The sequence below is a fragment of the Chiloscyllium punctatum genome, chromosome 26 (assembly GCF_047496795.1).
Source record: "Chiloscyllium punctatum isolate Juve2018m chromosome 26, sChiPun1.3, whole genome shotgun sequence".
Lineage (NCBI taxonomy): Eukaryota > Metazoa > Chordata > Chondrichthyes > Orectolobiformes > Hemiscylliidae > Chiloscyllium > Chiloscyllium punctatum.
Window position 1 is genome coordinate 30,261,957 of NC_092764.1, and position 72,089 is coordinate 30,334,045.

The following is a 72,089-nucleotide window of genomic DNA, read 5'->3' on the forward strand; positions in this document are numbered from 1 at the left end:
AAGAAACTTTCAACCTCAGCTAATTGACAATGTCATCTTCACTCTCTTGGAAGAGAATCTTCAATCCTTGCTTAATGCCTTCACGGAAGCATACTGAAGAATTGATTTCATCCTCACCCCAAAGATAACTCAAATCCTTTACCAGCTGTCCCAAGTCAAGTTCTTGTCCATCTGTCCATTAAGAACAACAGAGGAATCTTCCCAAACATGGAACATTTCTCCTAGCTGGGAAACTAGCTCTCATCTATAGTTGACATGGATGGGGGAATTCAACACAGATGACCGTGACATCTGTGCTGATAGCAAGATCCTTGTGTATAATTATGCCATCCTTCTGGCTCTCCTACATGGCTCCAAAACTTGGATTACAAATAGACATCATCTCAAGGTCCTTGAGAAGTACTATCAATTTTGTTTGAGATGGATTCTCTGCATCATTTGGGAGGACAAGTCTACTAACATCAACATCCTTGAAGCAATAGCACCAGCATCAAGACCATGATGATCCAAAACCAACTGCCATGTGCTTAAGATGCCTGAGTTTTAACTGCTAAAGCAAATCATCTTAGCCCAAGTCAATGAAGGCACTTGAGCAAGAGGAGGGCAAAGGAAGCATTTCAAACGCTCCCTGAAGACTTCCCCCGAGAAATGCAGTATATATGTCAATACATCGAAGAACCTTTGTTTAGAAGTAACTGACTAAGGTCCTGTATGAAGGTACACAACTCTTTGAGAATACTCGTCATCAGGAGAAAGTATGGAAAGGAACTAAAGAAAGAATGCCAGCGAACTCATAGCCAAGGACCAATTCTACCACCCAGAAACAACTTCCAATTGTGTGGTTGATCAGGAGATTCTAGAATGAGAAGGGCTTTTGCCTGAAACGTCGATTTTCCTGCTCCTTGGATGCTGCCTGACCTGCTGTGCTTTTCCAGCACCACTCTAATCTAGAATCGGATTCATCAGCCATGCAAGAATCCACAGGACCAATAAACAGTTACACGGAATTTTGCAGGTAGACAATTGTGAGAAACAAAGCTCACACACTTCAATAATTTCAGTCCGAGACAAGATCTGAATCAATAGTGTCATTTATTTTACACTTGCAAGTGGGTGTGATGTCCAGTGTCTAAAAAGGCAGAGGACATACACACCAGGTTCAATTCATACATAATATTTATATGATTTAATGTCCATTGTTTTACACTGCTCCCTCCCCTGCTTACATCATCCACTTCCCTAAGACCGGCCCCCATTACCCCTGTTTGCCTCTTGCCTTATCCGGCCTTGTCTGTGATAAAATGCTTATTTCTGGTCTCACAAGGCTGTTTGACCTTACCCTGCTATAGGTCATTGTTAGGCATATCCTTTCTTCATCATTATCTACTCCCTTCATCTGTGCCTTTCCCGAGGCCGTTCTGATCCCTATGACCCTTTTAATTGGGGTTTGTTCCTGTGTTTTCGTAAAAGTGGGAAGCAGATGTTTATATCTACTGTTTGTACAGGCGTATCTAGCTTAACTTCATCCTCTCACAACATCTTATCTATTTGCCCACCGTGCCTACTATTGTTCATTGGCACATTTCATTCTGACATACAATTTTAGCTAATACAAAAACAATTCTACATTTCCTCTACATCGTTTCCATTCTTGTTGACTCAGCTCTTGACTAAAACAATTACCCACTGGTGTGAGTTCACCTCCTTTGTAAAATGGAATTGCAGAAGTAACACTAATCCACCTATATCCCACACAATCATAATTATTAGTGATTGATGAGGTGAGGACCTTTGATGGCATGAAGAAACTCTTTTACATGTGATTTGGAATGGCAATGTGATGTGAACTGCCATTATGGCAAAGTACCGGTTCAATTGATGTGTTCAAGCAAGAATTAAAGCATTGTCTGAAAAACATGAAACAACTGGGCAATATCACTCAACTGAACTGTTCCTTCAGAAAACTAAGACACGTCCCCTTCCCCAGCATTGACCAACATGCGATTCTGAGAGACCAAGCTTAGCTCTGGACGAGGTGGGGGGGTGGAGCCTCCTCACTCTCCCGTTCCGATTGGATGGATCTGGGTGACGGCTGGACCCTGTCGTCCTGTGGTTGGGTGATGTTGCTGTCAGTCGCGATAGCCCCGCCTCACACCGCGGCCTGACGACGGTTGCCCTGGGAAGCGATGGGAACCTGACACCAAACTCGAACGGAAGCGGCGGTTTCTCCCGGAGCGCTGTCACCAATGGCCATGTACGAAATTTATTCGCATCCGTCATTAATTCGTTACAAAACAAGTATTTTCACCAAAGCCACGGTGTTCTTGTTGATAGTTGTGGCGCTTACATACATCCCGCCGCTTTTGGTTGCCTACAGGAGTCATGGTGAGAAATTTAATTCAATCTGGTGATAGACCATTGGCCTAGTTCAGTGCTTTCTTAGGAAAGCTCGAATTAGAAATCTGAGTGTTGTAATTTTTATTGTTGTTTACACGGTTCGGGTACCTGAAGCTAATTGTAAACTGATTATGTTTATGAGGGGAATAGTACAATTTATAAAACCTTGGGGAGACCATTACTGGAGAATTTTGTGGTAATTTTGATCTCCTTATTAAGGAAAGGATATATTTGCTTTGGAGGGTGATTTAGATTGATCCCCGGGTTGACGGATTTCCCTCGAGGAATAATTAATAGGTTGTATTACCTAGAATTTAAATGAGTGAGATCTCATTTGAATATACAAAAATCTTTCAGAGATGTGTTCAGTGCAGGGACGATGATTTCCCCTTGCTGGCAAGTTTGGAATTCAAAGTCACAATCTCAGAATAAGGGATTGAATATTTAGGACTGATTTGAAGTGAAATTGTATTGCAACCAATGGTTTTAATGTTTGCATCTTAGGATATGTATCAAAGGGCTGTTGATGCTGAGTTATTGACTACATTTAAAAGAAAACAAAACTAGTATTCATACTGCACTTTTCATTACCACCTGATCTCAACGTGTTTTACTGCCAATTATGTACTTTTCAAGACCAAAATAATGGCAAATGTTTCCAGCAATTTCTGTTTATGCACTTCTCAAGTGTAGTTAGTCACTGTTATGTGAAAGAAGACAGGGATTGATAGAAAAACGTCTGCAAATGCTGGAAATCAGAAATTGCTGGAAAAACTTAGCAGATCTGGTAATATTTGTGGCAAAGAAGCAGAGTTAACATTTCAGGTCCAGTGACCCTTCTTCAGAACTAATTGTAGTTTGGAAAAGATTGGTATATATGCTGAAAATTAGAGTAAGAAGTAAATGATAAGTGAAGATGGAGGGAGAAAGAGAGTCATAATCATAAAGATGTACAGCACAGAAATAGACCTTTGGTCCAACTCGTTCATGCCGACCAGATATCCCGAACAGAATATAATCCCATTTGCCAGCACTTACCCCATATTCCTCTAAACCCTTCCAATTCATATACCAGATGCCTTTTAAATGTAGTAATTGTACCGGCCTCCACCACTTCATCTGGCAGCTCATTCCATACATGCACTACCGTCTGTGTGAAAAAGTTGCTCCTTTGGTCCCTTTTAAATTTTTCCCCTCACACCCTAAATCTATGCTATCTTGTTCTGGACTCCCCACCCCGGGGAAAATACTTTGTGTATTTAAAAAAATGTGTAAACCTCTATAAGGTCACCCCTCAGCCTCTGACACTCCAAAGAAAATAGGCCCAGTCTATAGCTCAAATCGTCCGACCCTGGCAACATCCTTGTAAATCTTTTCTGAACCCTTTGAAGTTTTGCAACATATTGCTAATAGGAGGGAGACACAATATTCCAAAAGTGGCCTAACCAATGTCCTGTACAACCGCAGCATGACCTCCCAACTCCTATATTCGATGCTCTGACCAATAAAGGAAAGCATATCAAACATCATCTTCACTATCCTATCTGCTTGCGACTCCATTTTCAAGAAACTATGAACCTGCACTCCAAGTCTCTTTGGTCAGTAGTACTCCCCAGAGCCTTACCATTAAGTGTATAAGTCCTGTTCTGATTTGCCTTTTCAAAATACAGCGCCTCACATTTATCTAAATTAAATGCTATCTGTCTGTCCTTGGCCCATTGGCCCACCTGATTGGAAAAACAGTTGGGCAGACAAAAGAATGGTTAAAGGTCAGCCTGGGAGAATCAATAGCTGCTAATGGGGACCATTAGTGGCTGACAGTATGTTGTTTCTGGTAGCAGGGTTAAAATGAGGTCTACAGGTGCTGGAGATTAGAGTCAAGAGTGTGGTGCTGGAAAAGAACAGCAGGTCAGGCAGCATCCGAGGAGCGGGAAAATCGATGTTTCGGGCAAAAGCCCTTCATCAGAAAGGGTAGCAGCTCATGTGATAACAAGGTCTTGTGTGGGTTTGGGGTAAGGACATTGGAGAAGATTTGTAATTCAGGTTGTGGACCAGGTTGTAAATTTGTTCGCTGAGCCGGTAGATGTTTCTCAGACGTTTCGTCACCAGGCTAGGTAACATCATTAGTGAGCCTTCGGTAAAGTGTTGGTGTCCTGTCCCGCTTGCTATTTATCTGTCTCGGTTTGTTGTGGTAGGTGATATCATTTCCGGTTCTGTGTCTGAGAGGTTGGTGAATGGGAACCAAATCTATATGTTTGTTAATGGAGTTCTGGTTTGAATGCCAGGCCTCTAGGAATTCCCATGCGTGTCTTTGTTTAGCCTATCCCAGGATGAATGTATTGTCCCAGACGAATGGGTGTCCCTCTTCGTCTGTGTGTCTGGATACCAGTGATAGTTGGTCATGTCTTTTAGTAACTAGTTGGTGCTCATGTATCCTGGTGGCTAGTTTCCTGCCCATTTGCCCAATGTAATTAATGTTTGTTGTAGTCCTTGCAGGGTATTTTGTATATGATTTTGTTCTGATTGTTGGCATGGGGTTCTTTAAATTCATCGGGAGCTGTCTCAATGTGGTGGTAGGTTGTGGGCTACTATGCCTAGGGGCTGGAGTAGTCTGGTTGTCATTTCTGAGATGTCTTTGATATGTGGCAAGGCGGCTAAAGTGTCTGGGCATGTGAGGACTGCAGATGCTGGAGATTAAAGTAGAGAATGTGGTGCTGGAAAAGCACAGCAGGTCAGGCAGCATCTGAGGAGCAGGAAAATCGATGTTTTTGGGCAAAAACCATTCATCAGGAAATTTACAATCTGATTTGAGAAGGTGCTCAGGCTCTAAAATTGTTGACTTTGATATTGAGTCCTGAAGGTTGCAGGGTCCCCACGTAGAAAATAAGATGCTGTTCTTCGAGCTTGCACTGAGCTGCTGGAGCACTACAGCAAGCCTGAGACAGATGTTGGCCTGGGAACATAGTGATGTGTTGAACTGGTAAGAGGTTTTGGTTATTAAAACATATGTGGAAAGTGTTAGAAGGTGGAATAGAGAAGGGAAATTCTTCATAAATGATTGACCTACTCTAGCTCCCCTTTTTTATGTTCTGCTTGGTATTTTTTCATGAATGGGTAGGGGCTCATAAATAGTGTCTGAATTTGAATGTGTTTTGTTTCTGCATAGGAAACTGTTTTACAGCTTTGTAAAATTCTTTCATTGGATCTGTGCATTACAAGCAAAGGGAGCATTTATTGACCTTGAATTGGGTAATTTGCTAGCCTTCTTCAGTGGGTAGTTATGAGTGAAACACATTCCTGTGGGCATGAATTTACATGTAGATCATACCAGGTAAGGATGGCAGATTTCCTTTCCTAAAGAATGTTAGTGAGCTAGATTGATTGATTGTTGTAAAAGTCAGTGATGGTTTCATGGTCACCAAAATACATTCTACATTTAATTCTACTTTCATTAGTTCAGCTTTAAATGCACCAAAGGCCAATGGTAGGACTTAAATGCAATTCCACAGAACATTAGCTTGAGTCTCTGCTCCAGTGCGGTTACCACTATACCACTAGCTCCCCCTAAAATGTAAAATAATAATTAGTGTGTGGAATGCATTGCCTGTGGTGGTAGTAGAGTCAGAAACATTAGGGACACTTTAAGTGACGGCTGGGCAAGCACATGGACAGCAGTAAATTGAGGGATGTTTAGGTTAGGTTGACCTTACATTAAGATAAATGCTTGGCACAACATCCTGAGCCAAAAGGCCTGTACTGTGCTGGACTGTTCTATGTTCTAATAATTCTCTGAAATTGTAAAGTCATTATCAGCTTCAAAATTGGCATTCAGAATGTCTGAATGTGGGAGTATGACTCAGCTATGTTTAGTGAAATTGAGATGGATATAGAAAGGCAAAATATCTCTCCTTGTCCTTCTTTAACTGTCTGAATCCTCTGTCCTGGTTGACCACACCATTCTCCAGTAACATCATTCCATGGCCATCCACCTGTGGGATTGCACTTATCTGGTTACAATTGTAGCTGTCTAATTTTAGCCAGCAAATCACTTGCATGACTTTCTGTTCCCAGACTCCTATTTTTCACTTTTTCCATCTGCATGCTGCCACTTGGTGACATATTTGAAAACGGTGATAGTTTGCTTACTGAGCCCCACTACTTACCTCTACTCCACTACTTACCTCTCTTGATCTCTCCATTCTCTCTAATTTCCCAGACTGCTTGGCTGATATAAAATACTCGTTGAACGGAATTTTTCTCTAACTAATATTGGAAGAATAAACTGTTATCAACAATTGCTATCAGGTGGCATCTACTCAGCAATAATCTGCTAGCAACAATCTACTCGCTAATGCTCAGTTTGGATTTTGCCAAGGCCAAGAGCTCCTGACATCATTATGATCTTGGTTCAGTCATGAACAAAAATTGGACTTGAGTTGAATTGAGATTGACTGCCTTTCATATCAAGGCAGATAAGCAGAAGACCGGAAGAACACAGCAATCCTGGCAGTATTTAACTGAGTGAGGCATCAAGCAGCCTGAGTAAAACTGGGTTCAATGAGAACCGGCAAAAAACTTCTCACTGAATGGAGTCTCGGGAAGAAAGTTGTGGTTGCCAAATATCTTGTTCCCAGGATATCACTACTGGAGTTTCCTGGGCTAGCGTCCTCGTCTCAAACATCTCTAGCTGCTTCATGAGTGACCTTTTCCTCATCACAGGATTAAAAGTGCAATGTTCACTGATGATTGCACAATACTAACATAATTTGTATCCATATGCAGCAAGAGCTGGACAACCTGCAGACTAGGATTAATGGGTGGCATGTAATATTATCACAAAACAAGTGGCAGATTAGAGGTTAGAGTCTCAGTTGAGGACTAAAGAAGGAAAAATACAAGTGGCAGGTAATGACTAAGAGAGAGTATAACATTCATTGGCTATTCATTAATGTAATGTGGATGTCACAGGCTAGGGCAGTGTTTATTACCTAACTATAGTTGCCCTTGAGAAAGTGGTAATGAGCTGGTTTTGTTACTGCTGCAGTTCTTTTGGCTCACATTACTGTTTGGGAGATGGTTTCGGGATTTTAATGATATTGATGGAACAGTGATATGTTGCCAAATCGGGATGGTAATTGGCTTGTAGGGGAACATTTATCTGGTGCTGTTTCATTGTATCTGCTGCCCTTACATTTTTAGATGGTAGGAGTTGAATTTGGAAGGTGCTAAGGACCTGGTGAATTTGACCGTAGTGAATTACTGCTGGAGGTGGTACATATTTCTGTTACTGAGTGACACTGCTGGAAGGACAGAATATTTGTGGATATGATGCTGATCAAGTGGACTGTTTTTGTTTTGGATGGTATGATGTTTATGGAGCAAATGCTTCAGCCTGTCTTTTGCAGATGTGCTGGCTGTCCCTCAGTAAGGATGGGAGTATTTGTCAAGCCTTTTTCTCCGCTGAGTTGTTTAATTGTCCAGCGTTATTCAGGGCTGGATGTCTTGCTCCTCAGATGCTGCCTGACAGGCTGTGCTTTTCCAGCACCACACTCTTGACTTAGGTCTGATCTGTTGGTTGTTGAATTGCTTAGCCCTGTTTATCATTTTCTGTTTAAGTTACTTGTGATGAAAGTTGTCCTCTTTTTGTTGCCTCACTAGGTTGACACCTCATTTATACATATACCTGGTGCTGCTCCTGGCATGCTGTCCTGCACTGTTCATTGAACCAGGGTTTGTCCCCATGCTTAACTGGTAATGGTAGAGTGGGGAATGTGGCAAGACATGTAGCTGCAGATTGTGTTGGAGTGCAATTCTGCTGTTGTATCACAGTGCCTCATGGATGGCCAATCTTGAATTTTGTGATCTGTTTGAAGCTGATAGAGTATCTTTAATGTGAAGATGGGATTTCATCTCCACAAGGATTGAGCAGTGGCCACCTTTACTGATACTGTCATAGATCGTATATTGTACATCTGTGGTACATAGATTTTTGGGGATGAAATTGTGTATGTTTTTTTTCCCCCTCTTGGTTCCCTTACCAAACGCCATGACTCACCATCCTGACTTGGAAATACATTGACATTCCTTCACTATTGAGAAAGTGAGGATTGCAGATGCTGGAGACCAGAGTTGAAAAATGTGGTGCTGAAAAAACACAGCAGGCCAGGCAGCATCCGAGGAGCAGGAGATTCTCCTGCACCTCGGATGCTGCCTGGCCTGCTGTGTTTTTCCAGCACCACATTTTTCAATTCCTTCACTCTCGATGGAATTCACTTGGGTTAACCCATAGCAGGTGGACTGCAGCAGTTCAAGAAGGCAACCCACCTCTACCTTATCAAGGGCTTTTAGGGATGGGAAATAAATTCTGAATGGCCAATGATGCTCACATTCCACAAATGAATAAAAAGAAAAGACTCACCCAGTCTAGCAGCAACGCCCATTAAGACTCAATCAGCTTGATCAATAATTGTGCTACTGAGCCACTCTTGAAGTCCCCAAGACTGAATTCTGCACCCTTGCCACCATCAATACTTCCTTCAAGTGGTTATCAACATGGAGGAATACTGGTTCATCAGCCAAACAATGACAGTGTATAGTAATCACCAAGAAATTTCCTTACTTACATTTGACTTGATGCCATGAGACTTCTTGGGGTCCAGAGACAATATTGAAGACTCCTAGGGTTACTTCTTCCCAACCGTATATTACTGCACCTTCACTTCTTCTGGGTCTGTCCTGCCATTGGGATAGGATGTACCCGGGAAAAGCACAGCAGGTCAGGCAGCATCCCGAGGAGCAGGAGAATCAACGTTTCAGGTGGAAGCCTTTCATCAGGAATGAGGCTTGTGGGTTGGGGCTGAGAGATAAATGGGAGGGGGTGGGGTTGGGTGGAAGGTAGCTAGAAAAGTGATAGGTGGATGAAGGTGAGGGAGAGGGTGATAGGTCAGAGGGGTGAGTGTTGGACCAGTCCGGAGGGCAGTGCCGAATTGGAGGCTTGGGACTGGGATAATGTGGGGGTGAGGGGAAATGGGGGAACTGTTAAAATCCACATTTACCCCGTGTGGTTGCAGAGTCCCAAGGCGGAATATGAGGCGGTCTTCCACCAGGCATCGGGCGATAATGGTTTGGTGGTGGAGGAGGCCCAGGACCTGCATCTCCTTGACGGAGTGGGAGGGGGAGTTGAAGTGTTCAGCCACAGGGTGGTGGGGTTGGTGGGTGCGGGTGTCCCAGAGATGTTCTCTGAAATAATCTGCAAGAAGGTTTACTGTCTCCCCAATGTAGAGGAGACCACACCAGATGCAACTGATGCATTTGATATTGGTCTCCTCTACATCGGGGAGACAGGACACCTTCTTGCGGGTCATTTCCGAGATTCTCCTGCATCTCGGATGCCTACTGATCTACAGTGTTCTTCAATATCATTTCCAGTGACTTAGTTGAAACTAGGTAGTCATAGAGATATATAGCACACGGGATAAATGTGGATTTCAACAACTTCTTCATTTTCCCTCCACCCCACATTATCCAAGTCCCAAGCCTCCAGTTGATACTAGGTAGTCATAGAGATATATAGAAACAGACCCTTTGGTGCAACCTGTCGATGCCAACTAGGTATCCTAAATAAATCTAGTCCCATTTGCCAGCATTTTGCTCATATCCCTCTAAACCTTTCCTAATCATATACCCATCCAAATGCCTTTTAAATGTTGTAATTGTACCAGCCTCCACCACTCCCTCTGGCAGTTCATTCCATACATGCGCCACCCTCTACGTGAAAAAGTTGCTCCTTAGGTCCCTTTTAAACCTTTCCCTCTTATCTTATGCCCTCTGGTTTTGGACATCCCCAAGCCAGAAAAAAGATTCTGTCTATTGGCTCAGTGGTTAGCACTGCTGCCTCACAGCACCAGGGTCCCAGGTTCAATTCCTGCCTCAGGCGACTGTCTGTGTGGAGTTTGCACATTCTTCCTGTGTCTACATGGGTTTCCTCCGGGTGCTCCGGTTTCCTCACACAATCCAAAGATGTGCAGGTCAGGTGAATTGGCCATGGTAAATTGCCCATAGTGTTAGGTGCATTAGTCAGGGGTAAATACAGGGAATGGGTCTGGGTGGGTTACTCTTCGGAAGGTCGGTGTGGACTTGTTGGGCTGAAGGGCCCGTTTCCATACTGTAGGGAATCTAATCTAATCTATTTACCCTATTCATGCCCCTCATGATTCTGTAAGGTCACCCCTCAGCCTTTGATGCTCCTGAGAAAATAGCCCCAGCTTATTCAGCCTCTTCCTATAGCTCAACCCCCCCCCCCCCCGCCCCCCCAACCCTAACAACGTCCTTGTAAATCTTTTCTAAACCCTTTCAAGTTTCACAACATCATTTCGATAGCAGGGAGATAGAATTGCACGCAGTATTCCAAAACTTGCCTAACCAATGTCCTGTACATCTGCAACATGATGTCTCAACTCCTATACTCAATGCTCTGACCAATGCAAGCATACCAAACGCCTTCTTCATCATCTTATCTACCTGAGACTGCACTTTCAAGGAACAATGAAACTGCACTCCAAGGTCTCTTTGTTCAATAACACTCCCAGGACTTGACCATTAAGTGTATAAGCCCTGCCCTGATTTGCCTTTCCAAAATGCAGCATCTCACATTTATCTAAATTAAACTCCATCTGCCACTGCTTGGCCCATTGGCCCATCTGATCAAGATCCTATTGACTCTGAGGTAGCCTACTTCGCTGTCCACTACATCTCCAATTCTGGTGTCACCTGCAAACTTACTAACCATACCTCCTATGTTGACATCTAAATAATTTGTATAAATGATGAAAAGCAGTGGACCCAGCATCGAATCTAGTGGCATACTGCTGGTCACAGGTCTTCAGTGTGAAAAGCAACCCTCCATCACCATCCTCTGTCTTCTACCTTCGAGGCAGTTTTGTTCTTCCTTCTATTTCTTGTGATCTAACCTTTCCAACCAGTCTGCCATGAGGAGCCTTGCCATACGCCTTACTGAAGCCCATATAGGCCATCGCTCTGCCCTCATCAATCCTCTTTGTTATTTCTTCAAAAACTCAATTAGGTTATTGAATCACGATTTCCCACACACAAGGCCATGTCCAGTTTATTTCATTTTTGAGACATTTTATTGGTTAGATTCATAGAATCCCTACAGAGGGGAAGCAAGCTATTTGGCTAATTGAGTCCATACTGACCCTCCAAAGAAAATTCCACCCTGACCCACCCCTACTACCCTATCCCTGTACCCTGCATTTTCTGTGGTGAATCCACCTAACCAGCACATCCTTGGACTGTGAAAAGAAATCGGAGCACCCAGAGGAAGGCCACGCAGTCACAGCGCAAATGTGCAAACTCCACACAGATAGTTAATCGATGTTGGAATTGAACCCAGTCTCTGTGTTGTGAGGCAGCAGTGCTGACCACTGAGCCACCATGTTGCCCCAAGTTGATATTACTGAATGGCTTGCCAGGCCATTTTAGAGGGCAGTTAAGAGTTTTTACACACTTAAAAGGGTCGGGCTGGACCAAATAAGGATGGCAGTTTTTCTTCCCTAACTTCAGCTTAGCAGAAAGTGGAAAGCAGCAACAGGATTCTCAACAAAATTCTGATGAAAAGTCATCAAACTCAAAACATTAACTCTGCTTTCTCCCCACAGATGCTGCCACACCTTCTGAATTTCACCAGAAATTTCTGTTTTTGTTTCAGATCTCCATCAGCCTCAGTCCTTTGTTTTACTTTAGGAGTAAATGCAACGGCCGCCATTTGTGTGAGTCACCGATGGCACTTCAGTGTGTTAAGCGTTGCTGCGTTTAAAAAAGGATGGCATGGTGGCTCAGTGGTTAGCACTGCTGCCTCACAGCATAAGGGTCCCAGGTTTGATTCCAGCCTCGGGTGACTGTCTGTGGGTAGTTTGTACATTTTCCCCGTGGCTGTGTGGGTTTCCTCCGGGTGCTCTGGTTTCGTCCCACAGTCCAAAGATGTGCAGGCCAGGTGAATTGGCCATGCTAAATTGCCCGTAGTGTTAGGTGCATTAGTCAGAGGGTAATAGGTCTGGGTGGGTTACTCTTCGGGGGGTCGGTGTGGACTTGTTAGGCTGAAGGCTGAAAGTCAAAACCAATGTAGTAAAGTTAGTCCAAGGGGAGTAATTTTATAATATTATTAGGTAAGTGTAATTGTTTTTTTAAAAGAAGGTAGTAACTAAAGGGCTTAAGGAAAGTCATGGCAAGAGAGTTTGTACCTGTAGTATGCTCTTCCTATGCAATGTGCCAAGTGAAGCTTCAGTTGTCCCTGGCAGCTGCATGTGCAGGAAGTGGTGTCCAGGTGCAGCTACTGGATAACTATATAGAATCTGGAACTGCACATGAATTTACTGTGGAGCATATGCGATGCTGAGTATTTCATGGATCGCATGGTTAGTGAAATGATCACTTCACAGGTGAAGGTTGAACTGACAGGGCATGGGATACCTTCAGGCAGTGTCGAGGAAGGCAGGGAGTGCAGTAGTCCTCTGGCCATTACCTTTTCTAATGGCTTTACTATTTTGGTTAGTATTGCGGAGGTGGGGTGTGTTTGGTGGGGGGGGGGCTCGGTGGGGAATGACTGTGCAGGTGAAAGCAGTGGGACCCAACTCCATGACACTATTGATGGCTTTGCTGCACAAGAGGGGAGAAAGAAAAACTACTGGGTTATAGTGATAGGAGATTTCATTGTAAAGGGAACAAACAGGCATTTCTGTGGTTGCAAAAGAGACTTCAGGATGGTATGTTGCCCTCCTTGGTGCCAGGGTCAGAGATGCCACTAACTGGCTGCAGGGCATTGTGAAGGAGGGGGAAAAACATTGGGTAACAGTATGCACCACAATGACATATGTAGAAAAAGAGATGAGCACCTGCAAGCAGAATTTAGGGAGTTAATAAATAGGTTTTTAAAAAAAGCCCCAAAAAGAGTTAACCTCTGGATCACATGTTCGTGAGTACAGAGGTAGAAGGTTAGTCCTGATGAGTACATAGCTAGCGAGATGGTGTAGGAGGGACCTTTGGATTAGTGGGACCTATTCAAGATAGATGAGTTGCACCTCAACTGGAATGGAACTAGCATCCTTTAAGGGAGGCTTCCTAACGCTGGGCCCGACCAGGTGAGGACAGCAAGCTTTCTTCTTTATTTCTGTAAACCTTATGGTGTATTACAATGATCATAACCGAGCTAGCTTGCAGAGGTAGAAATAGGCTGTTTTAACTGATCATTACAAAGTCAAAAGCTCATCTTCAGGTCAAATATGATGAAGGTTGTGAGCAGATTAAGTTAATCTTAGCATGTTGCCAGGGAGAGGGTTAAAGTCATTAGCTCAAAAAAGGAATTTTGAGTGGGGACTGAATACAATGATTTAATTCTTCCCAATATCTAATGGGAAGAAATTTCTGCTCAACAAGTACTGAAAGCTGGAGTAGCAGATTGATAATTTGGAATCATTAAATCCCTACAGTGCAGAAAGAGGCCATTCAGCAACTCTCAAAGAGCATCCCACCCAGACCCTGCCTCCCACCCTACCCTCATAACCCCACATTTACTATGGCTAATCCACATTTACTATGGCTAATCCACTTAGCCTACACCTCCCTTGACACTATAGGACAATTTGATATGGACAGTCCACCTAACCTGTATATCTTTAGACTGTGGGAGGAAACTGCAGCCTCTAGCGGAAAGCCAAGCACACACGGAGAGAACATACAAACTCCACACAATCCAAGTTTAGAATCTAACCCAGGTCTCTAGCACTGTGATGCAGTAGTTCTAATCACTTAGCCACTGTGCTCTCCCTCTGTTTAGTAGCAGTGACTTCTGAAGGGTCAGGATCAGTTGGGAAACTGGAAACCAAGGATAGCAGAAGGAATGATGCAGGAACCTTAACAGAGAAAGCATATAATGTGGTGAAGGGCAGTAGGAAACCAAAGAATGGGAAAGCTTACAAAAAACAACAGAGGGCAACAAAAAAAGAAATAAGGAGGGAAAAGATTAAATATGAGGGAAAGCTAACCAGTAATATAAGAGAAGACTGTAAGAGTTTCTTTATATATATAAAGGGCAAAATAGAGGCAAAAGTGGACATTGGATCACTGTAAAATGATACTGAAGTGATAGTAGTGGCGAGCAAGGAAATGGCCAAGGAACTGAATAATTACTTTGTTTAGTCTTCACCAGTATATCCCAAAAATTCAAGAGAGTGAGGGGCAGAGCTAAATATGTGGCTGTCACTAAGGAGAAGGTGCTAGAAAAACTGAATGACCTGAAGGTGGATAAATGATCTGGACTAGACGGATGTCACCCCAGAGTTCTAAAGGAGATAGCTGAAGAGATAGTGGAGGCAATAGTGGTGATTTTCAAGATTCGCTCGAATTAGGGAGTGTCCCAGAGGATTGGAAAATCACTACCATGACGCCCCTGTTTAAAAAGGGAGTAAGGCAAAAGACGGAAAATTACAGATCAATTAGCCTAACCTCGGTCTTGAGCAAGATTCTAGAATCCGTTGTGAAGGATGAGATTTCTGAATACTTGGAAGTATATAGTAAAAGAGGTCAAAGCCAGCATGGTTTCATCAAGAGGAGATCATGTCTGACAAATCTGCTAGAAGTCTTTAAGGAAATAATGAGCTTGTTAGACCAAGGAGAGCCGATGAATGTTATCTATCTGGACTTCAAGAATGCCTTTGACAAGGTGTTGCACAGGAGGCTGCTGAGTAAGGTAAGGGTCCATAGTGTTAAATGCAAGGTCCTAGCATGGATAGAAGCTTTGCTGTTTGGCAGAGAACAGCGATAAAATGGTCTTTCTCAGGATGGCAGCCGGTGACAAGTTGTGTTCCACAAGGCTCACTGTTGGGACCACAACTTTTCACTTTATTTGTTAATGATCTAGACGAAAGAACTGAGGGCATTCTGGCTAAGTTTGCAGATGATACAAACATAGGTAGAGGGACAGGTAGCACTGAGGAGGTGGGGAAGGAGGTGCAGAGGATTTAGACAGGTTAGGAGAGTGGGCAAAGAAGTGGCAGATGGAGTTCAACGTGGGAAAGTGTGAGGTCATGCACTTTGGTAGGAAGAATAGAGGCATGGGCTATTTTCTAAATGGGGAGAAAATTTAGAAGACTGAAGTGCAAAGAGACTTGGGAGTTCTAGTCCAGGATTGTCTCAAGGTAAACTTGTAGGTTGCGTCAGTAGTTAGGAAGGCAAATGCAATGATGACATTTATTTTGAGATGACTTGAGTACAAAAGCAAGGATGTACTTCTGAGGCTCTGGTCAGGCTACATTTGGAGTATTGTGTGCAGTTCTGGGCCCCATATCTCAGGAAGGATGTACTGGCCCTAGACCGTGTTCAGAGAATGGTCCCATGAATGAAAAGCTTAACAAATGAGCAACGTTTGAGGGCTCTGAGTCTATAATTGATGGAGCCTAGAGAGATGAGGGGGTATCTAATTGAAACATACAGAATACTAAATGGCCTGGACAGAGTGGATGTTGTGAAGATGTTGCCATCGGTAGAAGAGACTAAGACCCAAGGGCACCATCTTAGAGTAAAGAGAAGACATTTTAGAATGGAGATAAGGAAAAACCTTCTTCAGCCAGACACTGGTGAATCTATGGAATTCATGTGCAGTGAAAGACACTGATTGGGGTGTTAATGTAAGGACTGCATTAGAATGCAGAAAGGCACTTACTCAGTTGATGGGACACGGATATCTTGGTGTTCCTGCAGTAGTAGCTTGGTCTTCAAGGGCCAAGATCCTTTTGTCATGGGGGTATGAAGAGTTTAATGTAAGGTACCCACACCTTGTCTGGGCCCTTTCTGCCCTATTTTGGACTGTTTCTCATGGAATGGAACAAAGTGAGTGAGTGAGTATAATGGAAGTAATGACACACCAGTTAGTGCCATGCAGGTGAAGGTAAGATGGTGTGGTCACCTGAGTGAGTGAGTAGATAGCCCTGCAAGATCTCTGCAATGGTAGTGTGGGAGGTCAGGGTATTGGGGGCAGGTACGTGAAGCAAGATGTTATATACAACAATGAGAATGGTAGATTGTGAACCTTTATGGGAGGTCCATGGAGTAGTAGAATTAAAATGAGTGTGAGGCACCAGAGAGATGATGGTGACAATTGCACTGGTGGAACAGAGAAGGTCAACACAACTGGTCATTTCGCTGGACTGTGGAGACTGCACTGACCCTGGTGGTGACTTTGAACATGTCTGGTGGAGTCTGAAGGCATGACTTGCTCTGGTCAAAGAGGAAGAGGTCATACCTCCTCTGTACGACTCTGTCAACCAGCCATCCAGCTCCTTATCCACAAAGGCAAACCTTTCCTTCTCTGCCATGTCCAGGGAAAAGATGGCTAGTCATGTAGGGAAACTCTGAACTGCTAGTGCTCCAAATTGTCAGTGATGCATCAACACAGTTGAATCAGACTTGCCAGCTGGCCTGCTGACTGAAATGGGTGTGGAATTAAAAGGTTAGTGAAATTTCTCAGAGGCACAATCTTGTTGTTCTGTGCAGTCCTTAATGTTACAAATGTATTACGTTGACTCATGCCTTTCACTTGAGACTTTAAGATTTGTTGTGGCATGCCAGATACAGTGGATTCCTCTCCTCAGTCTCCCATCAGGATACAGGAAGGCATGCTTCATGGGGAAGAGGTGAATGCTACAACTAAAAAAGCTGTCTCCTGGGGCTGGTAAAGATTCAGTTTAAAAATAAAGATATTTCGTGTACCAAGAAACACTGTCCAGAAAAAGCAATGTGAAGTGTGCAGGGGCACACCAACACACTAATAGGATCCCTTGTAATGTAATTCCGAAGGCACTTGCTCAGCGTACTCCATCTTGCTGGGAACAGTCTCTTGCCATGTACTGGCTTGCTGCTTTTCAAACCAAAATGCTTAGTTTGGCACTACTAGATGTTAGTATTGTCTGCTAACAAAGTATATATCTGAATTGGGAAGCCTATCACAAGTAATACCTAGAATAGATTTCATGTTTGAGTACATTCCAAAAAGTATGCAATATGATATCACATCAAAGGTTACTGCACAACATAAGATCTCATGGGGCTGATTTTTAAGCAATGAAAGAGGACTGGCACCAACAGGAAACAGAATCTGGATAAATAAATTGTTTTCAGATTGATAAACTGTAACAAGTGTGCTGCTGCAGGAATCTGTGCTGGGACCACAACTATTTACAATCAATAGTTATGATTTGGATGAAAGGACTGACTGTTTGAAACCAAATTTGCTGAAATCATGTTAAGTGGGAAAGCAAATTGTGAGGAGGATGCCAAGCGTTTGCAAAGCAAAATGGGTAGGTTAAGTGAGTGGGTACAGGTTGGAAGCTGGAATATAATGTGGGAAAATGTGAAGCCGTTCATTTTGGTGGGATGATTAGAAAAGCAGAATATGAGGGGATCTAAGATGGCGGCGATCTGAGAAGATCGCACTGCAGAGCTTCACATCGTAGCAGGAGCGGGACGGTCCTTTAACCCGCCCAACCCAGGTCATCGAGATTTCTTGGGACTTCGGAAGCCGGGTCTGCAGTTCAGCATGCAGCAGCCTCGGAGCTGTTACTCTTGTGAGATGCTGGGGAAGCAAATTGAAGAAAAGCTGGCTCGAATCTCTCTCATACTGCAGAAGCATGAACAGCAGCTAGGAGACCTGGAGAAGAGGACGGATGAGGTGCAGTGGTGGAAGCTGATGCCAGTTCATCCAAGGATGAGATCCAAGGATGAAGATGCAGGTCCATAATTTGCGTGACCAAGTGGATGATATTGAAAACAGGGGCAGGAGAAAAACCATTCGGAACATCGGTCTGCCTGAGGGTAAGGAAGATGAGCGGCCTCCAGAATCTTTTGAGGATTGGCTTCCAAAATTCCTTGATTTGGAAGCTGGCATGAGAGGATTGAAGATAGAGAGGGCTCATCGGGTCGCAGGGCGGAGATCAGGTCTGAGTCAACGTCTTCGTCCTCTCCTGGTGCAGTTCCATCATTACTGGGATAAGGAGAGAGTCATGGAGTCTTCCTGACTCTAGTGGAAGAATCTGAAGGCCCTAATTTACAAGGGCTCTAAGATCATGTTTTTTCAGGACTTTTCAGCGGTGGTGATCCAGAAACGAAAATCTTATGACGATGTCAAGAGGAGACTGAGGGAGCTTGGGATTCAGTATTCCCTGAGATATCCGGCAGTGCTTTGGCTCACCTTGGATGGATCCATGCATCTCTTTGACACATCGGAGAAGGCAAGAGACTTTGTGGACAAACTAATTTGAACAGTTGTTGTATGTATAAGTAGTGTTGTTTGGGTATGCGTTTATCACTTTGTAAAAGAAATGGAGGAAATCCGGTTGGAGCTTCTTTTTCCTTTTTTTTCCTCTATTGATAACAATTTGGTTTAAACTATGTCTGGTGTTAAGATATACATTTTCAATTTCTAAGTTAGGTATACCGAGGGATGGGTGGGGTATTTATTTCCCCCTTTTTTATATATAAAAGAATTTTTAAATTCATATCGATATTCTATGGGGTGTTTATTCTTTTCAGCTTGTGTTTGCGGTGTGGCTCTAGCTGGGAGAAGTGACAGTGGTTGGGATGGTTAGATGCCTACTTATGGGCAGTTCGGGATAGGTAGTTGCCCCCTCTGGACAGGGAGTGAGTTCCCCTACTGAGTGCTGTTGGCACTTTATATGTTGGTCTGTTTTTTGGTCTTTGTTTTTTATTTTTAATAATTTTGTGGATTTGTTAAATTTACTGGTTTTAGTTTATGTAGTTTTTATATTTGGTGGATCATGTGACACTAAGGCTCAGCAGTTTGTGGTTTGGGTTCCTCCTCTCTGGAATTTAAATGTAATTGCAGAAAATCATGGCCAATGATTTGATTAAATGGCGTACCTGGAATATCAAGGGAAGTCACTCACTAATTAAGAGGAAGAAGGTACTCTTGAGTCTTAGAAAGGAGAAGCTGGATATTGCTTTGTTACAGAAGACACATTTGGATGACAAGGAGCGTCTGAAACTACAGAATGGCTTTGACCGAGTTTACTTTTCATCATTTAATACCAGAAGTAGGGGAGTGGCCATATTGGTTAGGAAAAATCTCCCATTTAAATTGTTGGAATGTGTTAAAGACACATCTGGGAGGTTTGTAATTCTTAAAGCCTTGATAAATGGGGAAGAATATGGTGTTTTAAATGTTTATTGTCCCCCAGATCATCCCCTTAAATTTTTGGTAGATGCTTTTTCTAAACTGATAAGTCTCAAGTCCCAGCACATCATTATAGAGGGAGATTTTAACTGTCTCACGGATCCCACAGTAGACAGATTGCCCAAAGATCCCTCCATACCCTCTGTACAAACTAAACAGTTAGTGGGTCTGTGTGGGGAATTAGGGTTGGTAGACATCTGGAGGTGTCTCCACCATACAGGTCGGGATTTCACGTTTTTCTCCAATCCGCATAGATGTCACACGAGGATTGATTTTTTTTTTTTTCTGAGCCCTGCAGTAACCCTGGATCTGGTGGCATCTTGTATGATTGGTAATATTACCATCTCTGATCATGCTCCAGTGTACCTTATGGTTAAGATTAAGGGTGTTACAGTGGGTTCAAGGTACTGGCAAATGGATCCCTTTATCCTCATTGATAGTAAGTTTGTGGAGTATTTCCCTATGGAATTTTGGACATTCCTAGACATCAATATAGGCTTGGTTGATAGCTCATCCCTTCTCTGGGAAACTGCCAAAGCCTATGCTAAGGGGTTAGTTATTTCATATTCCACCAGTAGGAAGTGGCAGAAGGGAGAGCAAAAATGTCTCCTTGAAGCACGGTTGAAGGCAGCCGAGAAGGCCGACTTTGACAGACCCTTGTTGGTCAAACTACAGAGGTTTACGGCACTGCGGTCTGCACTAAATTCTGTGCTCATGCAGACGGCAAAGAAGGAGCTGGCTTTTGCAAAGCAAAGGTCATACGAGCATGGTGACAAGCCAGGCAAATACTTAGTATACCTTGCTAGAAAGAGGAGTGCCTCACAAACCATTACGGCGATTAGGGAGGTGTCTGGGAACCTAACGTGATTCGAAAATGATTAATGTGGCGTTCCAGAGATTTTACTCTAAGTTATACCAATCTGAGGATTGTGAGGAGGGGCAGGCAAAAATGGAATCCTTTTTTAGAGATCTGAAGCTCCTAGGTGTGACTCCCGAACAACAGTCCTTTCTCAACGCCCCATTATCAGAGCAAGAAGTGCAGGAAGCTGTGAGGCAGCTTCAGACTGGAAAGGCACCGGTCCTGATGGACTTCCCAGTGAATTCTATAAGGAATTTATAAGTATACTATCAGACCCGATGCTGAACATGTTTAATGAGTCATACAGTCATGATTGTCTCCCACCATCTCTGAGAGAGGCCAATATTTCACTTATCCTTAAAAAAGGGAAGGACCTGGAAGACTGCTTCATACAGGCCCATCTCGCTCTTAAATGTGGACTTTAAAATCCTCTCTAAGGCTCTTGCGTTAAGGCTGGAGACTGTGCTACCTTCTACTATTAAAGAGGATCAGACGGGCTTTATAAAGGGTCGTAGATCCTCCAATAATGTTAGGAGGCTGCTTAATGTAATTCAAGCATGCCAACAACAGTCAATACAGGGATTGGTGATTTCTTTAGATACAGAGAAGACATTTGACCGGGTTGAGTGGCTGTACCTTTTCTATACTGTAGAGCGGTTTGGTTTGGGCAAAGTCTTCATAAGATGAGTAAAGTTTCTCTACGGTGTGCCTCTCGTGGTGGTCATTACAACAGGGTACGATCAAGGAATTTTAATATTTTTAGGGGCAGCCAGCAGGGCTGTCCCCTTTCGCCATTGCTTTTTACCTTGGTGATTGAACCATTGGTGGAGGCCATTCGTGGGGATCCCAATATATCACCTCCAGAAGTGGGGTCAAAATTATATAAGATCTCATTGTATGTAGACGATGTCCTGATTTTTTTGACAAATCCAGCAGTTTCAGTGCCTCACCTGATGCAATGCATTCACAATGCATGCTTTTTCAGGGTATAAGATTAATTTTGCTAAATAGAGATATGCCTATGGGTGGTCTTATGAAGGAGCTAGCTCTTGAGAGTGACTATAGATTCCCATTTAAGTGGTCACAGGGGAGTTTTGTGTATTTGGGCATATTCATCTCTCCAGTTCTGGATTGGCTGTTTAAAGCCAATTTTATTCAATTATTTGGAAAAATTAAACATCTTCAAAGATTCCAGTCTCGTGGATGGGTCGGATAGTGCTTATTAAGATCAATATTCTCCCTCGATTGCAATACCCTATACGGATGCTCCCCTTGATTTTCATTAAACAAACACTCAGGAGACTGAACGGCTAGTTCAGCTTCTTTTCTTTGGCATCCTAAGCGGCCCCTCATTAAATTAACCAAACTGCAGTTGCCTCACAGATTGGGAGGAGTAGACCTTCCAGACATTAAAAATGACCAATTAAGCTTGCTTTTGTCCTACGTGAGTGATTGAGTTTGTGGAGATCCTCTTTTAATATGGCTAGATCTCGAAGCCTCCCAGGCAAGGTGCCCCTTTACCAGTTTGCTGTTTTTGGACAAGATGAGGACATTTAGGGAATATTTCCATAACCCAATAGTCATCAATACTGTTAAAGCATGGAGGGCAATTCAGCAGAAGGAAGGCAATATGGGCAAAACATCTTTGTTTACACCTTTAGTGGATGTACTGGGTTTTCAACCGGGTATGATAGATTCAGGGTTTAAATGTTGGGCAGCTAGGGGTGTGTCTTGCATGGGTGATTTATTTGAGAGAGACATAATGATGTCCTTCGATCAGTTAGTACGGAAGTACGAGTTTTCTAATAGAGACCTCTTTGTTTTTTTTTCAAGTTAGGGATTTTATTCAAAAAAGGACCACACTTTTGACTGATCCCTGCAAATCTGACATAGAGAGCGGGGTACTAAGGGCTAAGAGTACACTCTCTTCAGTACTCTATATCACCAATTGGGAGGTGCCACCTCAGATGAGTCTGATCGACTCTGCAAGATGTGGGAAAGAGCTGGGTGTTGAAGTCTCCTCAGAGGCATGGGAGGATATTTGGGAGAATGCAAGGAAGATATCAATTTACAATAGGACCCATGCTTTACAGTTAAAGATTCTGCACAGGGTCCACTTGGCTCTGGACCGTTTGTCAAAATTATTTTTTGTGTTCTATGGACAAGGGTTTTTTTTGGAGAGAAGAAAAGATGTGGAAGTGACAATTACTGCGAATATTCCCATTTCTTTCATGGCTAATTGTTTAGTGATGCCCTACTGGCTGAATTGTTAATTAGTTACCGCTTGTTCTTCACAGATGTTATAGTGTAGGCACTTGGATTTTGGTTAGATAACAACAATTATCTCCTTTAATCATACAGTATATGAAATAATCACAGAAATTGTAACATGCAGCATGATGTATGTTAATGTGTAGCACTATATAGTTTGAAGGGTGGTACTGAATGAAAGACATCCATTTTAAGCTTATGTAAATACATGTTCTCTTAATTAATCTGATTTTCTTACCATAGGTTTTTGGTTAAAAATAAACACATACGAAGAACAGCCAAATGTTAGATTCCAATACCAAGTTTTGATGATTGTTGGAACTAGCACAAGTGGTGACTTTGTGGCTTGGAGCACGTTTGAGAACTTTAATAATCTGCAAGGGGACAATCTTCGTTTCCCATTAGTGACAGTAAGTCATTCAAATTGATATAATTGTAATATTCTGTATACAACTTACATTTTAAAGTTAATTTTAAAGGTGTTCTTTACACGTGCATACCCAACTTAGTGTCATAGTCATAGAGCAATAGAGATGTACAGAATGGAAACAGACCCTTCAGTTCAACTCGTCCATGCCGACCAGATATCCTAACCTAATCTAGTCCTATTTGCCAGCACTTGGCTCATATCCCTCTAAACAAGCCCTTTCTATTCATATCCCATCCTGATGCCTTTTAAATGCTGTAATAGTACCAGCCTCCACCACTTCCTCTGGCAGCTCATTCCAGACAGGCACCATCCTCTGTGTGAAAAAGTTGCCCCTTAGGTCCTTTTTACATCTTGCCCCAAGTGTAATAACCCTAAACCTATACCCTCTAGTTCTGGACTCCCCCACCCTAGGGAAAAGATCTTGTCTATTTATCCTATCCATGCCCCTCATGATTTTATAAACCTCTATAAGGTCACCCCTCAGCCTCCGACACTCCAGGGAAAACAGCCCCAGCCTATGCAGCCTCACCCTATAGCTCAAATCTTCCAACCCTGGCAACATCCTTGTAAGTCTTTTCTGAACCCTATCAAGTTTCACAACATTCTTCTGATAGGGAGGAAACCAAAATTGCATGAAGTAGGAATGTCTGCATTTTTCCATGCCACTTTGGACAACTTGGTGGAGTTTCTTTGCTGTCGTGTATTCCAACTTCTGGCTGCATATTATCTACACCATTGTTTCTTTGTATTAATACAATTTTTATTAATTAACCCCTGAAAATGAGCTATTTGGAGGCCATTATTGACAGTGTTGTAAATGGTGATTTCTTTCATAGTTGACCAGGACATGCTGGAACATATGGTTTAGGGCTTTTGTGCCACAGGGCCCTTGTGATGCAGTGGTAGTGTCCCTATCCCTGGACCAAGAAACCCAGATTAAAATTTCATCTGCTCCAGAGAAGTGTAATAACATCTCTGAGTGGATTGCTTAGAAAAATAGGGCTTTTGTGCCCTCTTGAGGTGCAATGGTAGAATCCCTATCCTTAGACCAAGAGACCTGGGTTCAAGTCCCACCTGCTCCAGTGGTGTGCAATACCATTTCTGACCAGGTTGATTAGAAGAATAGATTAATAAAAAAGACTTTTGTAGAGTCTCTTGTGCACAGTGGAAGTGTCCCTACCCCTGGCCTGTGTTAAAGTCCTACCAGAACCAGAAATGTGGAAAAATTAGAAATAATTAGAGCTTTTGGAAGGGCTCTTGTGGCATAGTTATTGTGTCCCTATCTCTGGATCAGGAGATCCAGGTTCAAGTACCATCTTGTTCCAGAGATATGTTAACATCTCTGAACAGGTTGATTAGAAAATAAGAGCTGGTGATTTTTAAACAAAGCTAATAATTTGGTGATGGGTTTTATTTAAAAAGTAATAAAAATGAGGCTCCTGTGGTGGAGTGGTAATGACCTACTTCTGAGTCAAGAGCTTGGGTTCAAGTCCCACCTGCTCCAGAGGTGTGTTATAAATCGTTGAGCAACCTGATTAAAAAATACCTGTATCTGGGGCTCTTGTGTTGTGGTCGAGCCCCTACTTCTGAGCTAGAAATTGTCTTTTGTGTGTTGAACTGGGTTTCATGGGTTTCACCTATTATAGAAATGTCTTGTTGTTAAATTTACCTTTTGTCCTGTGCCAATTTAAACATTCTGCAAAGGAATTTGAGGCTTATTGTGCATAATATGGCTTTTGTTTAATAGAGTGTTGGTAATTATTGGGGATATTGATGAATTTTTCTAAATCTGCTTCTGTATGAACCTCTAACAGTCAACACATATACAGAAGATTTATTATTATGTGACCACATCACCTAATAAATGAGTTAATGAAAATAAGAAAATGTAGCCTCTCCATTAAAGCAGACAGAGAATGATTGACAAGTGCTGAGCCACAACGTTATGGATTGTAATGGTGTACTATTCTGCTGCTACTGATGGTCCGTGAGACCCCAACAATGTTAATTTTTGGGCTGTTAGGTTGGTGCCAAATTTGATCAATTTAGCACAATGGTTGTGTAAAATATTCAAACTCTGGAAAGGGCACACATGAAAGTCAAAACATTCATATGTTTAAAATGAAAATAGAGAAATAGTATTGTGGAATCAGGAACTGGTAGAGTAGTTGAATAAATACTTTGCTCCAGTCTTCATAATGGGAGATATTAATGGCATTGCAAAATTACTAAATAATCAAGTAGTGAAAGTGGAGAGGAAATAAATACAATGACTATTGTTGGATGAAACTACAAGGGAAACTACTAGGCATATTGACCGACCCAGACGTCTGGAACTAATGGGATGCATCCTATGATATTAACAGAAGAAGCTGCGGTGATAGCGGATACACTGGTAGTAGTCTTCCAGGAATCCTTAAAATTTAGAAAAGTGCCAGAGGATTGGAAAACTGAATGTATAACCTTTATTCAAAAAGCAAAGGGAACAAAAAACTGGTAACTTAAGGTCACTTAAGTTAACATCTGTTGTTGAGGAAATATTAGTCCATTCTAAAGGATGTAACAACAGAGCATTTAGAAGTACATAAGATAATCAAGCAGGATCAGCATGGCTTCATGAAGGGGACAGCATGACTGACCAATTCATTAGAATTCTTTGAAGAGTTAACAAGCAGGATAGATAATGGGAAGCCAGTGGATAATATATTTGGATTTCCAGAAGGGCTGTGATAAGATACCACATGCTAGGCTGTTCAGTATTGTCAGACTCCGTGGTGATGGATATGATATATTAGTATGGGTCGAGGACCGGCTAACTAATAAAGACAGAAAGTTGGGCTTAGAGTGGAAGGGCACATTTCTGGACAGAAGTGCTGGAGCAATCAGTGCTTGAGGCACAATTATTTCCACTATACACTAATGGCTGAGATGAGGAAAGAGAATGTTCTATAACCAAGTTTGTGGATGACAGAAAAATAGGTGGGAAGGCAAGGTGTGAGACTGGAAGAGTCTGCTGAGGAATTAATAATCAGGATAAAATCTTGGAAGATGGAAAGGAATCTGAGATTATGCACATTGTCAGGAAAATTATAGAAGCTGAATATTATTTAATGGAAAAAGACTGCAGGAGGTTATAACACTGGGAGCACTTATGTATAAATTGTGTCCAAGTTCAGCAGGTAAAAGAGACGGTAAATGGAATGTTGACCTTTTATTTCAAAGAGAATGAAGTATACAAAAAGGGGGGGAATGTGCTGAAACTATACAAGGCATTAGTCAGACCACAGCTTGAATACTGTGAACAGTTTTGGGCCTGTTACCTAATGAGAGACATACTGGCAGTGGAGATTGTCCAGAGAAAGTGCATTTGGTTGATCTTGAATATGGAGGGAGTATTTTATGAAGAGAAACTAAGTAGATTAGGCCTGTACTCATTGGTATTGAAAAGAATGAGACAACTTTATTAAAACATGGCAGGATTCTTCAAAGACTTCATGAGGCTAGATGTGGAAAGGTTGTCTTTCCCTTTTGGAGAGGCTAGGCTCAGAGGGTGTAATCTCAGAGTAAGGAGCCACTCAGTACAAAGATGAGGAGAAATTTCTTAGGTAGTAGTAACCAAATTCCTAAAGGACCACAATGCTATTCTCTCATAAGAGACAGAAATAACAGTTGCTGAATTTAACCTGAGGGTCATAATGCCTCAAGCAGGGGTCAGTGTTTGGGAATTGAACTTGAACTATTAGCATCAACTCCGCACTGCAAATCAGCGATCCAGCCAAATGAGCTAACTGACTTCACAATTTCAGTGGGTAGTGAATCCGTGGAATTCTTTACCAGAGAGGGTATGGAGGCTGAGGCATTCATGGGATGCAAATGTCATTGGTCGGGCCAGTGTTTATTGCCCATCCATAATTGCCCAGGCTCAGTTGAGAGTCAACGTGTGAATCATGTGTCGGCCAGACCAGATTAAATGTCAGATTTTCTTCCTTCTACGACATTAGTGAACCAGATAGGATTTTCCAACAATCAGCAATGGTTTAATGGTCATCTGTAGATTCTTATTCCATTAACTTATTTATTGATTTTAAATTGCCATGGTGGGTCTCTGGATTAATATCTTGTGATCATGCCATTAGGCCATCGCTTCCCTGTCTGAGATTGATAAATTTATATTCAGTAATAGAACCAAGACTAATGGGGATAAGGCAGGTAAGTAGAGCTGTGGACTATCAGAGCAGACATAATCTCATTGAATTGCAGAGAAGAATGGGCTGAATAGCCTATTTATGCTTCTACATTTTATAGACTTACAGTCTGTAACCTAATTTAGTACAGCTTAATTATCTAAACAGACTAAAAGCGTTGGATCTGCAGAGGGATAGTTTATAGATAACAAAGGGAATATTATTTATGTAATTTAATTTTATGCATGCATTGACAAGGCAGCAATTATTGTCTTTTAGTCCAAAAGCCCGATCGGCACTTGTTGGATGTGGTCAACTTTACAATCAATTCGTCAAATTAATGTTATGTTTGTTATCTGCTGTTTTATAACGTTAACTTGCTTTATCAATATTCTTGCAGTGGTACTTTGAAGTATGAATAAATTTTTTATATCTACCATTTTGTGTATATGTCAATTGTAAAGATATCTCAATAATGCATCTTGTCTTGGCTGTAGTTTGGACATTTAGTTTATACTCTCCATGAATTTTACATAAAAGTTTTCAGATTTTTGCTTGTAGATTAAGTACTAGAATTCATGCAGTTTCAAAAGTATATATGTTAGTATTAAACCTGGAGGACCAAATTGTTGAGTTTAATTATTTTCTGTACAAAGTAGAGATGAAGCAGAAAATGTGATCAATGCTATAAAAATCTCGGTAAATTCAAGCACAAATATCAGAACAACTAAAGTAGCTTATTGTTCAAGCAAAACTTTCAATACATTCTGTCTCTAATTTCCTGTTAATTGTACATTTAGTTTTCAGCATTATTCTTTTCTGTGATGATACTATGGCTTTAAGAGATGTATTTTGTCCTGCTTTTGGTTTGAAGAGAGGTTTTAAGTCAGAAGCGCTGAACTGTCAGTTGAAAACTCATAAAATAAACAGGTTGTGAGGTCTTGTGTTTTTGTTTAGGGTTGTAACAATTGAAGCAGCCCAACAGAACCAGGATTTTTAGTTTTAGCTTTCAGCGGTTGCTGCTGGGATCTTGAAGAGTTGGAAGCTATTTTTTTCCCCTCTCTGTTACAGCTAAAAGCTGGGGGTTCTCTTCCTGCTGCTGTTGTTGCATGTAAGATAATCTATTTTCTGAATTTGTCTTTTGCCAAGAGTGTATTTAATGGGATGTTACTATATTGGAACAGTTAATTAGTAGTAGCTAATAATCTATCCTGGAGTCATAGAGATATACAGCACAGAAGTAGACTCTTCAGTCCAGCTTACCCCTCTCAACCAGATATCCTAAATAGATTTAGTCCCATTTGCCAGCATTTGGTCCATATCTCTCTAAACCCTTTCTATTCATATACCCATCCAGATGCCTTTTATATGCTGTAATTGTACCAGCCTCCACTACCACCTCTGCAGCTTATTCCATACATGCACTACCTTCTGCGTGAAAATGTTGCCTCTCAGGTCCCTTTTATATTTTCTCCTCTCACCCTAAACCTCTGCCCTCTAGTTTTGGACTTCTCCAACACAGAGAAAAGACCTTGTCTATTCACCCAATCTGTGCCCTTCATGATTTTATAAGCCTCAAAAAGGTCACCCCTCAGCCTCTGATGCTCCAGGGAAAATAGACCCAGTCTATTCAGCCTCTCCCAATATATCAAACCTTCCAACCCTGGTCACATCCATGTAAAACTTTTCTGAACCCTTTCAAGTTTCACAACATCTTTCCTACAGCAGGGACACCAGAATTGCACATATATTCCAAATGTGGCCTAAACAATGTCATGTAGAGCCACAACATGATCTCCAAGCTCCTATATTCTGTTAAGTTTTCCAATAGACTTAAGTTATACCAATTTCTTCTTTCTTTTTTTGTATTTTAACAATAGTTTTAAATCCAGTTGTTTGATCAATTGAATGGCATCTGGAGCAAAATGCTGAGCACTTGCTTTAAAAATAACAAAAATTTAGGGTCTAGGCTATTTCTTCATGTATTTTGAGGGGATCTGGTCAGGTCCATAATATTGCCTAATTGCCAAAAGGTGCTGATAGCATTTTTGATCATGACTAATTGATTCAAATAATGTACCTTGGCAAGTAATCCTAAATTGTCACAGGGATTTTTAAAAAATATATTTTCATTAAAAAATAGATTTTTAATATTTCAAATACAAAACAATACAAATAAAGAACACCAAGAAAAAGTAAAAAAAAACCAAACCACCATCATGTACAAATGTATGAAAAAAGCCCCAACTACTTAACTAAATAAATAATAACTAACAGCAAACTAATAAATAATAATAAACAATAATATAGCTAAGCCAAACAAAACCCTAACTCTTGAATATCACGAACATTAATCTTCACCTATTCATACGTTTGCAGCTCCCCCCTCTGGATATTGGATTTATAAAGCACAATTGTTACGGCTATATATTAGTGTGGAAGACAAATCTGTGTCCAGGTATTCCAGAAAGAGCCGCCATGTCTTAAAGAAATTCTCAGTTTTGTGGTGTACTGTACTCGTGAGAAAACCCAAGGGGATATGCTCCATAACAAACTTCCGCCAATCCGACAAGCCGGGGGATTTTCAGTCACCCAACCTCACAAGGTATTCTTTCTTGCGCAGAAAGTGAGGATGTTGAAAAGTTTTTTCTTATGCGCATTTACAGGGAACATACTGGGCAAGCCAAGAAGAAGAGAGATTGGGTCCTTCTCCACCCTTACACCCAAAATCCCCTCCACTGCACCTGCCACAGCGTTCCAGTATGTTTGAAGCCTACCACAGGACCAGAGACAATGGGTAAGAGTGCCCGTACCAACCTTACACTTGGGACATGTTGGAGATACCCCGGTTTAAATTTTGACAAACGATCCAGAGCCAAGTGGACCCTGTGGAGAATCTTCAACTGTAAAGCATGGGTCCTATTGCAAATTGATATCTTTCTTGTATTTTCCCAAATATCTTCCCATGCCTCTGAGGAGACCTCAATGCCTAGCTCTCTCTCCCACACCCTGCAAAGTTGATCAACCTCATCTGAGGGTCTGCCCCCTCAATTGATGATATAAAGTGCTGACAGAAAGTGTACTCTTAGCACTGACCACTCTCCTCTCAATGTCTGATTTGTGGGGATCAGTCAAAGGAGTAAAATACAAAGAAAAATAAAATAAAATAAAATCCCTAACTTGAAAAAAACAAAAGAGGTCCCTGTTAGATAGCTTCTATTTCTGTGCTAACAGCTCAAAGGACATTATTGTATCTCCCTCAAATAAAGCACCCATGCAAGACACACCCCGAGCTGCCCAATGTTTGAATCCTGAATCCATCGCCCTCAAGACCTAGCACCTTCATAATACCATAGGCATAGCCTCTGATTTTGCAAAATTAATCTTGTACCCCGAAAAGGTGCCAAACAAGCTGATGCATTGTATCAGGCGAGGCACCAAACTGCTGCATTTGACAAAAAATGAGAACATTGTCCGCATACAACGAAATCTTATGTAATTTTGACCCCACTTCTGGAGCCAATATATTAGGATCGCTACAAATGACCTCCACCCAACTGTTCAATCACCAACGTAAAAAGCAGTGGTGAAAGGGGACAGTAAAAATGTTGAAATTGCTTGATCTTACTCCATTGGTACCACAGTGAGAGGGTCACTGTAGAGAACCTTTATCCATTTTATAAAGTTTTTGCCCAAGCTAAACCGCTCCAGGGTATAAAAAAAGCTACGGCCACTCGACTCTGTCAAATGCCTTCGCTGCATCTAGAGAAATCACCAATCCCTATATTGACTGTTGTTGACACGCTTGAATTACATTAAGCAGTCTCCTTACATTATTGGAGGATCTGCTGCACTGTATGATGCCTGTCTGGTCCTCTTTAACATTAGAAGGTAACACAGTCTCCAGCCTTAACTCAGAAGTCTTAGAGAGAATTTTAAAGTCCACATTTAAGAGTGAAATCTGCCTGTAAGAAGCACAGCTCTCTAGGATCTTCTCTTTTTTTTAAGAATAAGTGAAATATTGGCCTCTCTTAGAGATGGCAGGAGACGATCATGACTGTACGAGTCATTGAACATGTTGAGCATTGGGCCTGACGGTGTGTTTATAAATTCCTTATAGAATTTACTGGGAAGTCTATCAGGACTGGGCGCCTTTCTACTCTGAAGCTGCTTCACAGTTTCCTGCACCTCTTGCTCTGATAAAGGGGCATTGAGAAAAGACTCCATCTTGGCCTGCCCCTCCTCACAACCCTCAGATTGGTATAATTTAGAGTAAAATCTCTGGAATGCCACATTAATCTTTTTGGAAACGCATATTAGGTTCCCAGACCCTTCCCTAATCAATGTAATGGCTTGAGGAGCACTCCTTTTCCTGGCGAGATATGTTAGGTACTTGTCTGGCTTGTCACCATGCTCATATAACCTTTGTTTTGCAGAAGTAATCTCCTTCTTTGCTGTCTGCGTGAGCATGGAATTCAATGCAGACCACAGCGCCGTAATCCTCTGTAGCTTGGCCAATGAGGGCCTGTCAAAGTAAGCTTTCTTGACTGCCTTAAACTGTGCTTTGAGGACCCGTTGCTACTTGTCCTTTTGCCACTTCCTACTGGCAGAGTAGGAAATAACTAACCCCTGCCCTAAGCTTTGGCAGTTTCCCAAAGGATGGACAGGCTACTAACTGAGCCTGAGTTAATGTCTGGAAACGCCCTAAATTCCTGAGAAAAGTACTCCACAAACTTTTATTATCCTTAAGAATTAAGGGATTCATTTGCCAGTGCCTCGGGCCAACTATAGCGTCCTTAATCTTAACCAACAGGTACACTGGAGCATGATCAGAGATGGTACAAGATGCCACCAAGTCCAGGGTTGCCATGGGGGTCAGAAAAAATCAGTCCTAGTGTGACAACTGTATGGATTGGAAAAAACGTAAAATCCTTGCCTAAAGGGTGGACACTCCTCTAGATGTCCACCAACCCTAAGTCCACACCGATGTACTAATTGTTTAATTTGTGCAGACGGTATTGGGCAACCTGTCTAACGTGGAATCCATAAGACAATTAAAACTCCCCCTATAATGATATGCTGGGACTCGAGAATGATCAATTTAGAGAATGCATCTACCAGAAATTTTAAGGGATGGGCCAGAGGACAATAGACATTTAAAACTCTATTTTTCCCCTGTTTATCAGGGCTTTGAGGATTATAAACCTCCCGTGTGTGTCTTTAACACACTCCAGTAACTTAGATGGGAGATTCCTCCTAACCAATATAGCCACTCCCATACTTCTGGTATTAAAAGATGTAAACCTGATCCATGCCATTCTGCTGTAGTTTCAAATGCTCCTATTATCCAAGTATGTCTCCTATAATAAAGCAATTTCCACATTTTCCTTTCTAAGACTCGAAAGTGCCTTCTTCCTCTTAATTGGTGAGTGACTGCCCTTGATGTTCCAGGTAAAGAATCATTAGCCATAACCTTCTGCAGTAACATTTAGATTCCAGAGAGGAGGAAGTTGAATTACAAACCACCGAGCCTTAGTGTCATAAGATCCATCGAACATAAAAACTACATAAACTAAGCCCACTACAGTTAACAAACTTACAAAACTATCAAAGGTTATGTACAAAAAAACAAACCAACATATATGATGCCAGTGGTACTGAATAAGGGAGCACACCCCCTGCCCAAAGGGGGTATCTACACATCCCAAAACCCAACTTACTGCCACTGCCTATGATGCAGCCAGGGCATTTAAATGCCTGAACCGGGCAAAAACTGTCAGTAAGTAAGCATCTAACCATCACAACCATTTTCCCTCCTCCTAGCTAGAGCTGCTCCACAAACACAAGCAGCAAAGAAAAAAAAAGTACACCATGAAATAACAATGTGAACAAAGAAATTTTGGAAAGAAAAATGGTAAGTACCCCACCCATCCTTTGGTATAACATAACTTAGAAAGTGAAAGTACACATCCCAACCACCCCTGAACATAGTTTAGACCAGATTATCAATAATAAAAAAAGGAAAAGAAAGCCCTGACCGGACCGGACTCTTTTTTTAAAATGAAAAACAGAAATATACCCAAACAACACTACTACTTGTAAATACTGAATTGTTCAGATGAAGTTAATTTGTCCACAAAGTCTCTTGCCTTCTCCGATGTGTCAAAGAGATGTACAGATGCATCTAAGGTGAATCGTAGCACCGCCGGATACCTCAGATGAATCCTGAGCTCCCTCAGTCTTCTCTTGACGCTGTCATAGAATTTTCTTTTGTGGATCACCACTGTGGGGAAGTCCTGGAAGAACACGATCTTAGAGCCCTCGTAAACTAGGGCCTTCAAATCCTTCCCCTGGATTCTGGAAGCTTCCACAATTCTCTCCTTATCTCTACACTGATGAAACCACACCAAGATAGGACAAGGATGGTCCAGTCCTGCCCTCTGCGCCGTGATTGGGTGAGCCCTCTCGATCTTCAAGCTTCGCATTCCAGCCTCAAAAGTTAAGGAATTTCAGCAACCAGTCCTCAATAAATTCCATCGGCGCTCATCCTCCTTACCCTCCAGCAGACCAGTGATCTGAATATTTTTTCTTCTGCCCCTGTTCTTGAGGTCATCAACCTGGTTAAACAAATTACAGATCTGCATCTCCAGGGCCTGGATCCTATCCTTGGAGGAATCGGTGTCAGCTTGCACAACTGTGACTCTGTGTTCTACCTCATCCGTCCTTTTCTCCAGGTCTCCCAGCTGCTGTTCATGCTCTGCAGCATGATAGAGATTGGGACCAGCTTCTCCTCTACCTGCTTGCCCAACATCTCGCGAGATTTTGCAAGCTCCTTCACCAGGGCCTTGTAAGAAATTGAGTCTGAGGATTCTGCAGCTTGGGCCACAGGCCTGGCCTTGGATGTACCTCCTCTTTTCTTCGGCATTCCTGGATGGCTAAAATCAAGTTAAGTTGCACTCTGACCATTTGCTGGGACTCCACAATCGTTCCAGAGCCTCAAGTGGTCACAGTGGTCCGGGTAGGGCGGCTAGGACTTTGTCCCACTTGCAGTGCAGTGTGGAGCTCTGCAACGCGATCTTCCTAGATCGCCGCCATCTTGGATCCCCCATCACGGGATTTATTAAAAAGATTTTTAAAAATTATTTTCAATTACTCTCCTTAAAAGTCAACTATGATATAATATTCAAAGATTTCTGGAATCCTGCTTACAAGCATATATGTTCTCAGCATGTGTGGATGGTAAATTTGGAAGGATGGAGTTTGGTGGACTTGTGCAGAATTAAAATAGGGACATTGAGTCAGAGAGATGTACAGCATGGAAACAGAGCCTTTAATCCAACTCGTCCATGCCGACCAGATATCCTAAATTAATCTAGTCCCATTTGCCAGAACTTTGCCCATAAACCTGCTAAACCCTTTCTTGTCATATATCCTTCCAGATGCCTTTTAACTGTTGTAATTGTACTAGCCTCCACCACTTCTTCTGGCAGCTCATTTCATACCTGTACCTTTTTTTGCATGAAAAAGTTGCCCCTTAGGTCCTTTTAAATCTTTCCCCTCTTACTCTATACCAATGCCCTCTAGTTCTGGACTCCTCCACTCCAGGAAAAGACCTTGTCTATTTACCCTACCCATGCCCCTTATGATTTTACAAACCTCTATAAAGTTATCCTTCAGCCTCCGATGCTCCAGGGAAAACAGCCCCAGCCTATTCAGCCTGACTCTATAGCTCAAGCCCTCCAACCCTGGCAACATCCTACCTATAGGAGGGAGACCAGAATTGCATGCTATATTCCAAAAGTGGCCTAACAATGTCTTGTACAACCACAACATGACCTCTCAACCCCTATATTTGATGTTCTGACCAATAAAAGAAAGCATACCAAATGTCTTCTTCACTATCCTATCTATCTGCGACTCCACTTTCAAGGAACTATGAACCTACACTCCAAGGTCTCTTTGTTCATCAATACTCCCTAGGACCTTATTATTAAGTGTGTAAGTCCTGCCCTGATTAGCCTTTCCAAAATGCAGCATCTCACATTTATTTAAATTAAACTCCATCTGCCACTCCTTTGCCATTGACCCATCTGGTTAAGATCCCATTGTAATCTGAGGTAACCTTCGCTGTACACTACTCCTCCAATTTTGGTGTCATCTGTAAACTTAGTAACTATACCTCCTATGTTCGCATCCAAATCGTTCATATAAATCACAAGAAATAGTGGACCCAGCATTGATCTTTTTGGCACACCACTGGTCACAGGCCTCCAGTCTGAAAAGCAACCCTCCACCACCACCTTCTGTCTTCTACCTTCAAGCCAGTTTTGTATCCAGATAGCTAGTTGTCCCCGTATTCCATATGATCTAACCTTGTTAACCAGTCTACCATGAGGAACCTTGTCAAATGCTTTATTGAAGTCCATATAGGTCTGCCCTCATCAATCCTCTTTGTTATTTCTTCCAAGTTCGATCAAGTTAGTGAGACATGATTTCCCACACACAAAGCCATGTTGACTGTCGCTAATCAGTCTTTGCCTTTGCAAACACATATAAATCCTGTTCCTCAGGATTTCCTCCTACAGCTTGCCCACCTCTATAGCCAAGGTCTGTAGTTCCCTGGCTTTTCCTTACTAGCTTTCTTAAATAGTGGCATCACGTTGGCCAATCTCCAGTCTTGGGGCACTTCATCTGTGACTATCAATAATCCAAATATTTCAGCAAGGGTCCCAACAATCATTTCCCTAGCTTCCCACAAAGTTCTAGGGTACACCTGATCAGGTCCTGGGGATTTATTGACCTTTATGCGTTTTAAGATATCCAGCACCACCTCCTCTGTAATATGGATAGTTTTCAAGATGTTGCCATTTATTTCCCCACATTCTGTATCTTCCATGTCCTTCTCCACAGTAAATACTCTTGCAAAATACTGGTTGAGTATCTTCCCCCATCTCCTGCGTTTCCACACACAGGCTGCCTTGCTGATCTTTGAGGGGTCCTATTCCCTCCCTTGTTACTCTTTTGTCCTTAATGTATTTATGGAATCTCTTTGGATTCTCCTTAACCCTATTTGCCAAAACTATCACATATCCCCTTTTGCTATCCTGATTTCCCCCTTAAGTATACTCCTACTGCCTTTATACTTTTCTAAGGATTCGTACGATCTCTGCTGTCTATATCTGACATATGCTTCCTTCTTTTTCTTATACTGATTTTCTCTAGGCATCCACGATTTCATACACCTACCATCCTTGCCTTTCACCCTGACAGGAACATACTGTCTCTGAGTTCTTGTTACGTCATTTTTGAAGGCTTCCCATTTTCCAGTCATCCTTTACCTGCAAATATCTGCCCCCAAACAACGTTTGCAAGTTCTTGCCTCATCTTGTATAATTTGAAATTTATTACTTGCATTCATTCTCTGCTTCCAATGTTGACATTGAATAGTCATCACAGATTTTGATTATTGTTCTCTCTGACCTCTTAACGTTTTTTAAACAAATAATGTTCTATAAATGCAAGATTTACCTTGGATGTAGTTTTTTTAAATGAATCAAAGCATGCTGTGATAGAAACTATAGCTGTTTTATGTTACATACTCTCTTCACAGGCTATGGAAGAAGACCAAAATCAGGATGGGAAAATGGATCGTCTGAATTTCCGCCTTGAGCTACCACTCCAAACATCTGAGCAAGTGTACAGCGTACAATTTATTCTGACATTTTCATATCAGCTTTTTGTAAGTATTTCATGTAGTCTTTCATTCTTCCCATTGGAGTGCATTTAAAGAGGATGCTTCTAATTTTCAAGAAACCTAATCATTGATAATATACTTTTATATTTGTATATATGAACATGCTTTCTTTTTTAAGAATCCTGTTACATTTCTGAATGCATAACTCTTTCAATGAGATAATGTTGCATTTACAATTGTTGACTACATCTGCTTTCAATTTAGAAACAATTATTTTTTGATTCTATATTGTTGGATTAATTTAGATCATAAGGCAACTTGGGATGAAAAGGATCTTTCACCCATCGGACTTAATTTTTGCAGTATACCAACTCACTTGACAACTTAGTGTCAGAGAGTCATACAGCATGGAGACAGACCCTTCGGTCCAAAGAGTCCATGTTGAACATAATCTCAAACTAAACTAGTCCCACCTGCCTGTTCCTGGCCCTTCAAATTTTTCCTATTCATGTATCTATTCAAATGTCTTTTAAATGTTGTAATTGTACCCACATCCGCTACTTCCTCAGGAAGTTCATTCCACACATAAATCACTGTCTGTGTAAAAAATTTGCCTCTCATGTCTTTTTCAAATCTTAAAAATGTGCCCCCAGTCTTGAAATCCCCCATCCTAGGGGAAAAAATGTTATTAACCCAATCTATACCACTTACTATTTTATAAACTTCCATCATGTCGCCTCTCAACTTCCTACGCTTCAGTTAAAAAAGTCCCAACCTATCCAGCCTTTCTTATAACTCAAACCTTCCAGACCTGGCAACATCTTCTGGACCCTTTCCAGCGTGATAATATGTTTCTTGTAACTGGGCAACCAGAGCTGGACACAGTATTCCAGAAGTATTCCACAATATTCCACCAATGTCCTGTACAACCTCAACATGACTTCGCAACTCCTGTACTCAAAAGGATTGAGCAGTGAAGGAAAGCATGCCCAAACACCTTTTTAATCACCCTGTCTACATGTGATGCAAGCTTCAAAGAATTATGTATCTGCACCCCTAGGATCTGCACCTCTAGGTCCCTCTGTTCTACAACACTAGCCAAAGCCCTACCATTAATTGTATAAGCCCTACTTTTGTCTGTTATACCAAAGTACACAACCTTGCATTTATCCAGATTGAACTTCATATGCCATTTATCAGCCCATTAACTCATTTGATCAAGATCCCCTTGTAATCTTAGAATACCTTGTTCCCTGTCTACTATATCACCAAGTTTGGTGTCATCCGCAAACCTACTAATCATGCCTTCTATATTCTCATCCAAATCATTTATATAAATGACAAACAAAAGAGGACCCAGAACTGATCCTTGTGGAACTCTACTGGTCACAGGCATCCAGTCCAAAAAGCAACCTCCACTGTCACTCTCTGTCTCTTGCCACTAAGCCAATTATGTATCCAATTGGCAAGCTCACTCTGAATCTGATGTGACCTAACTTTACTAATTAGTGGACCATGTGGAACTAAAATTCAAATAAACACTGTCTACTGTACTGCCATCATCAATCTTTTTGGTAACTTCCTCAATCAAGTTTGTGAGACACAGTTTTCCTTGCACAAAACCATGCCGACTATCCCTAATCAACGTTTGCCTCTCTAAATGACCATAAGTCCTATTTTTAAAAATCTCCTACAACAATTTACCCACCACCAAATTCAGACTCACAGGTCTATAGTTCCCTGGTTTCTCCTTATGACCTTTCTTAAACAAAAGTTCAACATCAGACATCCTCCAGTCATCAGGCATCTCCTCTCTAGTTATAGATGATACAAATATTTCTGCAAGGGGTCTCACAATTTCCTCCCTTACTTTCCACAATGTTCTGGGATACGATAGATCAGATCCCAGATATTTATCCACCTTTTATCTTCATTAAGAATTCTTGAACTTAGTCTTCTGTAACATGAATGATTTTTAAAACCTCAAAGTTTATTTCTTTACATTCTGTAGACTCCATTTCTTTCTCCACTGTAAAAACTGATGTGAAATATTCATTTAGTATGTCTCCCATTTCCTGGGGTTCAACACAAGGACGACCCCCTTGATGTTTAAGAGCCCCTATCCTCTCTCTAGTTACCTTCTTGCTTTCAAAGTATTTGCAGAATCTTTTTGAATTACCCTTAACCTTATCTGCCAATAATACGTCTTTACTGAAAATTTGTTCTAACTACTGGTCATTCGGTACAAAGAAATGCTTTGTGACAGTTGCATTAATTTCTTCCTTCTTTTGATGCTGGTTTAATCTCTTAGACAAGTACCTTACAGGCTTCTCTTTCCCAATTCATCATTTTGCAAGAAGACCAGATCCACTAGCAGCAACTCCCATTTTAAAAGGTTTAATAAAGCTAGGAGAGTCTAACATCAATTTATTCATTCGTATTACCTTCAGCTTCTCCAAAGCTGTTTGGCAGTCTTTTTTGGCCATTTTACCTTTGTCTATTTTAGCAATAAATCCGTAAAAGGTGCCACTACAAAGTTATACCTGAATGATTTTTTTTTAAAAACACACAATCCCATAAATGTTTTTCCATTTAGTTTTAGGAACAGACAATTCTGTGAAATCCTTCACTTTTGCTGGTCTTGTTGACATGTTCCCTTGCTCTACAATGTGTCCTAGTTAGATTACCCTTGCTTTGTGAACTCAGGTTTGGCAATATTTATTAGTAAGCTAGCCATTTGTAGCTACTTAAATACATCTTCTACTTGCTTTACAAGTTGTTCTCAAATGTTACTGTATATTACGATGTAATTTACATAAGTTGCCCAGTCAGGCACTTTAGCTACAGCTTCACCCATAAGTCTTTGGAATGTAACTGGGGAATTTTTAAACCTGAATAACATGACTTGACTTTGGTGTAACAAAAGCTGAATTCTCTTTCTGATTCTAAAATCATTCTTAGAAAGGGATGAGAGACAAACAACCTACCGATACAATCTTCTTCCCAAGCAATTAGGACCTCAGTTTGTTTTTGTTGTTGCACTTATTTTCTGTAGTCAATGCAGGATATAGTTGACTGATTCAATTTTTAGAAACTAACATCAGTGAATTCCAGAGGTTTAACCTGTTTTGAATTTTATTTTATACCTGTGATTTGTTTATTGAGATTTAAATGATAATGCATTCTTGGTATTGATTCCACTGCATTGAATAATTCTTTGCTAATATTATGGTTGTACTGAAGTTCCGAAAAGTATACAAGGAGGTTACAAAATATATTGATAGATTAAGTGAGATAGGTAAAGTTAGGAAAGGTGTGGCAAATAAAGTATAATATGGGAAATTGACTATTTTGACAGGAAATGTTTTAAATAGCTTATTATCTAAAAGGTGATAGATTGCAGAGCTCTAAGATGAAGGACGTGAGTGTCTTTCTGCGTGAATTACATAAAGTTGGTATGCTGACACAGCAAGTAACAAGAGTTGGTAAAGTGTGTCACTGAAAAAAGCGCCAGGATAATAAAGTGTCCTGCCTGAAATATTGACTGTCCTGCTCCTCGGATGCTGCCTTACCTGCTATGCTTTTTCCAGGGTCATACTTCATTGACTCTGACTCTCTAGCATCTGCAGTCCTCACTATCTCCTAATAACAAAGTTAAAAATCACACAACACCAGGTTATAGTCCAACAGGTTTAATTGGAAGCACACTATCTTTCGGAGCGACGCTCCTTCATCAGGTGATTGTCCTGATGAAGGAGCATCGCTCCAAAAGCTAGTGTGCTTCCAATTAAACCTGTTGGACTATAACCTGATGTTGTGTGATTTTTAACTTTGTACACCCCAGTCCAACACCGGCATCTCCAAATCCTAACAACAAGTAATTATGAAAGTTAATAGAATGCTTTCATTTATTGCAAGGAGAATTGAATATAAAAGTAGGGAAGTTATCCTTCAACAATGGTGAGATTGCATGTGGGGTACTGTGCACATATTTAAGAAAGGACATAAATCTGTTGGAAGCAGTGCAGAGGTTTCCTAAATGAATACATAGAATATTAGGTTGCTTGAGAGGAAAGCTTGGACATGCTAGGCTTGTATCTGCTGGTGATTTGATCGAAATATAAAGTTTTGGAGGTCCTGTGGAGAGGACATTTCTCATAATGGGATTATCCAGAACTAGGGGCCATTGATTCAAAATCTGGGCTGCCCATTTAAAACAAATAAGGCAAAGTTTTTTTTTGTTGGTCTCAAATCTTTGGAATGCCCTTCCTTGAAGAGTTGATGGAAGCATAGAACTTGAATAGTTTTATAGCAGAGGTAGATAGATCCTTATTAAGCAAGGGATTGAAACGTTATCGAGTTAGGCAGGATTGTGGATTTGAGGTTACAATCAGATCAGCCATGATCTTGAGTGCTGAATCAGTCATGTTCTTATTGAATGGCAGATCAGATCAGTCCTGATCTTATTGAATGGCAGAGGTTGCTTGAGGGACTGAATAACCTTCCCTTGCTCCTGATTTATATTTTTCAATGTGTATCTCTACAGACTTATTCTTATTTCCTAAGTAACCTTATTAGATCTTCCTGTTGGCCTTGCTTTATGTACATGAATAGTGTCAGACTGTCCCAGTCTTTCAATATTGGCTAGCCAGATTGTAGAGAGTTGCTTTGTGAACTATCTATCTCTTCTTCTCCCTCACTCTTACTGTCTCTGCCATTTTGCATTACTCTTAACACCTGACATAAGTCCTTTCCTTGCCTTCCTCTCTACAATACTGCTTTAACACATTCATGTGACATAGCATAGAAACATTGACAACAGGAGAAGTTAGTCATTCTGCCCAATGAGCCCTCATTCTGCATGATCAAGTCTAAATCTCTGTCTCAGTATCATATTGCTGTTCTCTTTTCATATCCCTTGATACCTTAGAAATCTATCTATTTCTTTAGATATATTCGCTGACTTCACCTCCAGGGCCTTCTGTGGTAGAAAATTCCACAGATTCACCACTCTCAAATGAAGAAATCTCTCTCATCTCAGCTTATGACTTATTATATAGCTTGAGAACATGATCCCTTGTTCTGGACCTCCTGTATCTCATCTGTCTAACCATGTCAGAAGTTTATACTTTACAATAATATCATTTTCTCCTGGTTGCTCTCAGTTCTGATGAAGAATCACAGGACTCAAAACATTAACTCTGCTTTCTTCCCACAGATACTGCCAGAACAGTTGAATTTCACAAGCAATTTTTATTTTTGTTTAAGATACAAGACCTTTTATGTTTGTTCTGTTATTGAGTATTATCTACACTTACTTGGCTCCTTGGTACAATGTGACATTCGCACATTTATTCTGTCTCTTCCTTTTGTTTTCTGGTAACAATCAACCCTATCACTAACTGGCAATCCTATTTTCTCATTTACCTTTTGAGTTCATGACTTTTCATGCTACTGAAACCTCCCTCCCAACTATTTACCATAGGTAGAAAACAGAGGCAAAAAGATCACAATGTCTGTGGATCAGTGTCCAAACCAAAAAGCGTGGAGGAGTGAGGTCACTTTCTCATAGTCCTTTTTTATAGCTCTTGGTGGTGATATCACATTGCTGTTAACTGCTGCAATCCTCAAGTTGGTAGCCAGTCAGTTGGGTCAAGGCCTTGGCTTCAGTTAGCAGTTGTTTCTTTTTGAGAAGTCTTTAATGTTAATATTACTCCCCCTTATGCAGAGAGAGAGAGAGAGAGAGAGAGAGGAGAGAAGAGAGAGCTTTTGCTTGCTCACCGGCTTGAGGGTCTGAGTCCCAACTTCCTTCTCTTTCTCTCTCTCTCTTCGCCCCCCCCCCCCCGCCCCCAACACAGACACACTGCCCTCTCAGTTCAGTGACAAACTGCCATTTACAAATAATCCACAAATGTGCTGAGCAGTTTTTTTAAATGATACCTGGTGCTAGCATATTGCATAAAAATATCAAAATCTTGCTTCCAGCAGACATACATACATACACACACACACACACACACACACACACACACACACACACACACACACACACTTTTATCCCTGTAACCCTGTATTTCCATTGGCTAATTCATCTAGTCTGGAATGTGGGAGTAAAAATAGAGCAACCAGCAGAACCTCACATGGACATGAGGAGAATGTGCAAATTCTACACAGACAGTTGCCTGAGGGTGGAATTGAACCCAGATTCCTGGTGTTGCGAGGCAGTAGTCCTAACCACTAAGCCACTGTGCACCCAAATTTCACCATGTAGTAAAAACAAAGCCTAATACTCCAGACTTCCACTTCCTGGTTTATATTTCCAAATGAACTATATGTAGTCCTTAAATAGTCCAATCTTGGATGACCACGGGTGTAAAGGTTAACCTGAAGCAGAAAAAGAAGGCTTATGATTAATGTCTGGTAGAGAAATAAGCTAAATATAAACAAAAAGGGAACTGTAATGGGAGTATGTGGGGTGATGTAAATATGAATGGGAAAGTAAAAGTAAACCTGTTTATTTTTGAAAAAGTGAAAAATTACTCAAAGATAGGCTAACTAAAATTTAAAAGGATTTTGTTTTGAAGGCTAAGTGCATTGCTGAGGTACTTAAATAAAAGTATTGCATCTGTCATCACTGTACTCTCACAGTAAAGGAGGTGTTTTTTTTTAAAAGTGTCAACGGGATGCATCCATGGCTTCAGAGAAAAGGATGGAAATTGCAAAGGCTCTGGTTACAATTCTACCTCGTCTTTGTATTTAGTAATGTTGCCACATAATTTGAGGCTTGTAAATATTTCAGCCCTGTTCAGAAAAGGCAAGATGGACTGCTGACAAATACTGACAAGATTGTTGACATGCAGAGATGTAGAGGCATTAATCCAGAACCAAATCCATGACACTTGGAGAAAATATGGGTTAATAAATGACAGACAGTAAATTTGTTCTCACTGAATTTTATTTGATTACCTAGGTTGGGTTCTCTGAATATTGGCGAGAGTGCCTAAGTGTAGTGTGGTTGTTTTATAAAAAGTAGATTTGGAACATGTGTTGAAGAAGTACCATATTAGATTAGATTAGATTAGATTACTTACAGTGTGGAAACAGGCCCTTCGACCCAACAAGTCCATACCGCCCCGCCGAAGCGCAACCCACCCATACCCCTACATTTACCCCATACCTAACACTACGGGCAATTTAGCAAGGCCAATTCACCTGACCTGCACATCTTTGGACTGTGGGAGGAAACCGGAGCACCCGGAGGAAACCCACGCAGACACGGGGAGAACGTGCAAACTCCACACAGTCAGTCGCCTGAGTCGGGAATTGAACCCAGGTCTCTGGCGCTGTGAGGCAGCAGTGCTAACCACTGTGCCACCGTGCCGTCCATACTTGTTAGCAAGATTGATGACCATGGTATGTCCCAACCCTCGAACTCAGCACCACCTTCCTAACCTGCAATCTTCTTCCTGACCTCTCCGCCCCCACCCCTACTCCGGCCTATCACCCTCACCTTAACCTCCTTCCACCTATCGCATTTCCAACGCCCCTCCCCCAAGTCCCTCCTCCCTTTCTTTTATCTTAGCCTGCTGAGCACACTTCCCTCATTCCTGAAGAAGGGCTCATGCCTGAAACATCGATTCTCCTGCTCCTTGGATGCTGCCTGACCTGCTGCGCTTTTCCAGCAACACATTTTCAGCTCTGATCTCCAGCATCTGCAGTCCTCACTTTCTCCTCCATGGGATTTAAGGAATACATGGACACAAAATGTATCAGTTTTAACAACTGTCTCCATTTCTACCAACCAAGTAATTGTAAAGCTAAACATTTTTCAGGTAGAAATTCTGCTCAACACAAGATGTTGGTAAAGAAGGTCTAACACTGGTGAAATTACCTTAACTTAAAAAAAGGCACACCCTTAACAGATGCAAAGCACAACTGGTCCACATCACAATCAGAAATGTGTTTACTTAATGGGATATGAAAGTGCTAAAGTTGCTCTATTATTTGGGTGGTGGACAGTTGTTATGCATTGCCTGCCTTTTGAAGGACCTGCCTAATTTTCAGTTAATCAATATTCTGTTGAGTATAATGTTAGAAGTGTTTAACAATAGCTGGTAAACTGCTCTGTCAAGCAGTGAGGCTTAAAATTATACGTTATTTTATTATCTGTAGAAGAAGAGATATATCAAGCCGATTATACATGTTTAAATGCTTATCCACCATGAGTAAAATAACAAACCATTGGCAGGATTTTTAGTGCTGGAGAAGGTGGAACCAGACAAAAGTGAGGTACAAATGCAGGTCCTTGAACGGCATGTTAGTTCTCCAGTGCAACCCTGTCTTCCCATCAATATGAAAGGGGCTTCAGAATATTTATGCTGGCAAGCACTTGATCACTTGAAGGACGATAGCATTCAAGGCTATGGGCAAAGGTGCTGGAAAATGGGGCTAGAGTAGATAGGTGCTGATGGCTGGCCTGGACATGATGTACCAAAGGCCTCTTTCTGTACTGTAAAACTCTATGGTTGTATGAACTTGTCTAATATAAGTTGAGGCCAAAATAGCCTCTTTAAGAAACTACCTCAAGTATTCTATGAACTCATCCAGGCCAAACTGCCAAACTGATTTTTCTAGTTTACATTGAGATTAAAGTCATCCATGATTATTGCCAGCCCTTTGTCACAAGCACCTAATGTTTCCTTCTTGTAAACTTTGTCCCACTTTGTAGTAGCAGTCCCTGAGTGACTTATTTTCCCTGCTATTCTTAATTTCTATTCAAACCGATTGCATATCCTGATCGCCTGAGCCAGGATCATCTCTATTGCATAAATACCATCCTGAATTAAGTGCTAACCCTCCACATTTATCTAACTTACTATTTTACTTCAATGTTTTATGTCCCTCAGTATTTAGGACCCAATCCTGAAACCAGATTTCTGCAATGGCTATAACATTATACTTATTTATTTCAACATGCACCATCAATTTGTTTACTTTGTTATACATGTTATACACAGAGCCATTAGATTAGATTACTTACATTAGGTTACTTACAGTGTGGAAACAGGCCCTTCGGCCCAACAAGTCCACACCAACCTTCCGAAGAGCAACCCACCCAGACCCATTCCACTACATTTACCCCTTCACCTAACACTATGGGCAATTTAGCATGGTCAGTTCACCTGACCTGCACATCTTTGGACTGTGGGAGGAAACCGGAGCACCTGGAGGAAATCCAAGCAGACACGGGGAGAATGTGCAAACTCCACACAGACAGTTGCCCGAGGTGGGAATTGAACCCGGGTCTCTGGCGCTGTGAGGCAGCAATACTGACCACTGTGCCACCATGCCGCCCCATTAGTTTAGCATTTTGTTATCTCTAATGTCTAATCTTTTTTATTGATGCATAGCTGAGATTCTGTTTACTGTCTGCTGCTTCTTGAAATTCTCTATCATTTTCCATATGACTATTTTGGTGGCAAAGATGGCAGTGTGCACATGTCATAGGTGATGCTCGTCTCCATGACATAGCCCTTTTCACTACGCTGTGATGATGCTGCTCCTACCAAGGTTAGGTGTCCTTGGTTTGTTTTTTTTTTCAGGAGGTCATAAAGACACAGGCTCCGAAATGTCTAGGGTTGATCAACTTGTAGAAGCTTTTAAGTTTTAAAAAAACTTTTTCAATGGAAGGGGAGTGGCCAGTTCTCCCAGTTCAGCTTTTCTCTGACCTGGTTTGGTTTGGGATTTTAGCAGTCTGGCTGCCAGAGCAAGCAATCGGTCAGTTTTGAGGCTGCTGGTCCAATACACCGCTACATGGAAGAAGGTGTTCCATGCTGAATGTCTCTGACATCTCTCCTGTAAGACCCTGTGTTTCATTTTACATTTTATTCCAAGGAGTGTGTTTATGGTGATTGTTGCAAGTATTTGGAATAGTATCATTAAGTTAGGATAATCTGTTGGGTGTTCGGATAGGTTAAGTTATTCTGTATTCTGTTTTTTGTTTGTCTTTCATTCGGTAATAGAGTCATAGAGATGTACAGCCCAGAAACAGACCCTTCGGTCCAATCCGTCCATGCCGACCAGATACCCCAACCTAATCTAGTCCCACTTGCCAGTACCCGTCCCATATCCTCCAAACCCTTTCTATTCATATATCCATCCAGATGCCTTTTACATGTTGCAATTGTACCAGCCTCCACCACTTCCTCTGGCAGCTCATTTCATGCGTGTACCACCATTTGTGTGAAAAGGTTGCCCCTTAGATCTCTTTTATACCTTTCCCCTCTCACCCTAAACCTATGCCCCCACTAGTTCTGGACTCCCCCATCCCAGGGAAAAGACCTTCTCTATTTACCCTATCCATGTCCTTCATAATCTTATAAACCTCTGTAAGGTCAGCCTTCGACACTCTTACAAATAAATTCTGTTTTGTTTAAAAGTAAGTGGTTGGGCCAGCTACATCCCTCCTGGAATATCCACATTACACCTGCTTAAAGCAACTAGCAAAGTTAGGATCTAGGCTACTTTCTTGAAATGTTTTGAGGGTGTCTGGCCAGGTCCATAACAAGGTGCATTTGCAGATGACCTGCCATTTGCCTTTTGGAAAGCTGTGCATAGGTGCAGTGCATAACAATGATCAGACCATGCCATGTGAGTTCTGGGGATTGCCAATTGTTATTTTGGCTGGGCCAAGGCAGCAGCTGAATGGGGCTGCTTTGGAAATGTGTTGGTAGCAAATCCTGGAAAGCAATGGACCAACTCCTCCATTTGCACACAGCCCGGTGTGTCTTATCTTGTACATCAGATAGACTGGACTAGATGAAGGGCTTTTGCCCGAAATATCGATTTTTCTGCTCCTCAGATGCTACCTGACCTGCTATGCTTTTCCAGCATCACTCTGATCTGACCTGGAATAGATGTTAGACTGGTGACAAAACAGAAGATCAGATTTCAACTCCCATCCCATCCTTCGCAGGATGTAAAGAAGGGCTGATCAGACCCGTGAAAGTTGGGAAGTAGTGTTTCAATGTCCAAAGATGTGCAGGTCAGGTGAATTGGCCATGCTAAATTGCCCGTAGTGTTAGGTAAGGGGTAGATGTAGGGGTATGGGTGGGTTGCGCTTCGGTGGGTCGGTGTGGACTTGTTGGGCCGAAGGGCCTGTTTCCACACTGTAAGTAATCTAGTCTAATCTAATGTCGTTCACCATTCTGCCGTTCTGTCATTTTGTTGTCACTTGGCACTGCAAATCTATGCAGCCATTGTGTCAACAAGAAGTGCTGTTGCCAACAAATGAGTCATAATTAAAATCTTACATTGGAAATGTGCTGCATTTTCCTTGCATTTGACAATCCTCTCAAAACAGTATTACTTCCAACTCCATGAAATGCACAGTGATGATGCTATTTGCTTAAGTATTTCATGATGTTGTTTGCAGAGAATGTCGACATTTATAATGCAGTGTATGGCATATACCTACTTCTCATCCTCCATAGCTGGGTCTCAGCTTAGTGTGAATGGTGACTTAAAGCTACATCAACGAGAGCCACTTCGACACAAAGGTCTTGACACACGTTATAATGTAAGTATATCTCTTTTTTTTTAAGAGGAGGAACATGGGGTTCCTGCTTTGAAGCTGGTTATGAACACTAATTGTTGCTATGATAATTACAACTAAATTTCAAAATTGTCCCAATTGTAAGTCGCAACATCTGAAAATGTTCACTTGTTGCAGTTTCATGTCTTCCTAAAGAGTGTGGAAAATCAACAGCTTAAAAATAATATTTTACTAAGTTGTATTTAATTCATTGTGAAATTCCCAATGAAGAAGGTCATATTATGATCTGTACATAAGATATGTTGAACATGTAGCAGTTGATGATTTTAATTTGAGGTACACAACCGGATGTCAGTGGGTGAAGTTTGTTAGACAATGGTTCAAACTTACAACAGTAACGTTCTGACTTTAACCTTGTCATCACAAAACTGCAGGTACCAAATGTTGAGGTAGCTTTCTATTTGGGGAGTGCTGAAAATTGACACAGTTCAATGCAGAACTGGCTAACTGTTAGAACTGAGGATTAGAGTGGCATTCCTATATGCTGAAAAGGAGAATATTGATCTTCAAAGGACTGGACTATGAATAGAAATTTGAGCACAGTGGTCCAAATAGTCTTGCCTAGATTGCTGGTCAAGCCATGTAATGCTGCAAAAGCAGGCAAAGATTGCATGGCATACACTAAACCTGATATATGTCAGAATTACACTTTGGATTCTTGTATCTCTTGTAGCATCCAAATTTGTATACTTCAAGTAACCTTCCACCACCAGTTAGGTGCTTATCTCAGGATTTTACTTAGGTTGATGCTGGGTAGAAGCATTCTAAAATGAAATGGTGCATGATTTAACCAAAGTTTTTGTGTTGCAAATGTCCTTTGTATACCAGGCACAGGTGCTTACATTCTGCTTTAATAGTAATCTGAGGGAAAAAAAAATTCTGTAGACAGTTAAATGTGATTGGAGAGAATTGTCGGAATTCTTTGGCAGGGTGAATTCAGATGGACCAAACAACTTCCTTTTCTGGACTTAGTCATATGGTGCGACACAAAGTAACTACATAATTCTTAACCCAATCTCCAAGGATTCCTTTATGAAGATAAATGTGAGAAACAAGAATTTTATACTTTGTGAAGAGTTACTGAGAGGCACATTTTAGATAGTAAATAATTACAAAAAAATTTGGAATGTTATTTCAACAAAATGAGAATATCAGGTGAAAAGAAGATCAAATTAGTATAGACCACTATAAGGAAGTTCTTCTTTACTAAAAGAAAGTTAATATTTTAGAATACTTCCTTGTGGATCATGGAGTTAAAATTCCTTAGAATCTTTGAAGAAAAAGCAAGTTGGTATATTGTATGTTCTTTGTTGTTTGATGGATCACAATATTAGCCTTGTGATCTTGTTTGCATGTAGACATTTCACTGTGGAGTTATGGTGGGGGCATGGATTTAGGGGCATGTTGATGAGCTACAGTCCATTGACTGAAAGAGATTTATAGATGTGTACACAGGCTGAAAAAGTGGAGAGCATTAATAGAGCATGTGCAAAACAGAAGTTGGAATAATTAAATACACTAAATGCCAGAATCTCAAAGTGTAAATACATGTTAGATAGATGTATCAATAGTGGATTGTTTAATAGCTCAACCTTAAAATCAATCAGAGGAACTGGATAAATAAATGTCAACTCTAAGGCCTGTCATATTCTGAAGTATGCTAATTATTAATTGGGTATTACTGCAGTGTACTGGGTACTGTCGATTACTGCCATGTGCCTGATGATTGATCAATGAGATATCAGTCAGATAGATGAACAAAGCAGCACAATGATCCTCGGGGACTACGGTGATTTTACCTTTTACTAGGTAGACAAATAACTCAAAGACATTTATAGATATCGTTTTCATTCCACAGGTTTCAATATTTAATGATAACAGTCCATTTGCTAGTGCCTTTGACCTGGCACAAATCATTTCATCATATCAAGATAGAAATGGTGAGATTTTCATTACTATGTCATTTATATCAATATAAAATATTTCTCATGGAACAATATTTTTTTCTCTAAACCTAATTTGGTCACTAACTGTCTTGTTTTAGTAACAACGATATTCACCAATCAGTATCCTGTGTGGACAGTAGGGAGAGCTGCTGATGCCCCATTTGTCTTTAATGCTGTCATCAGATATCCCGTGGAAGTAATCACATATCCTTTTTAAAATTCAAAATAATGAGTAAACTAGGATTCTGTCACAGACTGTGCTGTACCTTTTGGGGATAGGGTGCAATCATGAAAACAGTGAGCATTTTAACTATCATTCCTTGGCTCACCATTTGAAATCCCATTTTTTTTTAAAATGAAGTTTTGTCTTGTTTAGTAAGTTGTGATTTGATTTTCAACAGCAATGTAATGATCAAATTTGATGAACAATTGAATTTGACCTGGAAGAGATAATCTAATATTTTTGGAGGGTGGTAAAATGATTAGTTTAATTTTAATTTTCAATGATTCTTTATTAAAAATTTAATTCTACCTTCTATCTTCACCCCATTTGTATATCCCAACCTTCAATTAATTATGTTAGAAAGATTTTTCAAAGTTATTTTATTTTATTGTTTTGCTTCCTTGTTGGTTAGCTGTGCAGATATTTTAATGATAATAGTCCATTGACCTAGCCAGATAATCTTTACTATTCTGTAAATGCTCTCAGCAAAACAAATCCTGGATTCGAGAATTAAATTATATTTAGTAAGTTGTGATTTGATTTTCAACAGCAATGTAATGATCAAATTTGATGAACAATTGAATTTGACCTGGAAGAGATAATCTAATATTTTTGGAGGGTGGTAAAATGATTAGTTTAATTTTAATTTTCAATGATTCTTTATTAAAAATTTAATTCTACCTTCTATCTTCACCCCATTTGTATATCCCAACCTTCAATTAATTATGTTAGAAAGATTTTTCAAAGTTATTTTATTTTATTGTTTTGCTTCCTTGTTGGTTAGCTGTGCAGATATTTTAATGATAATAGTCCATTGACCTAGCCAGATAATCTTTACTATTCTGTAAATGCTCTCAGCAAAACAAATCCTGGATTCAAGAATTAAATTATGAGAATGGGTTTGCATGAAGTTAGTGCATGTTCACTTCTGCAGGCAAGATTTAGTACTGATATGTTTAAGTGATTTGAAATGATAAGTGCATTTGATAAAGTCAATTTACGTAAAAATATTTCTTGTTGGGGATTAACTTCCTTTTATCTTTTCCTTAATTATGTGATAATTACTTATCGACCTGGTTTCTGGGAAATGATTAAGATTGCTTGGATTCAATATGTCAGCATTCTCTTTATTTTTCTCTGGGTTTTCAAGAAAATCAAGCTTTTTGTTTTCCAAAATCATGTGTTAACTGCTGTAATGGTGCCACCATATAAACAGCATCAATCGTAGCCAACTACTAAAGGACTGTTTATAAAACATTATTGAATTTAAAATTACAGCAGCAATTAATATGCAACAACATAAGGTTTGTCAGTACTATACATGATAAGCTCAGTGTTTGTAGTATTTAAGGGCTTGAAATATATGATTGGATCCATACTTTGAACAGAGTTATACATAATTGGCCTTAATTATGATTATAAAATATTAACTGCAATAAATATTATGGCAATGTATTCATTTTTATCAATCATTCAATTGTTGTGATCTTGGTAGAGACCAATGAATTGTTAATATGAATTTTTAATCCAAAAAACTCAGGTATTTACTAAAACAATAAAACCACAAGGTTCATAATTTAAAGCAAAAATTACTGTGTAAAATTCAAAGAGCATGACTACTAATAGCTACAGTCTACCTTAGGTAATCAATTGTGTTAACAATGTTAAAGCATACAATTAACATAGTTACCTAAAGCAAGCTTATTAATTTCCTTCTCCATCCATTTGATTTACACAGCTAAAAATTCAAGTCGGAGACTTCTCAGAAATTAAAAGATTAACGACTCGGTATAAGTATACTTTGTAAGATTCAGAAGGGCCCAACATTTCTGTTTTTCTGCTTAAATTTCAGCAAGATCGTCCCTTTAAAAATCCTTCAACCATTCCATGATTCTGGACCTGATTCGACACAGTAATCTCCAGCATCCTGAGCACAACCACCTTTGTTCAGCACTCTTCTGGTTTTAATGCTCTTTACTTCTTGAAATTTGCATCCAGAACAATTTTTGTCTATCTCATTTTCTCTCTGTTAGTTAAGTCATTCAATGAACAAGAGTTTTAAACTCTCATAGTCAGAACACAGAATTTAATTCAATTCTGCTGGAAAGAGATGTTCCCTACTCTGTAGCCAACCTTATATTTAATTCAAAAACCTGCTGGAAATGGAATCTACTTGCCCCTATAGTTAACTCGTGGTTGACTTTTTTTGTTTCCTTGCTGTTTATCTCACAGGCAGTTTGGTCCCATGATCAGTTATTGGAAGCAACCCTAACCCTACTACAATAAATCACCGAGCAGCGAAATTTACATAAAATAATTCTTTTTTTTTTCAGTAGCATTTGAATGTTGTTGGAGGGAGAAATATCAAGATACGTCTTGAGTCTTGTGTCTAGCAGCACAAGTCAGTCTTTATTCAGAGCTCTTTACCATTGCAGTATGGGAGAGGTTCTTAGAAACAGATTTCACTGAACAGTATGCCTTTCTCAGCCAATTTCAGCACTTCGCATTTCGATCTTCTGCAATTACACCGGCACCACTCCCCACCACTTCCTCCGCTACATTGATGACTGCATTGGCACCGCCTCGTGCTCCCGCGAGGAGGTTGAACAATTCATCAACTTCACCAACACATTCCACCCTGACCTTAAATTTACCTGGACCATCTCTGACACCGACATTTTTTACAAACCCACCGACTCCCACAGCTACCTGGATTACACGTCTTCCCACCCTACCTCCTGCAAAAATGCCATCCCGTATTCCCAATTCCTCCGCCTCCGCCATATCTGCTCCCAGGAGGACCAATTCCACCACAGAACACACCAGGTGGCCTCCTTCTTTAGAGACCGCAATTTCCCTTCCCACGTGGTTAAAGATGCCCTCCAACGCATCTTGTCCACATCCTGCACCTCCGCCCTCAGACCCCACCCCTCGAACCGTAACAAGAACGCCCCTGGTGCTCACCTTCCACCCTACCAACCTTTCCATAAACCAAATCATCCACCGACATTTCCGCCATCTCCAAACAGACCCCGCCACCAGGGATATATTTTCCTCCCCACCCCTTTCCACCTTCCGCAAAGACCGTTCCTTCCGTGACTATCTGGTCAGGTCCACGCGCCCCTACAACCCACCCTCCCATCCTGGCACCTTCCCCTGCCACCGCAGGAATTGGAAAACCTGCACCCACACCTCCTCCTTCACCTCCATCCAAGGCCCTAAAGGAGCCTTCCACATCCATCAAAGTTTTACCTGCACAGGTGGCACAGTGGTTAGCACTGCTGCCTCACAGTGCCAGAGACCAGGGTTCAATTCCCGACTCAGGCGACTGACGGTGTGGAGTTTGCACATTCTCCCCGTGTCTGCGTGCGTTTTCTCCGGGTGCTCCGGTTTCCTCCCACAGTCCAAAGATGTGCACGTCAGGTGAATCGGCCATGCTAAATTGCCTGTAGTGTTAGGTAAAGGGGTAAATGTAGGGGAATGGGTGGGTTATGCTTCGGCGGGTCAGTGTGGACTTGTTGGGCCGAAGGGCCTGTTTCCACACTGTAAGTAATCTAATCTAATCTAATCTAATCATTTATTGTAACCGTTGCTCCCGATGCGGTCTCCTCTACATTGGGGAGACTGGGCGCCTCCTAGCAGAGTGCTTTAGGGAACATCTCTGGGACAACCGCACCAATCAACCACACCGCCGTATGGCCCAACATTTCAACTCCCCCTCCTACTGTGCTGAGGACATGGAGGTCTTGGGCCTCCTTCACCACCGTTCCCTCACCACCAGACACCTGGAGGAAGAACGCCTTATCTTCCACCTCAGAACACTTCAACCCCAGGGAATCAATGTGGACTTCAACAGTTTCCTCATTTCCCCTTCCCCCACCTCACCCTAGTTCCAAACTTCCAGCTCAGCACTGTCCCCATGAATTGTCCTACCTGCCTATCTTCTTTTCCACCTATCCACTCCACCCCCCCCCCCCCCCCCCCCGCCGACCTATCACCTTCATCCCCTCCCCCACTCACCTATTGTACTCTATGCTACTTTCTCCCCACCCTCACCCTCCTCTCACTTATCTCTCCACCTTTCAGGCTCTCTGCCTATATTCCTGATGAAGGGCTTTTGCCAGAAACGTCGATTTTACTGCTCCTCGGATGCTGCCTGAACTGCTGTGTTCTTCCAGCACCACTAATCCAGAACCATGCATGATCTCATGATGTTTACCAGATACGTCTATCACATATGTTTGGATGTTACAATGTATTTTATTCAATCATATTGCAATATTGATAGTTATACTTCTTCCTAGATATTTGCCAGTTGTGTCATATTAATTGCCAATAAACTGGACATTTTCTTATCTAACGATGTTTTCTAATTCTGTGTTACAGTTTATATTCAGTATTCCTTCTTAGAAGAGATACAAAAGAATGCTAATTTATACAAATTGATAAAAATTTGAAATTTTAATTACAATATAAAGTTATGTAGTCACATCTAATGTTATAATCCTTTAACAAAGCTGAGAAAGTGGGGAGCAGCTTCTCTTTCACTCAAGCATGGGAGATCAAACAGAAATTTGATTTTTGGATGACCTTTACTACCTACCTCTGTTCTGAATACTTTCCATACTAATTTTCTTTACTTAATAAGATAGCATCTATTCAAATTCCATTGATTACTGTGAAATTCAACAAATGCACAGCTTTATTAAATCATAAAAAGAAACTTATTTAGATTCTCAAGGTACAATAGGACATAACCTCCCTCTCACCCTTGTCATATAATTTGTCTCTGTCATTCTTTTCCCTTGATGTTTGGATGCAAAGATCTGCTGAGATTATCTACAGCTCTACTAGGCTGTTTGCTAAGCTGTAAAGCTGTTTGTTACTTTTGAAGTCGCGCTATGTTTTACAGTCTCTTTATACACCTACCATGCTAACTATCCCTTTTATGAAGTAATTTGCTAACGCCATTTGCTGTTCCCATCCAGGTTGACAGAGCAGGAACTTACTTTACTGTCTACAACTATCTACTTAAAGGAATTCAGTTACATCCCTTTAATGTTAGTTTGTAGGTTTGCATTTCTAAAACCTAAAAAGTTAGGAATACTGTAAGATCTCCCACAGTCCAAAGATGTGCAGGTCAGGTGAATTGGCCATGCTAAATTGCCCATAGTGTTAGGTAAGGGGTAAATGTAGGGGTATGGGTGGGTTGCGCTTCGACGGGTCGGTGTGGACTTGTTGGGTCAAAGGGCCTGTTTCCACACTGCAAGTAATCTAATCAGACTTGTTATTCTATATTTTATAAGTAACAAACTTGGGACTGTGGTTAGTGCCTGGGTGTGTCTTATCTAGGTTAATGAAGATACATCCATGCTTAGAGCTACCTGTCTACAGAAATTAATTAAATTCCCTTGTCATTTCTCACTGGGACCCTATTATTCTCCAGACCTTTCGTTGTTTTATCCACTAACTCTGTATGGAGACCACAAGTCTAGCTATGAAAGTCTGCTATATGTAGCTGCTATTTCTTATGTCAGCTAAAAAGCCCCAGGTGGGCTATTTTGTGTTAACTTTAATCATGGACAGCTGCAACAACTATTTTGGGGAAATTACAGCAGTTTCAAAAAAAGAAATGAGTTTGGTTCATTTATCTGGTTTTATAGCCCAGTTTTTAGCCAGGCACTGAATGGCTTTACCTGGTATTTTGTACTGACAGAGACCTGTGCTCATTCCTTTCCACATCTGGTTTTCATTGTTCTTTTTTGAATTAATCTTCATCTTTCAATTACAATTGTGATTTTTTTGACTTCCCAACATACTTTTCCCTCCTGAGCCATGGAGGCTCGAATGCATAATGGTCTCCATGCATGCTGGTGGGATCTCTATGCATAGAAATGTCTTTTCTCTGCTAACTGGTATACATGCTCTATGGCAGTGAATATCCCATAAGGGAGAGGAATAGAATTCATGTGCTAAGTGCCTTTGCTGTACTACTTTCGGGCTAGGATGGGTAGGAGTGTTTCCTCCAGGTTTGAAAAACGAGCCCACTAATCCTAACCCTTTGCTACAATCTGTTTTTCACCTTCATTACACTTATCTGCTCTTGTAGGTTTTGACCTTGAGAAGCAAACTTCCGACCTGTAAATACTCCGGGTTTCTCACATATTCTAACTTAGTCACACACCCACTCACATTCACAGACAAGCACATTCAAACTCTCATGTTCATTCTCACACATTCTTGCACATGCTCACTCATTGGCGTGCACACTCAAACATGAGCATGCGCACATTCACTCTCATGCGCTCATTCTCTCTCTCTCTCACACATGCACAAAATATGCTTGGCATTCTGTCATTAACCCCTCCTTTTGAATGCCACCTAGGCAGGTTTGATGCAAGCAAGGGACATTCCTGTTATGGTTGATGAAGAATGACATTTTAATATGCAACTAGCTTTTGTTTTGACCAGGTATTCTGGATTTTTAGGCAGCATGCATATTCCAAAAGGTATACAGAACTTATCAGGGCTGCAATGTGTTCGTACGTAGGAGATCTCCTGAATATTCTTATTAGCCCCATTCTCCTGCCTTCTCCCCCTAACCTTTGATCCCCTTATGAATCAAGAACTTGTCTATGTCTATCTTAAATAGACAGAAAAGGTTCAAGAAGAAGGGCTTATACCCGAAATGTCGATTCTCCTGCTCCTCGGATGCTGCCTGGCCTGCTGTGTTTTTCCAGCATCACATTTTTCAACTGTGCAAAACAATACCAATAAATAAGTAAGTGACTAATAAAACAAAAGAAACAACAAAAGAACACACAAGAACATTAGGAGCTTTGCGCCAAGCATTTTTTTAAACAAAAAACAGGAGCGTTGTATATATATCTGTATTAACTCAGGAGTTCCCACTCCAGCGCTCAGCAAACCTAACCAACCTGGTTAAAGAACATCCTAGTTAAGATAGCAGACAGATCTATGTCCAAATAACTCAAAAAGGGCTGTCATATCTTATAAAAAAGGTCTGCTGAGGCACCTGCAATTTAGTAAGTTTTATGAGGTGCTGCTCACGACGCCAGATGAAGGAACTTAAACAAACCCATAAGATTCTGCAGCATTGACCTGGGAAACATTATAGGGAGCAGACGCATGGCATAAAGCAAGCAAGGGAGGACATTCATCTTAATAAGGGCTATTTGGCCCAACCACGAAATTGGAAGAGCCTCCCATCTCTTAAGATCCTGCTTAATATTGTCAAGCAGGTGAACAAAGTTAGTTCAAGATAACCAGTCAAACATGGGGGTAATAAAGATACCTAAATGTTGGAAACCCACTCACGACCACTTAGAGGGGAACCTACAACCACCTTCAACCTCTGGCACTTCCTTGAGGTCCCCCAAAGGCATAGCCTCCAACTTTGCAAAGTTGATCTCATAGCCCCAAATGAATTAATATGTATCAGATGGGGCATGGAGGTCATCGGATCCGATTAAAAACAGAAGGACATCATCCGTATACAGTATAATCTTGTGTACCCATGATCCCACTTCCAGAGCAGTCATGTGGACATTCTGATGAATGGCCTTTGCCAGCAGCTCTATCACCAATGTAAACAACAACAGAGGGTGGGGACAGCCTTGACGACAACTCCTGCCAATCCTAAATTTCCCTGACTTCACCCCTTTGGTGATGACCGCAACAAGAAGGTGGTGATATAAAATCTCTACCCACCTAGCAAAGACCCCACCCACTCGAAGACATAAAAGAGATACAATCATTCCACCCAGTCAAATCTCTGCAGCTAAGGAAATCACCAACCCCTGGATTGATTGTTGCTGACATGCTTGGATCATATTCAGCCACCTTCTAACATTATTAGAAGACCTATGTCCCTTATAAAACCAATCTGGTCCTCTTTGACTATATAGGGCAACACCTTCTCCAATCTCAGTGCCAAATTCGTAGATAGAATCTCAAAATCTGAATTAAATAGACGAGGAACCTTATCCTCCTTAAGAATGAGGGAAATATTAGCTTCTCTCAAAGATGGTGGTAGGCATTCATGCATATAGGAGTGATTGTACATTTTCTTCATTGGTCCTGACAGAATCCCTATAAACTCCTTATAAAACTCACCTGGGAGACCATTAGGGCCAGCCACTTTCCCACTCTGAAGTTGCCCAGCTGCCTCCTGTATGTCATGAACTTTCAAAGGGGCATGAAGAAAAGAGGCCTATTCCAGGGTTATCCCCGGAAAGTCCAGGCTCTTAAAAAAGGCTTCCATCTTGGCTGTCCTATCCTCGCAACCTTCAGACCAATCTAATTCAGAGTGAAAACTCCGAAAAGCCTTATTAATCTTTTTGGCATTGCATGTAAGGACCCCAGAACTATGTCTAACTGCAGTAATGGATTGGGGAATCATGCTTTTTCCTAGTCAGATATGCTAAATACATCCCTGGGTTGACCCCATACTCAAACAGCCTTTGTCTAGCAAAAGCAAGTTCTTTTCTTTTTGGTTTGTGTAATTGAATTCAAGGCAGCCCGAAGGGCTGTGATCCACTGTAGCTTGGTCACGAAGGCCTCGCAAAATGTGCCCCTTCAGCCATGTCTGAAGTAGACGCTGCTACTCCCCCTTCTGTCATTTCCGGCTAGCCGAATAGGAAATAGCTAATCCCTAGCAAAGGCCTTAGCGGTCTCCCATAGTATAGACGGACTACTAGCCTGAGTTGATAGTCAAGAACTTCTGAAAGTCCCTCAAAAAGTATTACACAAATTTGGAATCCTTAAGCGAAAGGGTCTAGTCGCCAGGGCCGCAAACCTAGCCCCTCACTCTTTTGGCCTAACCTCCAAATATACTGCTGCATGATCAGAGATAGCTATGTTCCCAATTTTACAACCCATAATCGAATCCAGAAGGGTTGAGGGAGCCAAAAAAGATAAATCCTTGTGTGGCATTTATGTGGGTTTGAAAAAAAGGTGAAGTCCCTGCCGGTAGGGTAAAGACATCTCCAAATGTCCACCAGCCCCAACTCCTCGCATAAGTCAGCCACCTGCTTGGCCTGCGAAGAAATAGTTGTGAGCCCACTAGGCATCCTGTCCACTGTCGGATCCAAAAGGCCATTGAAATACCCCTTATAATAATATGTGTCCTGTTCCAAAGGCACTCAACTTAGAAAAGACACTAATCAAAAATTTGAGAGGATGTGCTGGAGGACAGTAGACATTTAAAATGCCACATTCCTTCCCATATATCAGGGCCTTAAATATCACAAATCACCCTTGCTCATCTTTCACTTCCTCTAATAATGTGAACGGAAGATTTTTCTAGATAAGTAATTTTAGTAGTAAAGGATGAAAAGAGTACCCAATCATACCCAATCATAACCCCCCTGTTGTAACTTCAGGTGTTCCCCATTGTCAAGATGGGTTTCCTGCAACAGGGTGATATCAACCCTTTCCTTCTTAAGGCTAGAAAGCACTTTTTTCCATTCAACAGGAAAATGACTTTCCTTGATGTCCTAGGTGCACCATTTAACAAGACACTTAGCCATATCCCCTCTCAGAGACCCTTGAATCCCCCAGGAGGGAGAAACCTGCTTGCCACGTGTCGAGCACAAGTAAATGGAGACTCAGAGTTGCAAAATTGTATATACAAAAACTACTCTATTATAACTACAAGCAACAATTATTAACAAAAAGCTACAAAGAAAACCAACTATAAAACCTTAAACCAGAGACTCTTCTCCCCCTGCCCATAGGGGCACTCACCCTACCCATCTCCTCCTGTACAGCTCCTTCGGTCCTGGACTGTGCCCTAGCCTTTAGCAAAAAAAAAACAAGGAGATGATCCTTCAGTCAACAAAAGAAGACAAAGTCAGGAGAAGCACTCCACCTATCCCCAGCTCCATGTCACCCCTACTTGTGACTAAAAGAAAAAAATAACAAAAAAAGGGAAAACAACAAAGGGCACCCACAAACTTTTCTAAGATAAAATCCAGTTATAAAAATATAATAGCAACAGCATATTCCAAATGTTTTGGGGTTTTTTTGGGAAAGAATAAAAGGGAAAATGCAGGGAAAGGAGGAAAAGAGGACGAACATTAACCGTATTCCTCAGACCAATCGGTCAATTTTAAAGTGTCTGCAAAGTTCTTGGCTTTATCCACCGAGTCAAACATATAAACTGAGTCCTTGTGGCTGAAATAGAGCACTACGGGGTGCCTCATGGAATACTGGATGCCCAGGTTCCTCAGCCTCTTTTCAACTTAATGAAGGAATTATAGCTGTTGAGAAATCCTAGAAAAACATGACTTTTGACTCCTTGTACAGCAGTGCCTGTGGATCTTTCCCCAGTAATTTGGAGGCTTCTATCACTCTTTGCTTGTCCCTGTATGTTAGGAAGTGCCCTCGGCCTGGGCGGGTAGCGCTGTACTGGCCCAGACCCGCGCACTGCCACCCAAAAGGCTCTTTCAAAATGCAGCTGTCCCGACTCAATTTGAAAGCCCAGAAACTTTGACAGCTAGTTTTCAAAGAGGCTGACTGACTGCCCACCTTCTTCATCCTCTGGGAGCCCGACAATCCAAAGATTCGCCTTCTGACCTCGACTTTTGAGGTCTTCGACCTGATCTTGCAAGGCCCACGCTTCCAGCTGCAGTATCTGGATACGTCTGGATGAGGACTCGATCGCCGCTTCCAAGCCGTGGTTCGACCCTTCATCTCTTCCATCCGCTCCCTGAGGCCCGGGAGCTCCCATTCATGTTTCTGCAGCATAGATGGGATGGGTTGGACCTAGTCACGGATCTTCTCGATTGCAGCCTCAACCTTTGCAGTAAGTCTCACCACCGCCAATTCCTGGGGGTGAAGTTACATCAGATTTGGTACTGGGTAATGAACCCGGCCTGGTGTTAGACTTGGAAATAGGTGAGCACTTTGGTGATAGCGATCACAATTCTGTTATGTTTACTTTCGTGATAGAACGGGATAGGTGTATACCACTGGGCAAGAGTTACTGCTGGGGAAAGGCAATTACGATGCGATTAGGCAAGATTTGTGTGCGGCACGGTGGCACAGTGGTTAGCACTGCTGCCTCACAGCGCCTGAGACCCGGGTTCATTTCCCGCCTCAGGCGACTGACTGTGTGGAGTTTGCACGTTCTCCCCGTGTCTGCGTGGGTTTCCTCCGGGTGCTCCGGTTTCCTCCCACAGTCCAAAGATGTGCAGGCCAGGTGAATTGGCCAAGCTAAATTGCCCATAGTGTTAGGTAAGGGGTAAATGCAGATGTAGATGTAGATGTAGGGGTATGGGTGGGTTACGCTTCGGCGGGGCGGTGTGGACTTGTTGGGCCGAAGGGCCTGTTTCCACACTGTAAGTAATCTAATCTAATCTAATCTAATCTAATTTAGGAAGCATAGGATGGGGAAGGAAACTGCAGGGGATGGGCACATTAGAAATGTGGAGTTTATTCAAGGAAAAGCTCCAGAGTGTCCTAGATAAGTATGTACCTGTCAGGCAGGGAGGAAGCTGTAGAGCGCGGGAGCCATGGTTTGCGAAGAAAGTGGAATCTCTGGTCAAGAGGAAGAAGGCGGCTTATGTTAGGATGAGATGTGAAGGCTCAGTTAGGGTACTTGAGGATTACAAGGTAGCCAGGAAAGACCGAAAGAGAGAGCTCAGAAGAGCCAGGAGGAGACATGAGAAGTTGTTGGCGGATAGGATCAGGGTAAACCCTCAGGTTTTCTATAGGTATTTAAGGAATAAAAGAATGACGAGAGTAAGATTAGGGCCAATCAAGGATAGTAGTGGGAAGTTATGTGTGGAGTCAGAGGAGATAGGAGAAGCCCTAACTGAATATTTTTTGACAGTATTCACTCTAGAAAACGACAATGTTGTCGAGGAGAATACTGAGATACAGGCTACTAGACTAGGTGGGATTGAGGTTCACAAGGGAGAGGTATTAGAAATCCTGCAGAGTGTGAAAATAGATAAGTCCCCTGGGCCGGATGGGATTTATCCTAGGATCCTCTGGGAAGCCAGGGAGGAGATTGCCGAGCCTTTGACATTGATCTTTAAATCGTCATTGTCTACAGGATAGTACCAGAAGACTGGAGGATAGCAGTTCCCCTGTTCAAGAAGGGGAGTCAAGACAACCCTGGTAATTATAGACCAGTGAGCCTTATTTCAGTTATTGGTAAAGTGTTGGAAAAGGTTATAAGAGATAGAATTTTTAATCCTCTAGAAAAGAATAATTTGATTAAGGATAGTCAGCACGGTGTTGTGAAGGGTAGATCATGCCTCATAAACCTTACTGAGTTCTTTGAGAAGGTGACCAAACAGGTAGATCAGAGTAAACCAGTTGATGTGATGTATATGGATTTCAGCAAGGCGTTCGATAAGGTTCCCCACAGTAGGCTATTGTACAAAATGCAGAGGAATGGGATTGTGGGAGATATAGCAGTTTGGATCAGTAATTGGCTTGCTGAAAGAAGACAGAGGATGGTGGTTGATGGGAAACGTTCATCCTGGAGTCCAGTTACTAGTGGTGTACCGCAAGGGTCGGTGTTGGGTCCACTGCTGTTTGTCATTTTTATAAACAACCTGGATGAGGGTGTAGAAGGGTGGGTTAGTAAATTAGCAGACGACACTAAGGTCGATGAAGGATGTTGTAAGTTACAGAGAGACATAGATAAGCTGCAGAGCTGGGCTGAGAGGTGGCAAATGGAGTTTAATGCAGACAAGTGTGAGGTGATTCACCTTGGTCGGAGTAACCGGAATGCAAAGTACTGGGCTAATGGTAAGATTCTTGGTAGTGTAGATGAGCAGAGATCTCGGTGTCCAGGTACATAGATCCTTGAAAGTTGCCACCCAGGTTGACAGGGTTGTTAAGAAGGCATACAGTGTTTTAGCTTTTATTAATAGAGGGATCAAGTTCTGGAACCATGAGGTTATGCTACAGCTGTACAAAACTCTAGTGCAGCTGCACTTGGAGTATTGTGTACAGTTCTGGTCACCGCATTATAAGAAGGATGTGGAAGCTTTGGAAAGGGTGCAGAGGAGATTTACTAGGATGTTGCCTGTTATGGAGGGGAGGTCTTACAAGGAAAGGCTGAGGGACTTGAGGCTGTTTTTGTTGGAGAGAAGAAGGTTGAGAGGTGACTTAATAGAGACATAAGATAATCAGAGGGTTAGGTAGGGTGGACAGGGAGAACCTTTTTCCAAGTATGGTGACAGCAAGCACAAGGGGGCATAGCTTTAAATTGAGGAGTGATAGATATAGGACAGATGTCAGAGGTAGTTTCTTTGCTCAGAGAGTTGTAAGGGTATGGAATGCTTTGCCTGCAATGGTAGTAGATTCGCCAACTTTAAGTGCATTTAAGTCGTCATTGGACAAACATATGGATGTACGTTGAATAGTGTAGGTTAGATGGGCTTCAGATTGGTATGACTGGTTGGCACAACATTGAGGGCCGAAGGGCTTGTACTGCGCTGTAATGTTCTATGTTCATGAGAGGACGCTGCTGTGGCCTCTGGCGTGCCCGGTACTGCAGGTGAGTGTCTACCTTGTTGCTGTTTGCTCCCTCCTTTTTCTTTTGGCATCCTTCCCACTCCAAATTATCAACAAATATGTGTTCTTCAAGTTTTTAAATTAACAATTCCTCCATATAAGTTGGCCGGGGATGGTAGAAAACACCAATATGCCTTGGCTGTTAGGCAGAGCTGTCCATGGCATTTCTACTTAATCGCTGCCATCTTGCCGAATCATTTCGCAAGTTTTACAATAGTTATGGAGAAGGATAAGACTGGTCTTTGAGCGAAAGCACTAAAATGGGGAAAGACTAATTACAACAGTATTATGCAGGTACTGGAGATAAATTCGCATTTGACATGGAGTATTTTAAACTTGACCGGCATGTTCCTGCAAGGATGAAAGATAAGGATAGCAAAGTTTGGGAACCCTGGATAACAAGAGACTCTGAAAGTAGAATTAAAAAGAGAGAGGAAGCTTCAGAAACTGAAATTAGACAAATCCCTTGAAGGGATAGCATTGAAGCAGCAAAAACTTAAACAAGGAATTAAAAGATCTAAAAAGGGCCATGAAATGTTTTTGGCAAGTAGGATTAAGGAGAATCCTAAGGCATTTGATATGCAATTAGGAGCAAGAGAGTAGCTAGGTAGAGGGGAGATTCACTGAAGGACAAAGGGGAACATTTGTGTGGAGGCAGAAATGAGTACTTCATCTCAGAATTCACCAAGGAGAAGGACATGGATGATTGTCAGATTAGGGACGGGGATGTTGATATTCTAGGGTATGTTAATATTAAGGAGAAGAAAGTGTTGGGTGTTTTCAAAAGCATTGAGTAGGTAAGATCTCAGGATGTGTTGGGATCTATGTCAGGGTACAAAGGATGAAAGCAGGAACTGGTTGGGGCTTGACAGAGATCTTTGTATCCTTCTTAGCCACAGGCAAGGTCCCAGAAGACTGGAGAATAGTCAGTGTTAATTCTTTGTCAACAAGTGTGGTGCTGGAAAAGGACAGCCAATCAGACAACATCCAAGTAGTAGGAGAGTCAACATTTTGAGAATAAGCTATGCTGGAAACGTCGACTCTCCTGCTCCTTGGATGCTGCCTGACTGGCTATGCTTTTCCAGTGACACAGTTCTTGTTTCTGATCTTCAGCCCTTACTTTCTGTCAGGGCAACAGAGATAATCCAGGAAATTACTGGTTGATGAGTCCTATGTCAGTGATAAGGAAATTATTGGAGATGATTCGTAGGGACAGGACCTTTTTGCATTTGGAAAGAGTGGACTTATTAGGAATAGTCAGTGTGGCTTTGTGCAGAGGAGGTCTTGTCTATCCATGCCAGTACTTTGCCCCTAACATCATGGGCTGCAATCTTATTTAGCAGCCTCCTGCGCAGCAACTTGTCAAAGGTCTTTTGGAAATCCAAATCGTTCATGTCCACAGGCTCTCCTTTGCCTAACCTGTTCAATACCTCCTCAAAGAAATCAAACAGATTTGTCAGGCATGATGTCCCCTTGATAAAACTCTTCTAACCCAACCTTACTTTACAATACACTTCTAAGTACATTGCAATTTTGTCCTTAATACCTGTAATGGATTCTAAAATCTTACCAGCGACTGAAGTCAGGCTAACGAGCGTATAATTTCCTGTCCTCTGGAAGCCTCCCTGACTCTAGTGATTCCTGAAAGATCATCACAAATGCCTCCACAAACTCCTCAGCTATCTCTTTCAGAAATTTGGGATAAAGTCCATCCACTCCAGGTGATTTGCTTACCTTCAGATCCTTCAGCCTCCCCAGTAATCTTTCCTAAGTGATGGCCACTGCAGTTACTGCCGGCCTCTCTTGAAGTTCTAGTATCCTACTGGTGGCTTCTGTGAAGAGTAATACAAAATACATATTCAAATACCTCTGCCATTTCTTTTTTCCCCATTACGACTTCTCCAACCTCATTTTCTAGTGCTTCAATATTGACTATTGCCTCTCTCTTACCTTTTAGGTATCTATAAAAATTACTTGCAATCTTCTTTTATATCACTAGCTAGCTTGCTGGCATATTCTATCTTCTTCCCCTTATTACTTTTTTAGTTGTCCCCTGCTGGGTATTCAAAGGCTTCCCAATCATCTGGCTTCCCACTAATCTTAAACAGATTGTATGGTTTTAGCTGTCCTTGATTTCCCTTGTCAGCCATGGTTGCCTCATCCACCCCTTAATATGTTTCTTCTTCCTTGAGATGAATTCCTGCCAAGTCTCCTGATTTATTCCCAGAAACTCCTGCAATTACTGCTCCACCATCTTCCCTACTGGGCATCTCTTCTAATTAACTTTGACCAGTTCCTCCATTTGTCATTACCTTTTACTCAATTGTAGTATTGTGACATCTGATTCAAGCTTCTCTCAAACTGCAGGGTGAATCCTATCAGGTTACAGCCACTGCTGCCTAGGGTCCTTCACTTAACTCCCTAAACAAGTCTGTCTCATTAAACATCACTAAATCCAGACTTACCTGTTTCCTAGTGGGCTCTACCTCAGTGTGTTAGAGACAGGTGGCTGCATGGGAAGGTGTTATCCTTTTCTGAAACATGGAGATTCTTCTTCCATCTCTCGTGTTCTCTAATTCCCAACCCATTTGAAGATGGCCCTTGACTCATTTGGTGATTTGACCACATCCACATGCAGTTGCTGACATCACCACGTTTTAGCCTCATCCACTCACCAGCCCAACGGGTATCCTACTCACAGCAGTCCTTCAAAAGGACTGCAGACATGCTGCCTTTCCCTGTGTCTAGGCCTGAGACTGATTGAAAGTACAAAGCTATACTGTAATTTCACAGCAGAAAAAATGGGAGAGAGAAGATCTCAGCTAGGAGGTGGAGCTCCTTCCAAAATGCCACATGTACTTACTGTTATGGACCAGGCCAGACCCCCTAAAACCTTTAAGAAAGCAACCTAGACCCTAACATTTTCTTACTTTTAAAGACAGAAGTGAAGTGGATATTCCAGGTGTGATGCAGTTGGTCAAACCACTCAGCTTTAAGCAAAAGTGTTTATTTAAACACTGCAGTGAAACACAAACAAAAGAAAATGGAATTTAGAATAACTTAACTATTGGAAAGCTATTTGACCTGATACAGCAACTTAATTAAGGAGCTGTTCTGATTCTCGTAACATCCCATAAACATAAAGGGTTGTTTTTCAGACTGGAGGCCTGTGACCAGTGGAGTGCCACAAGGGTCGGTGCTGGGTCCTCTACTTTTCGTCATTTATATAAATGACTTGGATGTGAACGTAAGAGGTATAGTTAGTAAGTTTGCAGATAACACCAAAATTAGAAGTGTAATGGATAGCGAAAAGATTATCTCAGATTACAACAGGATCTTGATCAGATGGGCCAATGGGCTGAAAAGTGGCAGATGGAGGTAAATGTGAGCTGCTGCATTTTGGGAAAGCAAATCATAGCAGGACTTATACACTTAATGGTAAGGTCCTAGGGAGTGTTACTGAACAGAGACCTTGGAGTGCAGGTTCATAGCAGGTTCATACTCCTTGAAAGTGGAGTAGCTGGTAGGTAGGATAGCGAGGAAGGCATTTGGTATGCTTTCCTTTATTGGTCAGAGTATTGAGTACAAGAGTTGGAAGGTCATGTTGCGGCTGTAAAGGACATTGGTTAGGCCACTGTTTGAATATTGCATGCAATTCTGGTCTCCTTCCTATCAGAAAGATGTTGCGAAACTTGAAAAGGATCAGAAAAGATTTACAAGGATGTTGCCAGGGTTGGAGGATTTGAGCTATAGGGAGAGGTTCAATAGGCTAGGGCTGTTTTCCTAGAGCTTCGGAGACTGAGGGGTGACCTTTATAGAGGTTTATAAAATCATGAGGGGCATGGCTAGGATAAATAGACAAGGTCTTTTCCCTGGGGTGGGGTAGGCCAGAACTAGAGGGCATATGTTTAGGGTGAGAGGGGAAAGATATAAAAGAGACTCAAGGTGCAACTTTTTCACACAGAGGGTGGTACGTGTATGGAATGAAATGCCAGAGGAAGTGGTGGAGGCTGGTACAACTGCAATATTTTAAAGGCATCTGGATGAGTATATGAATAGGAAGGGTTTTAAGGGATTTGGGCCAAGTGCTGGCAGGTGGGACTAGATTGGGTTGGGATATTTGGTTGGCATGGACAGGTTGGACTGCAGTGTCTGTTTCCATGCTGTAAATCTCTATGACTCTAAGGAGTGGCACGGTGGTTCAGCAGTAGCACTGCTGCCTCACAGCACCAGGGCCCCAGGTTCGATTCCAGCCTCAGGTGTGGTGTTTGCACATTCTCCCTGTGTCTGCGTGGGTTTCCTCCGGGTGCTCCGGTTTCCTCCCACAGTCCAAAGATGTGCAGGTTAGGTGAATTGGCCATGCTAAATTGCCCATAGTGTTAGATGCATTAGTAAGAAGGAAATGGGACCCTCCTCAGAGGGTTTTTTTTAGATTAGATTACTTACAGTGTGGAAACAGGCCCTTCGGCCCAACAAGTCCACACCGCCCCGCCGAAGCGTAACCCACCCATACCCCCACATCTACATTTACCCCTTACCTAACACTATGGGCAATTTAGCATGGCCAATTCACCTGGCCTGCACATCTTTGGACTGTGGGAGGAAACCGGAGCACCCGGAGGAAACCCACGCAGACACGGGGAAGAACGTGCAAACTCCACACATTCAGTCGCCTGAGGCGGGAATTGAACCCGGGTCTCAGGCGCTGTGAGGCAGCAGTGCTAACCACTGTGCCACTGTGCCGCCCAGGGTTGGTGTGGACTTGTGGGCTGAAGGGCCTGTTTCCACACTGTAGGGAATCTAATCTTATTACGTTTGCTATTTTCCAATATAATCATCCTTGATCCTAGGGAATTTTGTAAAATTAAAACCAATATCTCAGTAGCCACTTTTAAGATCATAGGATGATATCCATTGGGAGGCAAGAACTTTTCAGCTCATAACTCCAACAGTTTGCTTAGTGTCATTCTCATGGTGATTGGTAACCTTAGGTTCCTTCTGCCCTGCCAATTCCAAATTCCTCTGTCTCTGTCACATCTGCTCTGACGAGGAGATGTTGCACTCCCAAGTATCCCAGACGTCCACCTATTTTAAACAACATGCTTCACTCCACCAACCGTCATCCAGACAGACCTCTACTGTATCTCATCCACTCCCTGCTCCACTGCTTTAAAGCTTCCCCCCAAACATAATAAAGACAGGGTCTCTCTTGTCCTCACTTATCACCTCACTCGTCTCTGCATCCAATTGATCATCATAAAACACTTTGCTAACTCCAATTAGACCCTGTACCCAAAACATTTTCCCCTCCCCACCCCTCTCTGCATTCCACAAGACCATTCCCCTCACCACTCCTTGGTTCGCGTCACTCTCCCTACCAACCCCAACCTCTCCTGGTACCTTCCCCTGCAACCGTAAAAGTGCAAAACCTGCAAGCACACCACCTCCCTCACCTCCATCCAGGGCCTCAAACAATCATTCCAGGTGAAACAGGGGTTCACCTTCCTCTCCTTTAACCAAGTTGACTTCATCCAGTATTTCCAATGTAGTCTTCCCTACATCAGTAAGACCAAACGTAAACTTAGGGAATGTTTCACTGAGCATCTCAGCTGGGGCCTTTAGGGCCAGCTTGACCTCCCGGTCACCACCTATTTCAGTTTCCCTTCTCATTCCTTCTCTGATATTTCCATCCTCGGCCTCCTTCATTACTGTAATGAATCAGACTACAAATTTGAGGAACAACACCCATCATCCACCTGGGCAGCCTACAGTCTGGAGGACTCAACACTGAGTACTCCAATTTCAAATAACCTTCCCACTGATTCCCAACTCCCTTTCCAGCCCCACCTTCTCCCTTCCATTCCACCTACCGACCCTTCCTTCCAGCTACCAATCTGATTCATCCCATCCATTGACCAAAGTCCTCCCCACTGCCTATGTTCACTTATCACTACCTCACCATTCCACCCCTGTTCCTACCCAAAATCCTTCCTCCCTTCCATCTTTACCTGCACCTCCCCCTACTCCTACCTCCATTGACTTCTCCACCTTAGTTGTTTGCTGAGCTGGGAAGTTGATTTGCAGATATTTCGTTCCCTGTCTAGGTGACATCTTCATTGCTTTGGAGCCTCCTGTAAAGTGCTGCTGTACTGTGTCTCGTGTGTGTTTCACAGGAGGCTCCAAAACACTGAAGATATCACGTAGATAGGAGACAAAACATCTGCAAATCAACTTCCCAGCTTGGCAAATATGCCCACAACTCCGGAAACCGGCACCCAAGCTAATCTTTATGCAAACTTTGAACATCTCCACCTCCTGGTGCTGCCTGCCTTGCTGTGTTCTTCCAGCCTCCTGCTTGTCTACTTTGGATTCCACCATCTGCAGTTTTTTTGTTTCTAACTAATTTCATACTTTGCAGCTATTTCTGCAAGTTGCCTGCATTCTCTATAATAAAGACAAATACAAAATACCTGTTCAATTCATTTGTCGTCATCTTATTTTTTATTATTAATTCTCCAGTCTCACCTTTCTTTAGGATCATTGCTGACTTAGTTACTGTAGGTATTTTTAAAATTAACAATTTTTTTTTAACATAACGAGTTTTTACTATTCTCTAATTTTCCCCTCTTTAATTTCTTTCCAGTCATTCTTTGCTGTTTTTATATTCCATTCAGTCTTCTGACCTGTCATACCATCCTTTCATAATTCCATGTATATTCTTTAAATAGACTCAAGCATGCTGTTCTGACAAATAATCTGTAACTTTTCCTGTCTCTGTGATTCGGCTGAAAGAATGTATTAGGTGGATCTTCCTTAGCAATAGTGCTGTTGGCTGATGAGAGGTCAATATCCATACATACAAATAGATTAAGGTTTTGGATCTGTTTTTGTTCCATTTGAACATTTTGTCTGTCCAACAATCACCTGACCCAATGTCTTTCCTGCCTATGATACAATTTTGTTTCTGCTTTATAAATTCTGTGATTTAAAATGTCAATTGAACTTGACTTTCGTTAACATAAAAGAGTCATTGGTACTTTTTTAAAGAAGTTTTTAAAATATTATTTGTTACAATGTTGGCTATCATCAGGCAATGATTTCTGCATTTTGAATGATGCTTTTTGCGTATTGCATATGTCTTTTAGTATTTTTAATAAAATCCTTTTACAGGTACTCATTGTGTTGTTATTCCTTTTGAAATTATCCATCATGAATGTTTTATAGTATTTCTGGTTTATAAAATATTTTATTCGGATATAACCAAAAAGGATAAAACAAGTAGTGATTTATTTTCATTGATGATCTACCAGAAGCTTCATGGAACAATAGAAAAATATTCTTCATTTACCTGTTGTCAGAAAAAATAATGATTTGGCTTGCACTAAATTAATGTAATCTGTGAATTTCATGTGGCTTCTGAATAATTGCAGTGGTTTCAAACTATGTGAGAGGTCCTGGGTTCATCCCGGATGAGCACCCAAACTGTTACAACACAGGGTAAACCCTTCTGCTAATTTAAAACAAACACACAAAAAAGCTTACCTCACCTCGTAATCTGTTAAAGTATGAGTAACAGAGAACTACTCAAATTCCAATATTTAAAGAAACAATTAACAATTTATTCCTTAACTCCAAAAGAGAACATTACACAACT

General features: G+C 41.6%; 1 protein-coding gene across 1 annotated transcript; it reads left to right on the forward strand.

Annotated features, from left to right (window-relative positions):
* The first annotated feature begins 2,151 nt into the window (after positions 1 to 2,151).
* tmem231 (transmembrane protein 231) lies at positions 2,152 to 55,238 on the forward strand. Its single transcript, XM_072596015.1, has 7 exons — positions 2,152 to 2,385; positions 23,031 to 23,197; positions 37,012 to 37,140; positions 48,530 to 48,673; positions 50,568 to 50,649; positions 50,754 to 50,857; positions 51,942 to 55,238. Exons 1-7 carry the CDS (start codon positions 2,247 to 2,249, stop codon positions 52,104 to 52,106), a joined length of 930 nt encoding a protein of 309 aa, XP_072452116.1. The 5' UTR covers positions 2,152 to 2,246; the 3' UTR covers positions 52,107 to 55,238.
* Positions 55,239 to 72,089: the final 16,851 nt, after the last annotated feature.

Coding starts and splice junctions, on each gene's coding strand:
- tmem231 (XM_072596015.1), top strand. CDS start 2,247: ATGGCCATGTACGAAATTTATTCGCATCCGTCATTAATTCGTTACAAA. Junction 48,674..50,567: donor GTCTTGACACACGTTATAAT/GTAAGTATATCT, acceptor TTCATTCCACAG/GTTTCAATATTTAATGATAA. Junction 50,858..51,941: donor GATATCCCGTGGAAGTAATC/ACATATCCTTTT, acceptor TATGTGATAATT/ACTTATCGACCTGGTTTCTG.